Source organism: Patagioenas fasciata, chromosome Z (genome assembly GCF_037038585.1).
Source record: "Patagioenas fasciata isolate bPatFas1 chromosome Z, bPatFas1.hap1, whole genome shotgun sequence".
Lineage (NCBI taxonomy): Eukaryota > Metazoa > Chordata > Aves > Columbiformes > Columbidae > Patagioenas > Patagioenas fasciata.
Window position 1 is genome coordinate 73594249 of NC_092560.1, and position 66096 is coordinate 73660344.

At 47.5% G+C, this 66096-nt stretch overlaps 3 protein-coding genes and 1 long non-coding RNA gene across 6 annotated transcripts in view; 2 read left to right on the forward strand and 2 right to left on the reverse strand.

The window, feature by feature from the left end:
* The window catches only part of LOC136115402 (uncharacterized), a 13917-nt gene extending 3670 nt beyond the window's left edge, over positions 1–10247 (forward strand). For both annotated transcript variants that reach the window (XM_065861513.2, XM_071802058.1), the window contains 3 exons: positions 1577–1692; positions 1993–2115; positions 9051–10247. In XM_065861513.2, coding sequence (XP_065717585.2) covers positions 1577–1692; positions 1993–2115; positions 9051–10193 — 1382 coding nt within the window. In that variant the 3' untranslated portion in view covers positions 10194–10247. The remainder of the gene's footprint in view (positions 1–1576; positions 1693–1992; positions 2116–9050) is intronic.
* Positions 10248–23140: 12893 nt separating this feature from the next.
* LOC136114869 (hsp90 co-chaperone Cdc37-like 1) lies at positions 23141–31571 on the forward strand. Its single transcript, XM_065860539.2, has 7 exons — positions 23141–23303; positions 24635–24916; positions 26313–26397; positions 28420–28535; positions 28836–28958; positions 29835–29990; positions 30810–31571. Exons 1-7 carry the CDS (start codon positions 23199–23201, stop codon positions 30909–30911), a joined length of 969 nt encoding a protein of 322 aa, XP_065716611.1. The 5' UTR covers positions 23141–23198; the 3' UTR covers positions 30912–31571.
* A 3536-nt stretch (positions 31572–35107) lies between these two features.
* AK3 (adenylate kinase 3) lies at positions 35108–46847 on the reverse strand. Of its 2 annotated transcripts, none has more exons than XM_065860540.2 (5): positions 46473–46847; positions 42327–42446; positions 39202–39374; positions 36832–36950; positions 35108–35457 (listed from the first exon to the last, which is right to left on the reverse strand). In XM_065860540.2, exons 1-5 carry the CDS (start codon positions 46618–46620, stop codon positions 35334–35336), a joined length of 684 nt encoding a protein of 227 aa, XP_065716612.1. In that variant the 5' UTR covers positions 46621–46847; the 3' UTR covers positions 35108–35333. The 2 variants fall into 2 exon arrangements, with proteins under 2 accessions (XP_065716612.1, XP_065716614.1); XM_065860542.2 differs by lacking the exon at positions 46473–46847 and adding an exon at positions 43065–43176.
* Positions 46848–48895: 2048 nt separating this feature from the next.
* LOC139826433 (uncharacterized) lies at positions 48896–50270 on the reverse strand. Its single transcript, XR_011736486.1, has 3 exons — positions 50092–50270; positions 49341–49508; positions 48896–48977 (listed from the first exon to the last, which is right to left on the reverse strand). It is a non-coding gene; the product is annotated as an uncharacterized lncRNA (long non-coding RNA).
* Positions 50271–66096: the final 15826 nt, after the last annotated feature.

The following is a 66096-nucleotide window of genomic DNA, read 5'->3' on the forward strand; positions in this document are numbered from 1 at the left end:
CAATGGTAATGACTGATTAAAGAAAAATGTGTATAAAAGCCTGCTGAGAGTATATGTGCGTTTAACATTATATTTACTTATCCACTAGGTGTCACTAAAATGTCATAATTGTTGAAACCGATTAAGCACAAAGCTGATCTTGTAATCTGAAGTTTTGATGGTTCTCTGAAGTACTTCACATCCTTAGTTAAAAGCTGGGTTCAGACTCTGTGGAATTTCAGAACAGTCAAGAACAGGACTGCGTTTGCAAAACTCAGTTTTTTGTACTAGCTTGTTTTTACTAAGCTATTTGATTTTAAGGATCTTAAACTGTTTTGAAGAAAGGTACAGCACTTGTCAGAGTGTGCAAACAGCAGTGACAGGCACAGGTTCTCTCAAATACCTTAATTGCCAGGTGTAAGGACAGCAGAATCAGAATACATCTCCTCTTATGTGCATTTTGGCAGGTTTCCTAGCTAAGAGTTGGGCAAAATTACTTTGTTGTCTGAACTCCGATCAAGCTGTTACAGAAACTACCTTATCAGAGAAGGCCACCAACTTTTTTTCTTAATTCCCAAGTTCAAAGCCGTGTTGTTATTTTAATTCAAAATCTGTAAGTCCATTGTGAAAAGGGACAGTGCGCTAGTGCTCTTTCAAGTCTCTCATTCTGTGCTAGCTGCTGCTGAAGGGCCGTGTGAACTTCGCTAGCCCTATTGCATGAGTCCTGTTTCTGGATCCTGCTCTGCCTTCCAGGCAATAAAGACCTTATGTGGAATAGCTCTCTTGAAAACAGCCAAAAGAAGTATTGGCCATTGCTTTCTCTTTAGCCATTTGTTTGCTAGAAGTAAGATTAGCTTAGGTCATTACCGCTGAATTATCTTTAGCCCAGTTATACACTGGTAGATGGGTAAAGCTGTGCATCTGGTACCTCTTGCCAGTAATTACTTGACTGTCAGTGATGCAGGAAGAACAGTTTTAAGAAGCGGTCTGAGTACTGAGCTGTGATTTTTAAACTCGAGGTAGCTTCGTGCTATCACCATTCAGTGTCCTAGTTAACTCTCCAATACTGGTGCGGCTTTGCTACTGAGATCAGGCTGTTCCTGTGAGTACACTCAAATTTCCTGAAAACCTAGCAAATCATGTGTTAGAAGCAGTTTCCTTTTTGAGAGATTACACATTATTTTCATTGCGTTCTTACTTGTGAACATTTAAAGGATTCGTGTTGGTCGGAATCACTGAACGTAACTCTCTATCCATAAACTTCTTGAACTATTTGATGATACAGCTAATAGATACCTACACCACTTTGTTAGTGTGTATGAGAACTTGTTCCAAATAACTTACCAACAACACTAGAGATGCATTCCAGTATAGGAAATTGTGACTGTTAAAATCTGCTTCTGGTATTTCTGGTAAGGTTCTCTCAGCATTGGTTAGATGTATAAATAAAACCCCCAAATTTAGCTGCATGCTGTCGTTCTGAGGTTAGTGAATTGCAAAGGTGTTCTATATACTGGGGTATCAGTGGAAGTGACTTCTTTGCTGAATTAAATAACTTATCCATTTCGAATACCTTAACTGAATTTCTCTTAACTAGGTATGCTGAGCAGATGGGATGACAGTCAAAGATTTTTGTCTGATCACCCGCATCTTGTCTGTGAAGAAACATCTAGATATCTCATGTTGTGGTGCTTTCATCTAGAAGCTGAACAGGTACGAAGATAATGTTTAAATTGTTTGAAAGCATAGAGTTTCCCACTTGCACTGTAGAAAAGCTGGTCAACCTGATTAGCTGTTTAACTGTTCTTCCTACCCGCCCTCTACTTTACTGAAGAAAAACTCTATTATGCGTTATCATATATATGTCTAGTTAGAGCTAATTATCACTCCCCTTGCTTCTGTGAGCATCAGTTCTCCTCTGTTTAGGAACTATGACAAAAGCAAATCATGCTGAAATCTATAACTATATTAACAGGAAATATCTTAACATCATAACTTTTAACTTCTTTTCAGAAAAGAGCTCTGATGGAGCAAGTAGCACACCAAGCAGTTGTAATGCAGTTTATTATAGAAATTGCCAGAAGCTGGAATGTAGATCCAAGAGGTTGTTTTCATCTCTTTTTCCAAAAAGCCAAAGTAAGTCGACTTGGGTAAGGGTGGGGTAAACTTTTGATGCTGTACAGGCGACCAGTGTTTTAGAGAAGGTCTCTTCCTAACCACGAGAGACTAAATATTTTATTGACTGATTTAGGCTTATGGGAAAGTGCTTTGTTAGCAATTAGACAGAATATTTTGGTGTAATTCCAATTCTGAAAATGAAAATTTAGTGGATTTTGCTAATCCCAGAGGGAAAGTAAGATCCCCCCCTCTCTCTCTCCCTCCCTCCCCTTCTCTCTCTCTCCCTCCCTCCCCTTCTCTCTCTCTCCCTCCCTCCCCTTCTCTCTCTCTCCCTGCCTCCCCTTCTCTCTCTCTCCCTCCCTCCCCTTCTCTCTCTCTCCCTCCCTCCCCTTCTCTCTCTCTCCCTCCCTCCCCTTCTCTCTCTCTCCCTCCCTCCCCTTCTCTCTCTCTCCCTCCCTCCCCTTCTCTCTCTCTCCCTCCCTCCCCTTCTCTCTCTCTCCCTCCCTCCCCTTCTCTCTCTCTCCCTCCCTCCCCTTCTCTCTCTCTCCCTCCCTCCCCTTCTCTCTCTCTCCCTCCCTCCCCTTCTCTCTCTCTCCCTCCCTCCCCTTCTCTCTCTCTCCCTCCCTCCCTTTCTCTCTCTCTCCCTCCCTCCCTCCCTCCCCCTCTCTCTTCCTTTTCATTTTCCAGTTCCGCAAACTGCAAAATAAATGCCTTGTTTTAACGGATCTTAAGTATTGTGTGTACTCTTTTCCAACCAAGGGGACCAAAGAACCTGAGTCACCTCTGCCCCCACCCATACCTGTGCGCAGGACATGACTCTGCACCAAAACATTCATCTCCGCTTTGGGGATCCATACTATAAATGTGAAAGACCCAATTAAAAAAAACGCATGCTGCAAAGTGATGTCACAGAAGCAGCACCCGTTTCTCCTTGTTCATAGTATGGAGCCCAGTAGAAAGGAAACAATAAAGCTGTTTCCTGGGGCTGCCATAGTTAGCCTCTGGATAAAAGACAGAAAGAGAAAACATCAGGAATTCTTTCCCTGTCAAAAGCTGATTTGCACCGTGGAACTTGAGAGAAAGTCTGGATGCAAATCTCTGCCCCAGGCTTTGAATCTCTCTGTTTTCAGTGGTCAGCTCTGAGCTTTTTTGAGAGGCTCATCCAGGACTGAAACAGACCCCTGGCAGGTACCTGCCCCAGACAAATTTCCTGCCACCTGGCACTGCCTGTTCTGATGCCCTTTGATGGAAAGCTCACACCCGCCACCTCTTTTGACCAACTCAGGATTCTGGGGGTGCCGTCTTCTGACACAGAGGAGTCAATATCCCTTGTACACCTTGGAGGCTCATGAGAGGGAAATGAAGGACAGAAATGGAAAACAGCGTATGGAGTACACCTCCCACGTGTCACGGAAGCTGTAGAGCTCTTGGAGCCATCCCTTTGTGTCATAGCTGTGCTTTCCTGGGGGTTGCCCACCACCTCTTAAATATTTCTCCAAAAAGTGTTTCCATAAAACAGCAGCCTATCAATATGTCAAAGGAAAGTCTAAGGCATGAATGCCTGAGGAAATTGTGTTAGGAAATGCTGGAGAAGATGAAGGCAGCATGCCCATGGCCCGCCTGCCAGCAGCATGGCTGGTACACAGAAACCCTGTGGCCAAAGGGTCTCGTTCAAGAGCTCATTTCTCTGCGACACATCCCAAGAAACACGCTTGGCTTTCTTCTGCCAAGCTGCAGACAGCAGCTAACCAAGGCTAAAATCCCCCATACACTTTTTCTGCAAGTGTCTCCTGGGTGTGCCCATGATGTTGCAGTTTTCTGTTGCTGGAAAAGTTGTGTTCTGAACACAACCACACTTTTTAGGTAGAGGTTCCCAAAGTCTGTTCACACAATCACAGAATGTTAGGGATTGGAAGGGACCTTGAAAGATCGTCTAGTCCAATCCCCCTGCTGGAGGGGAACACCCAGATGAGGTTACACAGCAAAGTGTCCAGGCGGGTTTTGAATGTCTCCAGAGAAGGAGACTCCACAACACCCCTGGGCAGCCTGGTCCAGGCTCTGTTACCCTCACTGAGAAGAAGTTTCTTCTCAAATTTAAGTGGAACCTCCTGTGTTCCTGTTTGAAGCCATTGTCCCTTGTTCCACCATTGGTTGTCACCGAGAAGAGCCTGGCTCCATCCTCCTGACACTCACCCTTTATAGATTTGTAAACATTAATAAGGTCAGCCCTCAGTCTCCTCTTCTTCAAGCTTCAAGCTAAAGAGACTCGGCTCCCTCAGCCTTTCCTCATACGGGAGATGCTCCACTCCCTTTTTCATCTTTGTTGCCCTGCACTGGACTCTCTCCAGCAGTTCCCTGTCCTTGAACTGAGGGGCCCAGAACTGGACACAATATTCCAGATGTGGTCTCACCAGGGCAGAGTAGAGGGGAAGGAGAACCTCTCTCAACCTACTAACCACCCCCCTTCTAACCCACCCCAGGTACCATTGGCCTTCTTGGCCACAAGGGCCCAGTGCTGGCTCATGGTCATCCTGCTGTCCACCAGGACCCCCAGGTCCCTTTCCCCTACACTGCTCTCTAACAGGTCGTTCCCCAGCTTATACTGGAACCCAGGGTTGTTCCTGCCCAGATGTAAGAGTCTACGCTTGCCCTTGTTATATTTCATTAAATTTTCCCCGCCCAGCTCTCCAGCCTGTCCAGGTCTCTGGATGGCAGCACAGCCTTCTGGCGTGTCAGCCACTCCTCCCAGTTTCGTGTCATCAGCAATCTTGCTGACAGCACACTCTATTCCTTCATCCAAGTCATGGATGAATATATTGAGTAATACAGGCCCCACTACTGACCCCTGAGGCACTCCACTAGACACAGGCCCCCAACTAGACTCTGCCCCATTGACCACGACTCTCTGGCTTCTTTTCTTCAGCCAGTTCACAGTCCGCCTCACTACCCGATCATCCAGACCACACTTCCTCAATTTAGAAGCAAGCATGACTGTGTCAAATGCTTTACTGAAATCAAGATAGACCATATGCACTGCTTTACCATCATCTAGCCACCTGGTTATGCTCTCATAAAAGTCTATGAGGTTGGCCAAGCACAACTTCCCCTTGGTGAAGCCATGTTGACTGCCCCTAATGACCCTCTTATTCTTGATACACTTTGAGATGGTACCAAGGCTAAGTTGTTCCATCACCTTCCCAGGGCTGGAGGTGAGGCTGATTGGTCTACAGTTACCGAGATCTTCCTTCTTGCCCTTTTTGAAGAATGGAGTGACATTTGCTTTCCTCCAGTCCTCAGGCACCTCTCCCATTTCTCAAGACTTAGCAGAGATGACGGAGAGTGGCCTAGCAATGACCTCAGCCAGCCCCCTCAGCGCCCACGAGTGCCTCCTATCCCATGGATTTGTGGGTGTCCAGATTGCTTAATGGGTCCCTAACCCAGTCCTCTTCAACCAAGGCAGACTCCTCCATGGTCCTGACTTCCTCTGGGGCCTCAGAGGTACAGGGCTCCTCAGAACAGCCTCCAGCAGAGCAGACAGATACAGAGAAGGCGTTCATTAACTCTGCCTTCTCTGTAACTCCTGTCACCAGGGCACCCACCTCATTCATCAGTGGGCCTGCATTGACTCTGGTGGTACTTTTACCCGCCATGTATTTGAACAAGCTCTTTCCGTTGTCCTTGAGCCCTCTCACCAGGTTTAATTCTAAGGAGGCCTTAGCTTTCTTAGTTGCTTCATTACATCCTCTGACAACAGCCTTATATTCTTCCCAAGGGGCCAGCCCCTCCTTCCTTGATCTGTAAACTCTCTTCTTCCACTTGAGTTTGCCCAGCACTTCCATGTTTAACCAAGCAGGTCTCCTGGTTTCCTTTTGGACGTCCTACCTGTCGGGATGCTCTGATCTTGAGCTTGGAAGAATCAGTCCCTGAATGCTAACCAACTGTCTTGGGCCCCTTTACCTTCAAGCAGCCTTGCCCACGGGATTTCCCACAGCAGTTGCTTGAAAAGGCCGAAGTTTGCCCTATTGAAGTCCAGGGTTGTGATCCTGCTTGGTATTCTGTTCCTTCCACATGAGATCCGGAACCCCACCATCTCATAGTTGCTGCAGCCAAGGCAGCCCTCAACCTTTACCGCTTCAACCAGACCCTCCTTGTTAGCGAGGATGAGATCCAGCAGCGCTCCTCACCTAGTTGGCTCCTCCACCATTTGCATGAGGAAAGTATCATCAACGCAATGGAGGAACCTCCTGGACTGTGGGTGCCCGGCTGAGCAGTCCTTCCAGCAAACATCAGGGTAGTTAAAATCCCCCAGGAGAACCAGGGCCTGTAATTGTGAGGCCGCTCTCAGCTGCCTGGAGAAGGCCTCATGAACTTCCTCATCCTGATCTGGTGTCATAGACACCCACAACAGTATCACCCTGTAAGAGTCGGTCTGAAGATGGAGCAGTATTTGCCTGAAACAAGGTCATCAGGAACTAAGGGAACTGAGGCCCTGACAGATAGAACGCATGGACAACGACTTGGAGAGAAGCCCGAGGAGAAGCATTGTGTTGCACTGTTTCTCCAATTCGGGGGGGCTACTGCTAGCAATGGCTGTTGTGTGGACCTGGCCTGCTGCCTCAGCCAAATCATCCCCCACCTCCTAAAAGTGATTGTTACATGTGTCTCTTCGACCCAGGGACAATAGCTGTCATCCAGAAGATGGATTCTCACCTGCAGCCTCGGTCACACCTTGTCCACCTGCTCCCTCCAACAAAGGCCAACGAAGACGAGCATGCCCAGAAGCTCGCCAAGGGTCCTGCTGTCACCCAGTGGACCAGAGAGAGACCCCGGAATGCGAGGCCACGCATGCACAGATGGGTCCTGACACGCAGAGTGGAAATTTTTCGGGACTGCGCGGTTAAGCCTGGATTGCGAAACAAAGGCGGAGGTTGGCCTCAAACAATGGGAGCAAGGGGCGGTGAAGAAGCATAAGAGATGACTCCCAAATGGACACCGTTGAGTTCTCCCCACAAAAGGATCACAAATTACGACAGAGGACAGAGTACCAGCAGCATGCTGTTTGGGACCTGGGACCATAGGGATGTCTTTGGACCCTTGCTGGTAACCAAGCCTCTTTCCCCCCTTTCTTTTTCTTTCCCTTCTTCTCTACTTCCTCTTCCGCGTGCCGCTTTACGGGAAAATAATAAAGTAACACTGTTTGATTGAATGGTAACCCTTTGGCATTTTGGTTGCCTTAATTTTGCGCTTTGAGGTCAAGGTAAACAAACCATCACAAGTCCATCACCAAATGGACCGTGACACAGCCCTGCCAGCCTGCCCCTTGATTCTCGCGCACAGACTCTCAACTCACTCCTCATCCGTCCCTGGACAGTATGCCTTCTCACATAAAGAGCAGCTCCACCACCTTGCCTGGCTGGCCTGTGTTCCCTGAGAAGGGCATAGCCATCCATGACCACATTCCAACCATGTGAGCTGTCCCACCATGTCTCTGTAATTGCCACATTGTTCAACAGGTGAAAGAACCACGCTTCTCGTCAACTGAAAACTACCAGCGGTCCTTTGTCTGGAATTTTGCTTTTGTCCCTATCTTTCTGTTATCTGTCCACCCTCAGGATTGTCTTAGAATGGGATGAGAGCAACAGAAGACTGTAATGAAGCTACTGAATTCAGGACTATGTCATTATGAAGTTGGAGTACCTGAAGATACCACTAATAGTGCACAAGGAAAATTCAAGGACTTCAGATATGACTTCTTGGGCTTTTCAAACAGTCCACACAAATGTAGGATTTGTAGAGTTCATACACATTTTTATTGATTCAAACCCTTCTGTAGCTGGAAGGATCAGGAAAGTACTTGCATGTTGTCAGAGATGAAGGCGTCAATGGTTGAAGCTTGCGAGCACAGTACTCTTCCAATTCTGAAGCCTTCACACAGTCGGGACAGCTTTTCAATGTGAACAGTGTAAGGCAGAAGGAGAAGACAAGCACAGCTTCAAAGCCAGCCCCGTGGGGACCATTTGTAAATTTGCTTTTGAACTTCTTCAGATGACCTAGATGCTGGTGTGTTGCACGCTGCCTTGTTATTTTAGAGATGTTCTCTGGACGGAGGCCTGTCCTTGTAAACATGCAAGTGGAACAACAGTTGCCAAAAAAGCCTGCAGAGAGAACACTCCCCTGGGTAGATCGTTCCCCTCCAGCCAGAGAGCACCAAGGCAACCATTCCGCTTCTTCGTGAGAATGCAGAACAGTTGTGCAGCCCTACAGCTAGAACCACAGTGCTGTTGTGCCTATCACCACCCATCCGGTGAGGCTGTAGAGAAGAAAAATTCCGTGTTTAAAACTAAATGAGCAAGTCACAGACACATGTTGCAGGTGACCAAGCTTGGGCAGCAGGGAAACGTAGAAGCAAAGCCAATAAACAAGATGCTCTTTTTTCTCCTGCTGTCGTGCACATGCAGGGTTGCATCACGGCTTGGACATCACCAAGCGGTGGAGGGTGACGTCAGCGAGCCACGGACTGTGACATCGCCGAGCCACGGACTGTGACCTCACGTTCTCGGTGCTTATCTGCGGGCGCCGTCAGAGCCTGGCTCAGCCTGGCTCGTGCCTGGACTCCTGCCGAGCAGCCTGCGAGGCGTGGACGTCAGAGCGAGGCTTCTCCTGGTGCTGGGCCGTGCTTTGGGGGCTGCTGGTGGCAGCTCTCACTCGCATCCCAGAGCCATCCCCCGTGTTTCCCCAGCCCTGCCTGCTTCAGGCAGCCGGGCACCGCGGCACACACTTGCAGCAGCGGAGGTGAGCTGTGCGGGAAACGTCCCCGGGCTGGCTGTGGGGTGGCCGATGGGGCTGGCGGAGCCGTCAGGGTGTCCTGCTCCAGTTGCCCGGGCATTCCTTGCTCCCTTTTCCTCCCCTCCTCCACGGGACAGCCAAGGACCGCGGCCTCTCTCCTTTTGCAGTGCTCAAGCCCTTTGGCAGCACCGGGACCAGCCAGGGGAAGCAGCTGTTCCTCCTCAGCTCTCCCCAACCCGCTGCACAGCACAACCATGGCCAGCGAGACAGCGTGGAGCTGCCCCGTCTGCCGGGAACCTCGGAAGGCCGTCGCCTTCGTGCGGCCCTGCCAGCACCAGTTCTGCGTGGGCTGCATCCTGCGCTGGGCTAAGAGGACATCAACTTGCCCACTCTGCAGAGGCCACATGGAGGAGATCAAGATTTCTGTGCAGGGAGATGAGTGCCTGTGTGTCACCATGTCCCCTGCACAGCCATCTCTGGACGGCAACCAGGCCAGCGCAGCTCCCAGCCGCCCCGTCAGCAGCAGCCGCGCTGGCCCCGCGCGGTCCCCTCTGTTTTTTGTGATGGGGACGCCGTTCCCGGAAGAGCAGGGGGCTGTGGAGACGGAGCACACGGCGGCCGTGGACGGGCTCCTGCCCCAGGTCTGGGCAGGGCTTTTCCGGCAACACCAGCAGCTCCTGGAGCCCGTGCTGCCCTGGCTGAGCCTGCAGCTGAACGCCATCTATGAGGAGCAGTGGTGGCTGGCGGCGGCAACACAGAGGATGATCCTGTACGCCCTGTGCTGCCACGGGTTGGACGAGGAGGCCCTGGTCCAGCGCATGGAGCCCCAGCTCCAGGAAAATGCAGCACCGCTGGTGCGTGGCCTCGTCCAGGTCATCATGGAGCGGTGCAGCGAGGATGCCTGGAGACTGCTGTGCTCCTACAGGGCTGAGGAGGAGGACTACGGCCGCGCAACCAGCCCCAGCCCCAGCAGCTCCCGTGTGGGGACTCCTGACCCCAGGCTGGCCCCCACCAGCCCTGCGGGCTCCGACGTGGAGGATGAAGCCAGCACGTCGGAGGCCGCTCTGCCCAGGGCTCCCAGCTGCCTTCCCTCTGCGCCCGGGCCTGCACAGAGGGAGCAGCCCCAGCAGGAGCCGGGGCAGGTGGCGCTGGCAGGTCCCTCTCCCCAGGGCTGCAGCCGCAGCCCCTCCGCTGCCGGCCGGGGCGCGGACTGCTCGCCTGGGGGGCCCCGGCGCCCCCCAAAGAGGAGGAACGCAGGACCCCAGGACTCTCCCCAGCCCCGCAAGAGGCCGCCGCGCCGGAGGCACTAGCGGGGTTCCAGCTTCCGTTAGTGGAAGCAAAAGTAAATAAACTCGTTTCCCTGACACAGTTTCTGAGTGTTGCTTTCTCCCTTTCTCCTGGGGCCTTTCCCTGTCTCCACACCAACCGTGGCTGGCACCAACCTGCTGGGGGACACGGCCACGGGTCCCCACAGCCCCAGGGCCATGTGGGTGGTGCCACCTCCCAGGAAACCCTGATGCAGCCGCACACCCGCAGCGAGGGCAGAGCAGGTGTGAAGTGCCTACAAAACCCATCACACACTGAGCAGAGCCACAGGGATGGTGAAATCTCAGTCTCTCTCCTTCCTTCCTTCCTTCCTTCCTTCCTTCCTTCCTTCCTTCCTTCCTTCCTTCCTTCCTTCCTTCCTTCCTTCCTTCCTTCCTTCCTTCCTTCCTCCTTTCCTTTCCTTTCCTTTCCTTTCCTTTCCTTTCCTTTCCTTTCCTTTCCTTTCCTTTCCTTTCCTTTCCTTTCCTTTCCTTTCCTTTCCTTTCCTTTCCTTTCCTTTTTTTCCTTCCTTCCTTTCCCTTTTTCCTTCCTTCCTTCCTTCCTTCCTTCCTTCCTTCCTTCCTTCCTTCCTTCCTTCCTTCCTTCCTTCCTTCCTTCCTTCCTTCCTTCCTTTCCATTCCTTTCTTTCCCTTCCTTCCTTTCCCTTCCTCCCTTCCTTCCTCCCTTCCTTCCCCTTCCTCCCTTCCTTCCTCCCTTCCTTCCTCCCTTCCTTCCTCCCTTTCTTCCTTCCTCCCTTCCTTCCTTCCTTCCTTCCTTCCTTCCTTCCTTCCTTCCTTCCTTCCTTCCTTCCTTCCTTCCTTCCTTCCTTCCTTCCTTCCTTCCTTCCTTCCTTCCTTCCTTCCTTCTTTTCTTCCCTCCCTATACTTCTATTTGTTTGCTTTACTTCTCGTAAGTAATATAGTAATATAGTAATATAGTAATATAGTGATATAGTAATATAGTAATACAGTAATATAGTAATATAGTAATGTAAGACTGACAGAACCACACATGCTGTTTACCAATTGAGCCTAAATATCATAAATCCTTCTGCCACCAAGTCATTTGCCAGTTGTGTCAAGTTCCAAAAATGAAAGCCTTTTGTCTATGGACCTGTGAGGAGTGTCTGACTCACCACAAGGCTGTGCTGCCATCCACAGACCTGGACAGGCTGGAGAGTTGGGCAGGGAAAGATTTAGTGAAATATAACAAGGGCAAGTGTAGAGTCTTACAAATATATCAAGGGTGAGTGTCACGAGGATGGAGCCAGGCTCTTCTTGATGACAACCAATAGTGGGACAAGGGGTAATGGGTACAAACTGGAACACAAGAGGTTCCACAGACACTGGAACTGGCTGCCCAGGGGGGTTGTGGAGTCTCCTTCTCTGGAGACATTCAAACCCGCCTGGACACCTTCCTGTGTAACCTCATCTGGGTGTTCCTGCTCCAGCAGGGGGATTGGCATGACGATCTTTCAAGATCCCTTCCAATCCCTAACATTCTGTGGTTCTGTGATTCTATGACCACAAGTATTGTGTATACTATTTCCTACCAAAAGGGACCCACAAACATGAGTCACCTCTCCTCAACCTTTAGCTATGGGGGGACGTGACACACCTGCAAATCATAAATAGCTTTACTGCACAAGAGCCAGAGTTGCTGCAAAAGCACTTCATCCAAAACACTTCTAAACAACAATCACTGAGAAAACTCAGCTTAAGAAAAAGCTTTGAGAAACAGATTTTCCATAAAATGTTTCAGACTCAAGCACGGGCCATTATGATGTGCTTTTTTAGAGTTACCAGAGTGGGCCTCACCAAGATAAAGGAACCCATCCTGTGTCTGCAGTGAAACAGAAGTCACTGAACTTTACGTAAGTCTTGCATGAGGGAGGACTCCAGGACGTGGCCGCTGGTTCTTCAGACTGACTCGGTGTCAGCCATCGCAACCCAGCCAGGCAGAAAGGGTCCCAGGGCTGAGGGGACGATCCAAACTCTTTGGTTCCCAGGGAAGCCATGTGAGGAAGGGGCCACACAACACGCACGCTACACAAATCATCACGCTGTTCAGGACACTGTGTAAGTGATTGTGTGAGGAAATGCTCCAGAACGCTTTCACTTGCCTGCAGACAGCTCACCTATAGGGAAGATCACTGCACAGGGGTGGCATTCGGTCACTTGTTACTCACAGAAGTGAAACATCAACAAGAAGTTCAAAATCAAGCGTGATTAAGAAAAAACTGACCAAAGCCCTTGGTATGAATCCGCTGGCATTTGGGAAAGATGTCTTTAGTCACTGTGCCTTAAAGATCTCATCTCTATGTCTGAGATTCCTGCCTTCTTGTGAGAAAGAGCGGGAGGCTGCGCCTGCCTGACGCCTTGAAATACAGGTGAACGCAGCACACCCAGTGATCTTCTAACCAGGGCTGAACTCACCAGCACCTGCGTCCCTGCTTGTGTTACCTCTGTCTGGGAGCTTAGGTGCCTATTTGGATGTCGCCTAGTAAAGAGGTAACTAAAATAAAACTTGCTCTTTGCAAATGCATTCTTGGTCTCTGTCTCTTCTTGTGACGTGCCTGCATTTGTGCACACAGCATCTTACTCTTCATCAAGTGCTAATCATAGTCTTACTAGTTGTACTGTGAACATGTCCACCTGCTGGTATCACTATATTCTACCAGTTTTACTCACTCTGTTGGTAGAACAGAGCTGAAGAAGAGCCGAGAAGGAGCACAACTTCTGAGAAAGTCCCAGAGAGCAAGATGCTCCAATTCCATCATTTTGCACTGAAGTTTAATAGATAACACCTGCCCGCTTCGAAAGTCTAATCAGAAATGCTGCATGTAATTCCAATGCAGAGGCTATCTTTCATGCTGCCAAAGATACACAAATGAGGGAGATACCCACCCTCTGGTTGGAATCCAAGTTATTTGCAAGCTTTTAAAACTGTTTTCATGCACAAACTCAACACTGAGAGAGAGAAACTGGTGAATTTCATACGTCCTTTTTAGAACCCTGAGCTTGGAGACTGAGCTTAAGCGACTGGATGGCTAAAGCCATGAAAGAGGTGGCGGCCAAAATCACCTGCAGCTCCAGAATGAGGAAACAGGGTTGCTTACACTATTGTCACTGCAGTTCCTCTTGCTGATACTGTAGTGCATTTATAAACTTTCTGGATCTGGAATCAATTCAGGCTATCTACAGGCTGAGGCTCAGGCTGCTTTACTTTTCTGCTAACAACTGCTTCACTCCTGTGAGCTGTCGTACAGGGAACAGCTCAGATACACAGACCTTCATTCAAGCACGTCACAAATTCCATTCTCAGAAGCTCTCTGGCAAAAACACCTCAAGTTCATTCATTGCTCATCTGCAAGAGAACTGATAAAAGTATTTGGTCCAAAGGAAACCTCTCACTTGTTTCCAGAAGATTTGCACTAGTTCAAGGCAACAGACACTGTTCTTTGTCCCTTGGAGCCTTCTCCAGAGTTGGATGCCCCATTATGGAACCTTATTCTAACAAGACGCAGCCAAAGAAATGCCCAAAGAAATGCACTGGACCCCTGCTGCCCTGTAAAGTTTGTGACGAAAACAGTCTCTGACTGGTGGAACAGCTTCAGTGAATTTAACCAGATTCTTTGGTATTACAAATATTTTATAATCAGAAAAGGGTTTTCTGTACTTAGGTAAGTTGCAGTCAACATTCCAAAGGGATGCTGAGAGTCAGAAGACAGCAGACAACCCAAATCCATTAACTACACAGAGTATTCGTCTACTTAGGTCCACTGCAAAAAATGGGCTTCTTTGTTAGAAAACATCAGTGCTGGTGAGAAAACAAAACAAAACTGAAGAACCCCCACTGTTTGATTTTATCAAGAATTTTGTTCTTCGGTGTTTGAGGTCAGAGACTGTAGGGGGACAGGACAAGAGCAGCTGCTATAATGCTCACGAATAAACCATTCCTTCTGCTGGCTGTTTTTCATGCATAGCACTTTCTGATAGAAGTTCCATAGCTTTTATTTCTCTCCCTCCTCTGCATCATAGCTGAGAGTGAATATAAACTCTTGCATTCTTAAGAGAATTGCCCTGTGTCATTGCTTGGGGGAAAAGATGGGGCTTCCAGCTGAGGGTGACAGTTGAGTATCTCTAGCAGTAATCACTGTTTTACAGCTTTCCACTTCCTCTCAGTCTCAAACTCCTGCTAAACAAGTTTATGACTGGATATTGAATTTTCCCACTGCTACAATTTAAGTATAAACAGATTAACAAATGCCATTCCAGGTGCTGAGACACACAGTGGGTCACAGCACTACAGGCAAATTTAGTAGAAATATCAGCTAAACACAGAGAAAAGAGTGGGAAATATCATCTGAACGGTCGCGGTTTAGAGATGTAAATTTCTCCAGCCAAAGCATCTGGCCCTGTATCCCTGAACACACTTTCAAACTTGAAACTAATTAGGGAGCTGTGAGCCATGTGCCTCCTTACAGCAACTGCCGAATTTAGGAAATAACACAGTCGCTAGAACCAGAAAGCAAAAGGAAACGTTCATTTGATTTCCACCTCTTGCACAGAGCAACACTGATTCATTCATCCTTGGTCATACATTCCCCTTCTTTCCTTACAGTGGTTCCTTCAGGCAAATGCAAGACTCAGCGAGACTTGTACTGTTGTTGTAACTCCAAACCACATACAGATGCCACCAGTTAGCAAAACAAAGGGAAATTGCAGCAGTGAAATGGAGGGTCTGGTCCTGAAAGCCTGCGTCATGCCAAGATCTCTTACCACCGAACTCCTACGAGGTTATTAATCATCACAGTCTTCTTGTTTGGGCTGTGCTACAATCCAAAATCTGAGAGTAAGAGCAGGAATTCTGTCATTTCTGCCTTCTGAGGTGGGCAATTCCCACTCACAGCCTGTCCAGCAGAGGGTGGAAGGAAGCATCCATGACTTGGACTTATAGCCCCTCCCTTGACTGTGAAATAAATAACTCAGGCTTGGATTTGTCATTGTGATAAGAACCAGGGACAGATTGAAATAGCCTTCTGTAAGCCAATGCTGAACAGCAGAAGGTTGCAGTAGCCTTTCTGGACGACAGGAGGGAAAGAGATGGGTGGACTGCAGGGAAAAGTGATGTGCTGTTGAAATAACTGTTATTACTGTAACCAGAAAAAGAGAACAAATAGAGTGATTCATCAGTTCTCCTGTCAATGACAGTGGGTGCATATGGACACAGGTGTTTAGTCCTTTGTTTCTGAGGTACGCAGTGCTATTTACATCTATATGTTTGCTTCTGATGCTACGGACATTACTGCTGTGCTCATTCACAAATGCAAATCCAAAACATCCCTTCTCGCCTCTGTTCTGCTGCACTCCATAGCAACAGAGCATCCCTGGACTTGGCCAGCCGCGTCAGGGAGGAAAGTGGTAACCAACAGCTACACGAGCGCACTTATGGATCAAGGGTAGGATGGCAGTGAGATGGTAAAAAATCCTGACATGCCCACAAGGCAGGTAACCAGGGGACGCAGTCAGGTCAGCAGCAGTGGCCCTCGACCTGTGATGTTAACAGTGCCAGAAGCAAATCGCTGCTTGGCCCATGCTGAGGTGAGGGAATTTCACACCCTCTCGTCCATTTTCTCCCAGCTGAGATCCATGCTGGCATTTCACCCGTTGAAAGAGATGCAGCAGTCACATCTCCATTCCACTCTCGAGTGACATCGTTTGATCCCCTTGGCTGCGTTATTTCTCAGGCCTCATTCCTCACATCTTACAAAGACCATCCTATAAAATCATGATGATCCCTTCATCCCTCCACATCAAATCTCCAAACAGGGACACACACCAGGAATTTCTCTTTTCTCCCTCTTTGCCTTCAGGCTACTTATTTCTTCCTGCCATTGTCTTTAGGTTTTAGATTCCCAGGGCAGCTCTTGCACCGTCTCCTTTAGCCCCAGCTCCTGTTGCATTACTGCCCTCCAGACTTGTTCTGTTTTCCACTGCATTCAACACTCTCTTCCCTGTATGCCCATGCTTCCCTACCTCATCATTTCCTCCAGCCCTCTCTTCTTCCTGCATTCCCTGCCAACCTCCAGTCAACTGGGACCTCCCCAGTCAGCCAGGACTGCTGATGGGAATGTGGCTTGGTGAGCACCTCCACCAGCTCCCTCAGCACCCTTGGGTGAATCCCATCTGGCCCCATCTACTTGTGTGTGTCCAAGTGGTGCAGCAGGTCACTAACCATTTCCCGTTGGATTATTTGGGCTTCGTTCTGCTCATCCCTGTCTTCTGGCTCATGGGGCCGGGTACCTAGAGGACAACTGGTCTGACTGTTAAATACTGAGGCAAAGAAGGCATTTAGTACCTCAGCCTTTCCCTCATCTTCTGTCACTGTTGCTCCCCATATCCACCAGCAGATGAGGACTCTCTAGAGTCTTTCCTTTGTTGCTGATGTATTTATAGAAGCGTGTTTGTTTCCCTTCACAGCAGCAGCAAGGCTCAGCTCTAGTTGGCCTTTGGCCCTTCTAATTTTCTTCCTGCATAACCTCACAGCATCCTTGCAATCTTCTTGAGTAGCCTGTCCCTTCTTCCAAAGTCATATATTCTCCTTTTATTCCCAAGTTCCAGCCAAAGCTCTCCCTTCAGCCGGGCTGGTCTTGTCCACAGGCTCATCTTTCGGCACACAGGGACAGCCTGCTCCTGAGCCTCTAAGATTTCCTTCTTGAAGAGCGACCAGCCTTCCTGGACTCCTTTGTCGTTTGGGACTGCCTCCCAAGAGACTCTGCCAGCCAGCCTCACAAACAGGTCAAAGTCTGCCCTTTGGAAGTCCAAGGTAGCAGTTCTGCTGACAATCCTCCTTACTTCTCCAAGAACAGAAAACTCCATAATTTCACGAGCACTATGTGAAAGACCACCTCCAACCAACACATTACCCACGAGTCCTTCTCTGTTCACAAACAACAGGTCCAGTGGGGCACCTTCCCTGGCTGTCTCACCGACCAGCTGTGTCAGGAAGTTGTCTTACATACACTCCAGGAGTCTCCTAGACTGTTTCCTCCCTGCTGTGTTGTATTTCCAGCAGACATTTGGTAGGTTGAAGTCCCCCAGGAGAACAAGGGCTGGCGACTGGGATACCTCATGTGGCTACCAGCAGAATATTTTGCCTGCCTTTTCATCCTGGTAGGGTGGTCTGTAACACACATCCACCAGGATTATCTGTCTTGTTGGCTTTGCCCCTGGTTCTTACCCACAAACACCTGTCAAGCTATCATTTCCCTTGTCAAGCTCCAGAAAATCGAAACGCTCACCAACATACAGGGCTACCCCGCCTCCTCTCCTTCCTCGCCTGTCCCTTCTGAGGAGTTTATAGCCATCCAATGCAGCACTCCAGTTGTGGGAGTCATCTACAGATGGCAACTACGTGCTAGTTTTTCTGCTGCACTATGGCTTCCAGCTTATGCTGTTTGTTGCCCACAATCCATGCATTTGTATAGATGCATTTGTGACACCCTCAAACCTTGCATGAAAGGAATCATACGAGAACACGAGCCGTCTCTGGACTAACACAGATCAGATTTTTTTTTTTTTTTTTTTGCCTTGTTTAGGCTTTTATGTAGAGGTAACAACAGATTGATTTGAGTCTTTCCATCTCCTTTTTCCACTATCAATGAATATTCTTGAACCTAGAATGACATCCCAAATAACCCTTTATTAAATCAGCAACCCTTACAAGTAAAAAACAAAGAAGGGAAAAGTTAATATCTGAAGCTAAGCATTTTGAAAAGTTAATATAAAATGTAGAAGCAAATTTTTTTACACAGAGAACATGAATTATATTTAGAATTTGCCATAATAGAACAATAAGCAATTTTAACAAACTGCCTGCAGCCTTATAATACAGACAAATGCTCAACTGCCACGATGAACTCTACAGTTTTATTCATGTTCTATTCGAATGCTACTAGCAAACTAGGCTACTAGAAACAGGAAAATCGGGGTAAAGAAACTAAAGCAATATGAGCAATCCTAACAAATCATTCAATGAGTTTAGTCAGAAGAGGGATATTTTTCTCCTCAAGTGCGTACCCAAGAATAAATGAGAAGTGGTGGAGTGGAATGAAGTAGTGTTGGAGGAGGTCCTGAAATTTATAAGAGAAAAAACTGGGGGGCATGGCACCAACTAATGTCCTTTCCCATCTCAAATTAACTAACATGTGGAAAAATATTTACTTGCCTGTTACCTGAAGACACAAGCTGAGTTAATTCGAACTTTATTACATTACCTGGAAGACGAAAAATAAATTATATCAGTGTGGCTGAATAAGTAGAATAGTTTTACTGTTTGCTCCTAACACTAACTTTACAGGAAGGGATGGAGGAAGCACAGCAAATAAAACAGAAGAGTGGACAAAACACAGAGGAGAAAGAAGATAGCTGTAGAGCTAGTCCATTATAACTGACAATATTCTACTTTGGTTCCTGGAGTATTTATTCTAATATTACTAATATTAGAATAAAAACACACAAGAAAGAAGTAATGGCACAAGGTAACTCTCTGTGGTTGACACCTGATGGATTTATTGGACAAGGGGACAGCCAGTGGCTTCTGGATTGACCTTCTACTGAACTTACAGGAGAGGCTTGGTCCAGAAGGGCAGAAACCTGCCACCCAGCAAGGACAAAGGAGAGCTATCTGAATTAAAGCTAAGGGATGAAAACATTTTAAATTAATAAAACACCTGCTCGTCTAGGTATGGCTGAAAAAGTCTGGCCAAAGGTTACTTGCAGTGATGAAGCAGAATGTAGACAGACCATTGTTAAACATACCTTGTTTTCTCTCCCCCTGCTTGCCTAAAAACAATAAACAAGATTTGGGCTTTTAAAAGACTGCCTAGTTATTAAGCTCATGATTTGTCACAGACTACAAAATAAAGAATCACTGACAGAAAAAATTAAAAGCAGAACAGTTTGATTAGTCTCGTGTTACACAAGGTGTCAGAACACGAGGTGTACCAGATAACGTACTTCAGAAAGACAGCCAGACAAGCAGACAGACAGACAATGTGGATACATGGGCCTACTTTGTCATTTTTAGTTAATCAATTATTCAAGCACTTAAAAAGCATACTTACTTTCAAACATTTCAGTTACTGCAGCAAGATGTATGGCACTTTAAAACACCTTCAGGAAAACAGTAAGAAGTAAACTAATCCATTATAACACTAATTAATTTAACAATCTAGCATTCATGGGAAGACTGTTGAGGCAGCTGCGTCTCTTTAGTTTGGAGGAGGCTGAAGGGGGACCTTAATGATGTCTATAAGCATATAAAAGGTGAGTGCCATGAGGATGGAGCCAGGCTCTTCTCGGTGGCAAACAATGACAGGACAAGGGGTAATGGGATCAAGCTGGAACACAAGAGGTTCCACTTAAATTTGACAAGAAACTTCTTCTCAGTGACGGTGACAGACACTGGAACAGGCTGCCCAGGGGGGTTGTGGAGTCTCCTTCCCTGGAGACACTCAAAATCCACCTGGACATGTTCCTGCGTGACCTCATCTGGGTGTTCCTGCTCCAGCAGGGGGACTGGACTAGATGATGTTTTGAGGTCCCTTCCAATCCCAAACATACTGTGATACTAACAATATCTACTTCACGATAATTATTTTGATGCTCTTCTTATAACTAGGTAAATGTAAGAGAAACTACTCTTCTACAGAAGTGGGTTTTTATTGCAGAGAGCGAAGAGTCATGTGTTCAGAGCTGTGTTCACCTTGAGACAGGGTAAGTGCCTTAATGAAAATTAGACTTTGTAGCTTGCAGATGTATTAACTATGGAGCTTTTCACTTGTGTCGGCAATAGCTCTGAGGGAAAGGGAAAGTAATCAAGTCCTCAAGGAAAGGTCTTTTGTGAGCCAGATACAAAGAATTTTAGAGAAACAGACAGGTGGAGAGTGTGGTTAAAAAAGATTGGAGAGGAGTCTGAAAGAAACAGATAAGAATGATGCTGTTCCTCTAAACTTTGTCTATTCCTGTTTTGAAACGGCATCAGCATGGTTTTGCTTGTCAATAGACATAGTCATTCTGACTTGACTCCATTTTTTTTAAAAACAGTTTTAAACACAAAATAGCAACCACCAGAACCATAACCAAAGAGCACAGAGCACAGGAAAACCACGCCGAAGACTCCTGTCCTCACTGGTTCTAGGTGTTAGTGTGCCACGTAAAATGGCAGTAAACCCATTTGTCTATCATTTATTTGGAGCTTCATCTACATCACATCTGCTGTAATGACAAAAAGCTTGAACACATGACAGCCACGTTAGAACTGAGGTATCACATTCCTTCCAGAACAATCATATCTGAAATGGAATAAATCCAATTATCCTCATGTACACTGTTGCCATTACTGAAATTAGGTAAGAGCTGCCCATGTGAGAGATGACCTCTCATAACAACTGCTGTCAAAGCTCCAGACCATAAAATCCTAAAGAAATGTTAAAATCTATTCCATTCCAGGAATGGGCCTAACACTTCATCTTATTATCTTGAAATGGATGTGAGACAAGAATAACCTATCAGTTACAAAGAAAAATAAGTTTTTGCATTAATTACAGCTTGTACAAGACTTGAGACATCAGACTTTCTAGCCCAAGGCATCTAACAAGTGAAAATCACCTTTTCAATGCACATTTTCTCATGAAAGAAGAGAGGGAAAACAAAAGGTAGGAACTCTGTCTCTTTGTGTTGATCCAAGATGTGAGCACTGAGAAAAATGTTGTGTTTCTCAGGCAGAAACACACCAGGACATCTAACCTACGGAAAGAAAAAAATAGGTTAATGCGAGACTCCTTAGTCCGGTCTTACACATGCGTCAGTCCACGCTCGTGGGACCCTATCTCAGAAGGGACTGAGTAGGCCCTTAGTTTCCCTACTGATAACCTAAAATGGGTGTGAGATCAAGATCTATCATCACGAGCTCTCTCATTTTCCATTTCAGACTTTTCCTTTTTATCATCTCATATAACAGAGGCAGATGTCATAGCCTTAGTATTACACACGACAGAAACATTTGATACCTACAAAGAAATCAATGACTGAAACCCACCACTTTTTTCTTACATCTAAAGAGAACACCTGTTATGAACAATGTATTAGTTTTACCCATTTGCTCAAGGGTAGTAATCCTTTTCATTAAGTAAACATCACAGAGCAAGAAAAACCTTAACTTAAAACTAACCTCTTCCTTGTGTACTCCTTCTAGCAAACTTTGTGACCCCAAAGAACCTGTCAGCGTCTCCGGTTTGGAGGAAGAGCTAAATACTCCATGGATGAGAAAAAACAGCTACAAGCAGCGTATGTATTAATCTCCACGGGGGTATTGTCACTGCAAAGGTAGGGTCTCATTTTTCGTTATCTTCCATTTACAGATGAAAACCGAGGTGTTAAGAGACCGAGAGCTCCCTGGGAGCTCTTAGAACTGAAGGTGCATTTACAGATGTACATACACAGATCACAGAATGTCAGGGATTGGAAAGGACCTCAGAAGATCATCCAGTCCAATCCCCTTGCTGGAGCAGGAACACCCAGATGAGGTTACACAGGAAGGCGTCCAGGTGGGTTTTGAATGTCTCCAGAGAAGGAGACTCCACAACCTCCCTGGGCAGCCTGTTCCAGTGTCTGTTACCCTCACTGAGAAGAAGTTTCTTCTCAAATTTAAGTGGAACCTCTTGTGTTCCAGTTTGCACCCACTGCCCCTTGTCCTTACCATCGGTTGTCACCGAGAAGAGCCTGGCTCCATCCTCCTGACACTCACCCTTTATAGATTTGTAAACATTAATAAGGTCACCCCTCAGTCTCCTCTTCTCCAAGCTAAAGTGATCCAGCTCCCCCAGCCTTTCCTCATACGGGAGATGCTCCACTCCCTTCATCACCTTTGTTGCCCTGCACTGGACTCTCTCCAGCAGTTCCCTGTCCTTCTTGAACTGAGGGGCCCAGAACTAGACACAATATTCCAGATGTGGTCTCACCAGGGCAGAGTAGAGGGGAAGGAGAACCTCTCTGGACCTACTAACCACTCCTCTTCTGATACACTCCAGGATGCCATTGGCCTTCCTGTCCACAAGTGCACAGTGCTGGCTCATGGTCATCCTGCTGTGCACAGATATTCACACACAGTATACACACACACATGTGCTCACACATCTCCTCATGTATGTGTGATATCGTATGGTGCGGCAGCTCAATCTCCCGGAATAATGGCGGTGACAGGTTGCTATCACCCGGCCGCTCGTCTGGGCGCCCCCGCCGCCCCGGCCTCTCCGCTCTGTCCTCAACCTCGCCTGTGCCGGGGCCTGCAGCTCGCGACCCCCTTCAACGGCCCCCGGGCGGCGGGGCCGGACCGAGCGGATCCACGGCCCGGCCCGCGTTGCCATCGCGACCGCGGCGCCCGGGCCCCGGCCCCGGCCCTCGGGCGGCGGCGCTCGTGGTGCCCGCGCGCCCGGCAGCGCCCCTCACGGCAGCGCGTGGCAGGGCTGTGCGCGCGTCGTCTCTTTCATTCTCTCACGTATTTTATACGGAGATGTACGCACAGACTCGCGTAATTTGTCAGGGTCCTGCGGTAGCCGCCAAGGAGGCGGCCGGCCCTCCGCCGGCACGGAGGAGGCTCGACACGCGGTACTCTGAGCAGCGCCAGGCGGGAGCGCCTCGATGCCATCACCGCCAGCCCCGCGCGCTGCTGGCGGCCGGGCCTCCTCGCCGCGGCGGGCGCCGTGCGCGGCAGCGACGCTCCCGCCTGGGGGGCCAGGCGGGCCGGCACGACCCAGCTCCGCTCCGCCCGGCGCTGCCGGCACCCACAGGCCCCGCCCGGCTCGGCCGGCACACGCAGGCCCGCAGACACAGGCCCCGCCCCGCAGCGCCGGGGGCGGGAGCGCGGCGGCCCGCTGAGGTTGCCGGAAGTGGTGCGCCGCCTCACTTCCGCTAGAGGTGCGTAAGTGGCGGGGCCCGGCGGCGGGGATGGCGCTGTGGCTCCCGCACTCCCGGGACGGCGGCGCTCCGCCGGAGGAGGACGAGCAGCGGGGGCAGGCTCCTGCCTCCCGGCAGCGCCCGCCGGAAGTGCAGGTACATGCGTGTCCCCACCCCCGGCGCCTCGCTGGCGCAGCTGCCCGGCCGGCGCGGAGCGGGTCGGTGCTGCGGGCGCCCCGGCTGCCCCGCGGCAGCCGCCCGACCCCGCCGCGGGGAGGCGGCCGCGGAGGGACGTGAATCGCGGCGGAGGCCGGTGCGTGTCGGGGCGGGAGTGCGCGGAGCGCCCGCTCCCCGCCGGGCCGCTCCGTCGCGCTGCCGTGGCGCGGGGGCCGTGGCTGCCGCCGCCCCTGAGTAGCAATTCCCCATGTGACAGGTGATGTGGCAGGACTTGCGCTGGAGTTACCCCAGCGCCCTTGTGTCTAAAAGGCGGGTCTATAGGCAGCGTGTTTCTCTGCTGCTGTGGGCTAGTCGGCGTTCTATAAATATGTTGCCAGGAATTCTGGGTACTCTTGCAAGAAGCTGCCATTACGTTGGGTTTCCAAATGCTGCAGTTCCAAAACAAAGTTGGCCCCAAGACTTTGATGGATATGCATTAAAGTTTCCTTCAAATAATCTTTCACATCTTGTGTTGTCCTTCATGTCTTTCTGCCAGAGGTTACCAGCATCACAAATTTCACAATATGGCTCTGGAAGGCTGATGAACTAGGTGCACAGACCTTTTTTCTCTTCTCTTAGTGGAAAGGCAGAGCATATGCTTTAGAGGATAATTTCTCAAGTGACAAGGTGTGAATTTCCAGCACACACCTGGAAGTAATATAAGCACTCTTGCTTGAGAGGTCACTTTTCTGTCCCAGTTACGAGTAGTGACCTCCTCCATGCATTTGACCAAAAGGATCATATGCTTCTGCTGGACCTCAGCCACTTCATAACGTAAATTCCATTTTCACTGCCAGTTCAAGGGAATATGTTTGCCATCTGTTATGTACTAATCCATAGTGGAATGCAGGCAGCAGCAGTTACTTTACTCTTGTAATCTGACATCACAAAACGGATACTTTCTTTTCAGAAGTATATATTCAGAGTATTCTCACACTTGGCTGTTGCTAACATTGCAGCCCAAAGATAGCCAGAGGGGTTGCAGCTGTGTCCAAAGTATTTTTACAGTCTGGAGTCTACTGCTGATAGCGGTACATGATTTGTGGTTTTGCAAATGCACTTGAAGTTAAGACAGCTTAAATGAGAAATCTCTGTCTTAGAAACATCTGGGTGTACAATACCATGCTTCATCACTCCTGCAAATACAATGCTGAGTATCTGATGTACCTTGCAGGTGCATTAGCTTTGGGATTTAGGCCTGTCTGCTCCTATACAAAGGGTAAACTGTCGGTTTTCCCTTCCTAAATAGCATGTCTGCCTTTTCCTCCCAGATATACAGCCAAGGGATTGAATTGGCCTGCCAAAAAGAAAGAGAGTTCGTGAAGCATTCTGTAGAATGCACATGGAACCTAGCGGAAGCCCAGCAAAAACTTGGTAGCTTAGCGCTGCATAATTCAGAGTCCTGTGATCAGGAATCTGCTCAAGCAAGGACTGAAGCTGCAGAGTTGAAATGGAGAGAGGAGGAGTGGAGGAGAAAAGAAGAAGCACTAAACCAGAGGGAAAGACAGAGTCTATGGAACACAGATCCTGTTAGTAAGGAGGTATTTAATAAGGTATGGCCTATATCAGTGTGCATGAAAACAAGTGTCGCCTCTTCTTCTCATTCCACTTGTTAATAGTCTTGAATGTCTTCTGTGTCCAGTAAGGCACAAAACTGCAGTATGTGTTAAGTGTTGGGGCTATTTTCTTACTTTGCCTCATGAAAGGGAGCAAGCTGCACTCATACTACAAATCTAGATGACATTTCTCTAGCAGAAGTGTGGACCAGAACTTGCATGGGTAATCTGAGTATTGGATATGATCTGACAATGTGCACTCGCAGCCCACAAGGCCAACTGTATCCTGGGCTGCATCAAAAGGACCATGGCCAGCAGGTCAAGGGAGGTGTTTCTCCCCTTCTACTCTGCTCTGGTGAGACCCCACCTGGAGTTCTGTGTCCAGCTCTGGGATCCCCAGTACAAGAAAGACAAGGACCTGTTATGCAGGTCCAGAGGAGGCCACAAAAATGATGAGGGGGATCAACACCTCACCTCCTGTGAGGAAAGGCTGAAAGAGTTGGGATTGTTTGGCCTGGAGAAGGGAAGGTGCTGGGAGACCTTATTGTGTCTTTTCAATACTTAAATGAAGCTTATAACAAAGACAGAGATATTTTTTTATCATGGCTTGTAGTGATAGGACAAGGGGCAATGGTTTTAAACTGAAAGAGGATAAGTTCAGATTGGCTATAACGAAGACTTTTTTTATTATGAAGTTGGTGAAATACTGGAACAGGTTGCCCAGAGAAGTTGTGTACGCCCCATCCCTGGAAGCAGTAGAGGTCAGGCTGGATGGAGCGTTGAGCAACCTGATCTAGTGAATGATATCCCTGCCCATGGCAGGGAGGGGCAGAACTACACACATCTTTAAATTTCCCTTCCAACCCAAACCATTCTATGATTCGATGTAGTGCAAATGTTGCCGAACATGCTGATTAATCGTTTTGTCACACAGAAAGTTTACTTCTCTACTGTGCCTGCTCCTTAAAGTGTGAAAGTGAGTTTGCCTTTAGTGATGCCTACTGCAAATCAGATTATTTAGCACAAGCCGTTTTTTTAGTAGTTGAATCTCAGCTTTGATTTCACACAGCTATCACATCTCCTGATTTCACTCATTTAGCTGCATCCAGGCTGCAATGTACATGATTCTCATTGTTGACAGATCAGTAGGTTCCTACTTGAGGACAGAAGTTTCTCGAGAGTTTCTTCTTGGTCAGTAGTGTATAATGAGACTTTTAAACTCTATTTATTAGGTAAGGCACTTTTTTAAAGACAACCTTCTCAAGTATATGACTTGACTCTAAAATTAGAACATAGCCCTTCAAATAGTAACATACTGAAGTATAATACTCCTATATATCATGAAAAGGTATGTCTGGAGTTTCTGTGATAGTACTATTTTTCTCTTCCTCAGAGTTTTATTAATCAAAAAAGAAAAGAAGATGAAGATGTGTCTGAACCACTTATGCAAAAACATGAACAAAAGATTAGGCACTTTGGTAAGTGTGCTTTTCCCACATTTTGCAGTTTGAACTTATACAGAATATGTGTAGGTTTGCTCCTTATTGTATGGGATGAATGCTAATGGATAAAAGATCTGGCTAACAGATGGTTCAGCTTTATTTTATCAGGACAGATAATAATTTCAAAGCAAAAGAAGGTGTAAACTGCAGAAGTTTGTTAGTTCCTGTGACCAGTAAGAACTCTACCAAAAAAACCCACAAACAAACAAAAGACCTCAAATGATCTTAAGCCCTGAAAAATAAAGTTCTTGCAACTTTTTCTGCCGCTAAGTGCAAAAAGGCAGGGACATTCATGGAAATAAAAGCTGTGTGTATCAAAGTGCATGGGATTGTCCATAGCTGTTTCCTTTTAAGAAGTATTTTTCTGGTGGCCATTAAGCTGCAATGGTAATGACTGATTAAAGAAAAATGTGTATAAAAGCCTGCTGAGAGTATATGTGCGTTTAACATTATATTTACTTATCCACTAGGTGTCACTAAAATGTCATAATTGTTGAAACCGATTAAGCAGAAAGCTGATCTTGTAATCTGAAGTTTTGATGGTTCTCTGAAGTACTTCACATCCTTAGTTAAAAGCTGGGTTCAGACTCTGTGGAATTTCAGAACAGTCAAGAACAGGACTGCGTTTGCAAAACTCAGTTTTTTGTACTAGCTTGTTTTTACTAAGCTATTTGATTCTAAGGATCTTAAACTGTTTTGAAGAAAGGATTTCTAGCCTTAGCAAGCCTTAGAAGTACCAAGCTGAGGTACAGCACTTGTCAGAGTGTGCAAACAGCAGTGACAGGCACAGGTTCTCTCAAATACCTTAATTGCCAGGTGTAAGGACAGCAGAATCAGAATACATCTCCTCTTATGTGCATTTTGGCAGGTTTCCTAGCTAAAAGTTGGGCAAAATTACTTTGTTGTCTGAACTCCGATCAAGCTGTTACAGAAACTACCTTATCAGAGAAGGCCACCAACTTTTTTTCTTAATTCCCAAGTTCAAAGCCGTGTTGCTATTTTAATTCAAAATCTGTAAGTCCATTGTGAAAAGGGACAGTGCGCTAGTGCTCTTTCAAGTCTCTCATTCTGTGCTAGCTGCTGCTGAAGGGCCGTGTGAACTTCGCTAGCCCTATTGCATGACTCCTGTTTCTGGATCCTGCTCTGCCTTCCAGGCAATAAAGACCTTATGTGGAATAGCTCTCTTGAAAACAGCCAAAAGAAGTATTGGCCATTGCTTTCTCTTTAGCCATTTGTTTGCTAGAAGTAGGATTAGCTTAGGTCATTACCGCTGAAATATCTTTAGCCCAGTTATACACTGGTAGATGGGTAAAGCTGTGCATCTGGTACCTCTTGCCAGTAATTACTTGACTGTCAGTGATGCAGGAAGAACAGTTTTAAGAAGCGGTCTGAGTACTGAGCTGTGATTTTTAAACTCGAGGTAGCTTCGTGCTATCACCATTCAGTGTCCTAGTTAACTCTCCAATACTGGTGCGGCTTTGCTACTGAGATCAGGCTGTTCCTGTGAGTACATTCAAATTTCCTGAAAACCTAGCAAATCATGTGTTAGAAGCAGTTTCCTTTTTGAGAGATTACACATTATTTTCATTGCGTTCTTACTTGTGAACATTTAAAGGATTCGTGTTGGTCGGAATCACTGAATGTAACTCTCTATCCATAAACTTCTTGAACTATTTGATGATACAGCTAATAGATACCTACACCACTTTGTTAGTGTGTATGAGAACTTGTTCCAAATAACTTACCAACAACACTAGAGATGCATTCCAGTATAGGAAATTGTGACTGTTAAAATCTGCTTCTGGTATTTCTGGTAAGGGTTTCTCAGCATTGGTTAGATGTATAAATAAAACCCCCAAATTTAGCTGCATGCTGTCATTCTGAGGTTAGTGAATTGCAAAGGTGTTCTATATACTGGGGTATCAGTGGAAGTGACTTCTTTGCTGAATTAAATAACTTATCCATTTCGAATACCTTAACTGAATTTCTCTTAACTAGGTATGCTGAGCAGATGGGATGACAGTCAAAGATTTTTGTCTGATCACCCTTATCTTGTCTGTGAAGAAACATCTAGATATCTCATGTTGTGGTGCTTTCATCTAGAAGCTGAACAGGTACGAAGATAATGTTTAAATTGTTTGAAAGCATAGAGTTTCCCACTTGCGCTGTAGAAAAGCTGGTCAACCTGATTAGCTGTTTAACTGTTCTTCCTACCCGCCCTCTACTTTACTGAAGAAAAACTCTATTATGCGTTATCATATATATGTCTAGTTAGAGCTAATTATCACTCCCCTTGCTTCTGTGAGCATCAGTTCTCATCTGTTTAGGAACTATAACAGAAGCAAATCATGCTGAAATCTATAACTATATTAACAGGAAATATCTTAACATCATAACTTTTAACTTTTTTTCAGAAAAGAGCTCTGATGGAGCAAGTAGCACACCAAGCAGTTGTAATGCAGTTTATTATAGAAATTGGCAGAAGCTGCAATGTAGATCCAAGAGGTTGTTTTCGTCTCTTTTTCCAAAAAGCCAAAGTAAGTCGACTTGGGTAAGGGTGGGGTAAACTTTTGATGCTGTACAGGCGACCAGTGTTTTAGAGAAGGTCTCTTCCTAACCACGAGAGACTAAATATTTTATTGACTGACTTAGGCTTATGGGAAGGTGCTCTGTTAGCAATTAGACAGAATATTTTGGTGTAATTCCTATTCTGAAAATGAAAATTTAGTGGATTTTGCTAATCCCTGAGGGAAAGCAAGATACAAGAGGACAACAGTCGTGCTACAGACAGCTAATATCTACATAACAACAGCAAACATAGACCAGTTTAACGACTGTTGGCTAATTACACCTGCATTTTCACAGCGTACCAATGTATAGTCACAACTTTCAATTTCATCTGCACTTCACAGTGGAGCCCAAAATAGTGTCCCTTTCTCAACACTGAATTAGAGCCATGCAGAGCTACGCAGGAGAAATGTGGGAAAACTGCAACTCTGGTTTGCTGTAGGCTGTATTCAGGTATTCAGGACTCTGATGGATCTCAGTATTGCCTATAGGAGTTCAGCTAAAGTGTGAGTCAACACATACATGTCTTTTGACCAGAGTGCTACATCAAGCACCTGTTCTTCTAAGGGTACTGGCTTCTGAGTTGGAATAAAGGAAGGACTAAAATTAGATATATTTTTACATGTCCTTAGGGAAATGAATTACTCCTACATATAAATACTGTAGATTACCTTAAAATGAAATCTACCTGAAATTCCATTTTGACTAACATTGAGTTATTCACAGTCGTTATTCCCCAAAGGGTATAACATACATTACTGCATGTTTGGGGTTTTTTTCAGCATTGTGTATGCTTACAACTCAAATGTGGCTGAAGTTCAAACATTTCATTTTTCCTTTTGCAGACAGGAGAAGGCTATTTTGAGGCTTTTAAAAATGAGCTTGAGGCATTCAAGACAAGGGTGAGAATCTCGTCACAATCACCTGGCTTTCAGTCTATGTTACTACATGATCTCAGTGTCAATCCTGGTCTTGTAGGAGAGCTGACATCTTTCTCACAGGTAGGTTTATTACTTTTAGAAACTGATTTAACTAAAGTAGGATTAGGTCCTGCCTTGACAAGCTGCATCTTTTTTAAGTATGGAGAGGATTATTCCTAGAACTGCTAGTCCTCAGGATAGAATACACAAGGCATGTGTAGGCTTTCTTTTTACTTGGTAGAAGTGAGAAAGCATTTGCATAAGGTCAAAGCGTATGTTAGCTCAGTGCCTTTATATTTTCATGCTTAAAATAAACACTGCATCATAAAACTGATCAGATGCTAGAACTATATTCACAGTCTTTAGCACAAGCAGTGAAATGAGCTTCCAGTGTAAAATGACTAATCCTATTCATGAGATCATTCAAGTAAGTCAAGCCTAAGGAAAGCCTCCTGTTGTGCTAAAAGGAAACTGAAGGCACTCAAGTCTTCTGTTACAGTACTAGTGATAGCCACAATCTAGAATGAAGAAACTACTTAAAAGATTGTCAAAAATTAGGTATTAGGGAAGGAGTCACAATTCAAACTACTTTTTTGAAATTAGTTAAAGTACTTCTCAAGTAAGATCCAACAGCTGAATTTTAAGTAAACAGGGAGTCAAGTGACAGAAATATTGAGACCAAATACTTGAGCTATGTCAGAAGATTTAAAGAATCCTTGACACAGTGAGGTAATATTGGTTGATGAATTTTTCAGAGTTTATTTCCTTACATTGCAAATTTTTCTCATCTTAAGATGAACAATGCAAAGAGTCCAACTTAAAATAAAATCTCAGTTTCTCTCTCTGCCTCCATGTATATAGTTATGGAGAATTAAGCTGTCAGTTTTTCATCTGTTGCAGAACACAGGTGATCTACAAGGTTCCATAAACACAGATGGCTGCAGCTTGACCTCTGTGATACAAAGAGATGAAGAAGAATCCAAAATGATGGACACAGTATAGTACTCCTAAGACTGAGGCCAAGTACTCTTTTTTTTTTTCTTTTTTTTTCTTTTTTTTTTTTTTCCAAAGAAACAAACATGGCTATTTTCTTGACACTTATTTTTCGTGGGTACTGCACTTTATTTTTGGTGTCAGATTTTTGTTGTTTTTATTGTTGTTTGGTTTGGGTGGGAAAGGGATTTTGAAGGGTGGGTAACACAGAGAAACTTAAAATATTGTTTGAAAATGTGCTGCTAGGTTTTTGGTTGTCTTTGCAGAGCAGGGTTCTCATATTGCCGAATGTGAAACTGGATGTGTTTTCTGCTACTAACCTTGCCTTTCATGACTTTAGAAATTAAAGTATGAAAAAAAAAAAACTGCACAAATACAATGTTTACAAGAAGTGGTAGATTCTTGGTAGAATCTGCTATTGTCTTACTACAGAGGTGGAACTGTTTTAATCTATGAATTTTGGAGATTACAACTGTATTCATGCTACCTTGCTGACATTATAAGCTCTCAAATTCGGTTATCACTAATAGCAATAAATCAATATCTGGTATCAGTATTTTAGATCTGAATGGATTAGATTAAAACACTGGCTTTCTACCTCCACTAAGGGGATTTAAATGTTACATTGTGCTTTCATTAAACGTAACTTGGTTTTGTCCTAAAGTGTAAGCAATGCTTGTCTATGTATGAGTGCTGGGTTGTATGATTTCTGAGAGTCTGACACTCTTCTTGTTCATAAGGCTAACTTTAGGGTTGTTTTTTTAAACCAAATCTCATTATGAGGGCAAGTATTTGATAGAGGGAACTTGAGGTACAAGGGTTAGGCTAAAACTTCAGTTTAAACAAAAAGCTCTGTCACAGATCATATAGCATGTCATGTGGAGTTTGAAATGTATTTCATATGCTACTAAATTAAAGTGAGTTTCTGACATTGCAAACTCAAAAATTGAAGTGGAAAATCATTACAAGCTTCCTGTTTGAGGAGCTGGAAATCCAAATACTGTTTGTAGACAAGGCCTTCCACAGAACCTCTGCAATCCAAAGTTCTACTGTGCTTTTCTAACTTAATGCTATTACAGGAGTTTTATCTATAAAAATGTATACTGCAGTTGGAAGACTCCAGAGAAGACATATCTCAAATAATGGTATCGGTACACACTCTGTCTTTTACTGTATTATTCTGATTGGAGGTAAGGTCTGGAAGGTACCTAGATTTCAGTAGTTTGATGAACACAGTCTGCTTGCAGTTGCTCACTGAGGCAAAAGCTGTGCTGAGATCCAGTGATTTTCAGCTTTGGCTATAGCAGAGATGGGGAGAAGTCTTAAGTCTGCACTGTATACCAGAGTATTAGTACAAATGCAGTAGCAAAACTAGGAATACCAGATCCACTGATATAATAGAAGTAGCTATTCATGAGCCTTCTGTCCTCTACTTTGCAGACAGACTGAGGATGAAGGAGCAAGCAGCAGCTCTGTCCCAGATGCAAATTAGAGATTTTTAAAATATTACTACTGAAACTGGTTAAGTTTGACGGATACTCCAGAGAGGATCAATAAACACTGCCTCCTCCTTAATTATTAAGGGAAACAAATAACTTCAGTTTGTTTTTTAACTGAATGTTATGAACAAGGGTAGGAAGAGTAGCGTAGCACAGTGACTTGCAGTTGCTACTGTTAGCAGTAGAGCCACATTGATCTAGCAACCTGTGATATAGTGGAAGTTATTTTTAAAGTTTCGAAGGGGGTAAAATTGGATGGTGTGGGAATAAGTGTAAAATCATAAGGAGATTCCCTCACCCTTCTTCTGGCTAGCTGAAACTTACGTAACCTAGAAAGAAAACAAGTGTAGCTGTTTTTTGTTGAAATCCAAACGCATAAATAGAAGCAAGCAGCACATTGGGGTTCCTCATTGTGATGTACTTACTGTTTTCTAACCGTGACATTTTTAAAGAAGTTTTCAAGATTTAATTGCAAGGTGACAGTAACCTGTGGCAGATGCTCTGTGTTAATTCCCCCCACCCTCTACCCTCTCTGCATAGGAAAAAGTCCTCACTAAGGGAAGGTGATAGGAAGGAAAAAGGGAGAGAGCCTTCAAGTTGTAAAGGTTTTAAAATGCTTTACTAATGCTACTAATAAATAGAGAAAATAATACAAAATGTACAAACCCCAATCTTGAATATCCCAGGTAGCAGCATTTAACCCCTTTGGTGGTGGGTGGAGCTGTCATGGCTCCAGCAGCTGCACGGCAGGCACCCCAAGTCCTGGGTGGGATTTCACAGCAAACTGGAGCTGGATTCAGGGATGCAGGGTCTCAGGCCTTGGACTGCAGGGATGGCAGACAGGATCCTCTTCAGATGCCAGCCCAGCTGTAGTCAGAGCGAGATCCTTGTGATCTCCCTGTTTTATAGGGTGTGTGATGTGTATGGGATGGAATACACATTGGTCAGTTTTAGTCACCTGTGCTGTCCGCCCCTCTCGCAATGGGACATTCAAAATCCTGTCAGTCTTCTTGGTTGTTATAGCAATAAATCTAAACACGGGGCTTATCCTGCATTCCACTGGTCACCCTTACCAGCTTTGGAGCACAGTGTCCGAAAAACATGCAGCTAAATTCATAAAAGTGCAGTTACTTAGAAGAACTTAGCTGAAAGCAAAATTCACTAAAAGAGAACTGGTCTTGTTTTTAACAAAACCAGGACAGTGCGTGTCTAGACTCGGTCTACAGCCTCCACGTATATACATATAGACATGTATGAAGATTAAAGTACAGGTCGTGCAAACTGGAACACAAGGGGTTCCACTTAAATTTGAGAAGAAACTTCTTCTCAGTGAGGGTAACAGACACTGGAACAGGCTGCCCAGGGGGGTTGTGGAGTCTCCTTCTCTGGAGACATTCAAAACCCACCTGGACACCTTCCTGTGTAACCTCATCTGGGTGTTCCTGCTCCAGCAGGGGGATTGGACTGGATGATCTTCCCCGACATTCTGTGATTCTGTGGTCAGCCTTTTACCAAGCTTCTTTAATATGTTAGGAAGGCTACTTGCAGTGATAACTGCTGCCCATATTGTTTATTTGTAGTAGTGGGACAGCTTTACAAATTCTACAAGGACCATCTTTTTTAGACTCAAATATGTCTCTATTGATAATGTTAAAACTAGATGTGCATATGAAGTCCAAGGTGTGTCAGCACTGCAGCGCTGTAGTTGTCTACAAATAGCCACTGCACAAGAAGATTGGAACTTGCATTAGTAGGACATAGCTACCTCAGACACTGCCTACACAGAATTATTTGTTCCTCAGGTTTTGCTGACTCTTCTTGAAACTCTCAATCTGGTGAGCATAACAAAAAAAGGGCTAGGAGATGTCACTGAAAAATAGTAATGTCTGCATTTCCTGGGCTGTTAAAAAGTGTGGCCCGAGGAGGTTTGTAACTCCAGTTATCTAGTGAATAAATAAATAGAAGAGCTGTTCAGAGACATGAATGAGTAGTATGAACTCATGAAAACCAGTCCAGTTGCTACAGTAAAACCTGCTACAGTAATATGGCAAAGTTAAGAATTTGACCACTGAAAATCCTGGTACTGGCATCAATAAGCACTTTTTTTTTTTTCCAAAGATAGTAGAAAAGACACGTTCACTAGTCGAGATCATCTAGCTACAGGTTTACCAGATTACACATAATCTGGTCAGTATCTGCTGTCATTTTACTAATAAATTCATATACAGCTGCACAAAGATAGAGGCTTTACCAAATGTGTTACATATCATTGAAACTTCATTTCTCATTCCTGGAAGATCGCTGCTCTGAGGGCTGAAATACAAACATAGTAATAAGGCCAATCATCCAAGCAAGTGTTAAGAGTAATTTAAGCCCAGCCAAATCAACTACCATCTGTGCAAGCAAAGCTAAAAGAAGATGAGTGACTTGCATGAGATCAACCTTACGTGTATGCCAGTTCTGGTCTGAAATGGCTCTTTGAAGAACAGTGGTCATGGTTCCCCTCAGCTTCTGGCTGGCCCCAACTAATCACACATTCAAGAAATGTGCTTTCATGTCCTTATCGTTGTTTCACACTATATTCCATGAGTGAGTAAATCCATCAATGTGCTTTGTAATTAAGCTGTATTCTGAAATGTGTTTCCTTCACTAATCAGCATTTGCAAATATAAATATTTTCTGAATAAGAGACACAAGAGCAGCTGCTTTTGTTATAGTCAGTTGCTATATTATAAAAATAACGTATATTTAATATAAAAAATTACAGCATTAAAGTGAGAACCACAGGCAACAAAGTTTTTTCATAGTGTAAATTAAGGACAACATTAGACTTTAATTATTCATCAGTCTGGTAGATCAAGAGAAATTCTTGATAGCTGAATCTCACATTAATCAAGTGTGAGCTATGACAGATGAGAAGTTAGACCTGTTTTCACCTGGGAGTGGCAGCATCTTTCAGGCTCACATCTGGCAACTTGGTTTGGAGGAAAGTATAGATATGTGGCCAGATGTTATTGGTTTCTGTTCCAGAGAAGGATTTCAATAATCCTTTTTTCCTAAGGAAGAAAAAGAAAGCACGACAGTGGTCAAATTGCTTAATTGTTCCAGGATCTCCACCTCACCTCAAGGTAGCCCTGGCAGGAGTGTGCAACTTAACACCAAGAACAGCCATAACATTGGGAATGCAGGCTGGACATGCATTACTCTGTTCCTCAGACAGTGAGCTGTTGGCCACATCAGTTCATAAAGCTGACAGCTGTCCACAGAGTGCGTAATAACCGTGAACGGTGAGAATAAGCAGCAATGCAGTTACATAGCACATGTTATAGAGCAGTCATCCAAACAACTGTGACTAACCCAGGGATTGTAAAGTTACACCTCAAGAAGCAAAGAAGGTGCATCAGGACAAGCAAGTGAACCATACACAATCAAGTTATTCTGAATTAGCTCTAGTAGCTAGTTTTATCTGTAAAAGTGTTGTTATTATCAGTCATAATAGCTTAGGCCTATGTCTTACTGTGGTGCTTTGAGGCACTTTCACTTCAGAAAGCTACCAAAGTCAGGAAAATCATTTTCAATCCAGAAAAGGTCCTTCTTTAAAACTTAACCACCCCAAAGATGGAGCTTCTAGTCTTCTGCTCAACAGTTTTGGTAGAGCATAATGAAGGGTGGTGGAGGTGGAGACAGAGGAAGGTCAGTCACTTCACGACATTGTCACAGAGTCTGATTTCTTTGTCTAGGCAAGATAAGACTACAAAGCTCTACACCGTGGACTCCTATTATCTGTGTATTAGCAATGTGATATTTGCAGCTTTACATTAAGAGAAACTTAATGTATAATTTTGGCTCTTAAAAGAACTAATAATTTGTTGTCAATCCACAGTGCAAATGGCAGTATTCTCAAATAGCCACTTATTTCTAAAGAGTCTTGCTGGATGTGTCCATCACAGTCCTGTTCTTAGAAAAGCCACTTTTAAATCCTCATTGATAGTTTTTCTATTTGTGTATCACTTCTTGACATTTTGCCCTTGTTAGGAGGGCTTGTAGTTGTACATCCAGAAGAGAAAATACTGATAAATCTTAAAAAAAAAACACACAAAAACAAAAAACAAAACTGTCTTTGTTACCTTACTAACCAGAGAGCTATGTTGCTCAGAACACTAATGTATTGAATAATGCATAGCACTCTTTGTGAAGCCAAATATGGCAGCAGCGCAAGGCTCTTTTGCTAAGCAAGCTCCTGAAGAGGTTTCAACAATGGAAAGCGTACTCAGTTTAGTGCGTTGATTTCTTTTTGAGTTGATGAAAGATAGACAGCTACTCATAACACGTTCACTGTTGCAGTATCTCTGTAACTGAAGAGATCTGTTGCTTGCTGTGCTAACATGGAAGAAGTTTTAGACTGTGGAAGAATAGATTTTATTACTTACCGATAATATTCTAGAACAGGTTTTGTTTGTGCATCGTAAGCCTGCAGCCTCTTGGTAACCGTCTCTGGCTTATCATCATCACGCTGAACAAGTGGCTCTCCGGTAATATCATCCGTGCCCTAATCATGGTTAAAAGCAAACACTGTGAAGAATGTTTCTGATTTCTGTTCGGTTTGTGTCATTTTATATTGTGGTCAGTTTCCAGTTGGCCAAGAAATGCTTATAAAGAGGAACACTACTACCCATATCTTACATGGAATATAAGATGTTGACTTTGCAGTAAAACAGTCCATCAGTTAAGAATATTTTCTCAGTATTGGCAATGAACATCAGGTCATAGTAAATTGACTAATTTGTTCTCTGGAACATTTGCTGAATATGAGAACTATATAGACAAAGGCTTCATATATGAAGGAAAATAATATTGTTGGTAATATGTTCCAGCTAAAAGCAAACAAGCAGTGACCAACTGGACTTTTGTATGACAATACAGAAACGGGGAAAAGAGTTAATGGCCCTTTAAATCACAGAAGAGTTATCATTTAGCAACAGCTGTACAAAAAATGACATAAAAGCCAGGTGAATTTTTTCTAGGATTCAGTAGAGATAGGGACCAAATGTGTGAGTTATGACAGCTCCTACTTTACTACGCATTTCACCTCTCATTTACTGAAGTGCTTTAAGTGATTGCAGAGCTGTTAAACCTTGAAACAAGCAATGACTGAAGAAATTGACCACTGGCCTATGTTATGAAAGCCTAGCTAGTGGCATAAAAAGTTGGTTCCTTCTTAGGTGCTTTGAATCATTCTGCATCTAAGGACAGAATATGACCCACCCCTCTTAGCTCCTTTATACATATTAATTAAATCCTCAAGAATTCTGATTTTCCCTAAAGACAAGTTTAATCTGACATTTGGAGTGGAAACATGAGTGATCGTCCAAGTACAAAGCCAATTAGACCACAGAAATGTTTTCCTTTCCTGCTTGCATTCTGGCAGTCAGTTTCAGAAAATCAATAACCATCAATGTTCAGTAAGCTCCTCTGCTCATGAAGGTGTGAAGAAAATCTGCTCCAGAACATCTGTATCATATTAGAGATGGATTTGTATGGTCAAATTTACCTTGTCTACATAATACAATCATTTAAAACAGTCAAGTGTTTCTTTCTAGCATCTGTGCAGGCAGCCATACTAGTGCCTTCCTTGTACCCATCAAATACTGAGCCTTGAGCTTTGTGTTAACTCCAAAGCCATAATCTGTTGGTGCTGTTGAGTAAGTAAGCATTTTGCAGTTCTATGATATAAGAGATAACTGTATTTCAGCTGTTCAACTCCATTCCATAGTTCCACGTAAATACTGCAATCTACTATGGTGTGATATGCCTGCTAATTAGTGGACGGCAGAGTGGAGTGTTCCCAGTAGCAGAGCTGTTGCAGCTGAAGCCTGCTCTTTAGTAGATCTGATAATTCTCTGTTGCAGCTTGCCTATATTCTTCTGGAATTAAAACTAACGATGACTTAAACCACCAAGTTTTAAGCACTACAAAGGCAATGTTTCCAGTTGCTCGCTTCCAGTGCTCACCTGTTATTTCAGATGGCTGAAATCCCAAAACTACAAGGCCTGCAATGCTTCTGATGTAACTTAATAGAGCTTCCAGGTGAAATGTGATGCTACAGCAGGTAAGTTATTTAGAGTTAAGAGTGAAACACAACTTAAGCTGAGTTGCACTAATGCCAATCCCAAGTTCTCCAAAAATCTTACAGTAACAATTTGCCATCATCATCTGCAGGTTTAATGCTCCTCTTTAGGCTGTCTCAAGCCATAACCTCTGATATGTTGAGAAGCTTCCCTGACTGGTAAGTTTCTACATCTGATTTTGCAATACGACAACTGTTCCCTCGAAAATACCCATCCTGGTTAAATATAAACACAGGAAAACCATTAAGTGGATTCCTCTGACTGATTTGGTGTGCTGCTAAGATACAAAGCATGAGTCCTCTGGTGCATTTAGGACTGTGCAGGCTGCAAACCTGCAGAACAGGTTAAGACCAGGCCCAACTCCTATGCCAGCGTGCAAGGTGGAGTGTATTCCAGATCAGTGAAGAGCTTTAACAAGAGCTTACAAAACACCATGGTGTTTCATTTTGCAGGGGACAAACATGTTGTCCTTCAGCCTGAGCTTCTACCAGGTCACTAATACATCGTCAGTGGCAGTGTTACCAGAAAGGTTCTGTGCTCCTAAGAGATAAAATGAGCCTTCCTCTTCTGAGCTACTGTGTTTTGCAACAACATAAGCAAATAATATTTTACTGCAATTACCAGATGCAATGCAACATTTATTTAGTGTCAACACTGATGTGTATTGCTTACCTGCACTTTGGGAGGACTAAATTCAAGATTGTAGACTCTGCCACTAGCAGGGTGGATCCAGCGTGCTGTGAGCCGGCATTTTATGGTCTCAAATGGCACATCCAGATCAATCACAGTGTCTATTTGACATTGTTTATCAAGGGCTTCTGCCTGAGCAACCGTTCTGGGGAAACCTTTTTAAAGGAAACAACTCCGTAAAAATCCAGAGTTATAACAAGAATTACCTGGATACAGTCATTAGAGAAAATAATTGCCAGACAAGAAAAAAGCATTGTCATACTGTAAAGTTGAAGAGACATCATATTTTCCAACTATTTTTCAGTGTGTCATGACACGTAACTTGTTAAATGCCTCCCAGCTTCCATTTCCTCATTTCAGGTAATGATCGTCCCAAAAGCCTAACAGATGCAAAAAGACTGCATACTCATATATAGTACATACCATAATATTGAATAAAAGCATTGTATACACATTTCAAACAATAAAAGCTACAGGCAGTTCACTCAGAGGTCTGGAACAAACTAGAAACATTTGTGTAAGTCTGGTGTAAAGAGGTGACCGTTACAAACCTATTTTATTCTGTTGCAGTAATCCCAATTTAACTACCAGAGGCAGTTTTGGATTAATTTTACATAAAAGAACAGCTTTAGAAAGAGCTCTGGCAAGTCTAGTGTATCAAACTATCCTCGGGGATGGTGGCTGTGACAGAACTCAGGATGGACAGGAATCTGTCTCCTCACTTACAGACACTGCATTTTGCCCCGTGAACTCTATGGCTTGAGTAACATGCCTTCAGAGGCACACGTTCCTCCTAGGGAAATCTAGTGGAACTTAAGAAGGTTGGGGAGGTAAGGGGTGAATAGAGAACATGAAAACCAAGGTCTCCACACAGAATTTAAAATTAAAAACCGACCACAAGGACTTTAGAGGTCAAAGCTACTGCAGAACATGCTACTGCACCATAGATTCACTGGAATAATACCTCTAACCACAAAGCTCTTGCACAGCCTCCTGCTCTTCAGTAGCTTGAAATTTTCATCATACTGTGCAAGTAAACTTCTCCATAAAGGCAAATGATAGGTACAAACTTAAGAAACTCTTCTTTGCATAACATTAGTTGATGAGTCCATCGCCTGAGTAAGGAACTAGCCAAGAACTAACCTTACAACAGAAAAAAAAGATTAGTATTTTATAGTCTTAAGGCTATTGTGTCTTGCCTAACACATCACAAAAGGAAAGAGTTGATTAATGGTTGTGCATTAAGTCTGATGCACCTGGTTTGCATCAGAGTCATCAAATGCCCTTGTGGTGTTTCTTTCATGTTCATACCACCTCATGGAAGTGCTTCTCAATGTTAAAAGCAGAGGGAGAGCCAAGACTCCTGCACTGCTATTCTTTCTTACTATTGACAAGCCAGTCTGCCACCTCACATCTTAGTTATGCAGCTGGAAAACGGGTTTGCTTTGGGACTTAGTAATGAGAAACTTCCTCAACAAATTGAAGTGCCTTTACAAAAGTGTTTGCTGCACACGGTATTCTCTCAATACATAAAATATAAGCGACAAGATATGGTGAATTATTAACAATCTGGGAACACAGAGAAAAGTGCCCTATTTATACAGCACATAAATCGAAGCAGATAATATCCCCCCCCACACAACTCGGACGGCTAGATCTGCTGACTTGCAAAGCCACCAGCCTATTGTAAGGCAGTGAAAACAGGTATTTGGCTAAGTGAACATACAAGCAGCTCAGCAACTCTATTTAGTTTGACCTAGCTGGCCTCAGCTGTTGTGAGTCGCAGTTATCATACAAAAGACTTTCTGCTTAATATATATTCAACAGAATAATACTGTTTCTGCAGAGCTGATTATACCAGAGTTATCTCTAGTGTCATTTACTGAGTCTCATTACAAATGCTGATGGAAACAAAATTTCTTCTCCAAAAGTTTAAAGAAGGCCATTAGGATGCAGCAGAAACTGATTTATTCTCTCCCAGTCTCCACACCATCCTCCTGTAAGGAGCTGCCAGCGTGCCCAGCTGTACTGCTACACATCCAGATCCACGGGGCTGGAACTGTGTGTACACAGGACCTGGAACTAAAGAAAAAACAAAATCTGCTGCTCTTTCTTTTACTGATTAGGTTTCATTGTGCTGTTCACTGTGGGAACTGAGCCTTTGTCCTCACTAAGGAGGAATGTAACTGTGACTAAAGCCACCAGAACAGATCACTGTACTGGAAACATAATAAAGCGCTAAGGGACAGAGAACACTGGATTTTTCACTCCAAATAAAATGCCACACCAACAACTTTTTAGTTTTATCTACTGAGACACATTGTGACTGGAATCTAAAGCCACACACATCGAGCCTAGACACTATCTTTGTGCTGCACATCCAGCTGTACTCTCACGGGCTGGGGTAACAGGAGCCACTCAGTTAATTAAGACAGTGGCAAATGCACTTTCTCTCTGCTGTGAACGCTGGAGCAATGAGCATATGCTGTAGAACTGCAGAACAATTCACCCGAGAGAACAGAACCAAAGAGCAAATAAGAGAGACCTTTTAGAGCACTGAAGCAGAGTTTATGTTAGTGATTCATTACACACTGCGCTGCTGCAGTACTTGCTTTCTATACTTACCTTGTTGCCGCATCACATACCTACTTTTCTATTTAAGTAATTCCTCACCCCCCCATTCTTCAAAAGCGGTCCATTCCCCAAGGACTTTCAACAAGAGAGGACTTCAAAAAAAGAAACTTCTCAATGCATATTTTAAAGGGGAAATAAAGCATAAGAACTGCCAGAACTGTCAGTTTTGAAATGTTACTGCAGTGTTGAACTACCCTTTCCAACATTAATTAAACATCCCAGAAGGCGGGATACATCCGAGTTAAACGTGCCTCTGAAGGTGGGATGCATCCAAAGCATTTTACAGCCAAAGAAACTGGGGCAGGCCAGCTGCTGAGCGTTTGACAACAAGCTCGCAACAAGGCCTGTCTGGTTACTACGAGTCGAGGATGGCTACTGGAATGTAGCTACACACAAGTGACTAACGCGCTACTCCAAGCTTTCCAGTGCAGGTTTTCTCTCCGTATATAGCGATATCCAACCTGCTAACTCACCGTCCAATAGCCAGTTGTACCGATCTAGACCTTTTAGCTCATTCAGCATTAGTCGTGTCATGATGTCATCTGGAATAAGCCGCCCTTGATCAATGTAGGACTTGGCAAGGATTCCAACTTCTGCGAAAGTAAAAGAAGTCACATTATACTATCTCTGACCTCCAGCAAGTGGAAATAAGCCCACAAGCCTGAAAAAAAAAAACCAAACACCTTATTCAGGACAGTGCAGCATAGTAAACTGTAAACAAGAGAAATGGTGTGCTTGCTGAAATTCAAAAGCAGGTGATCACTTAGGATCTGCTCATGCAAGTATGTATCAGATTAATTTGACTGGTCAGTAGTTCTACAGATGGCAAAAGGATTTCCAGCTCACCTTTATCCCCACACCCTCAGAAAAATTTTACCAGTAAGTATTTCAAATATTAGGTTCTGAAAATCAAGGGAGGCTATGAGGTAAAAGAATCTTCAAAAGAAGAAACACACAGAAGTTCACTAAGATATCAGCTTTAAGATTTCCTGCCAATAAAGTTATTTTCTCAGTTTAGTGACTAGTTATTAACTTATGACTTTACTATGAAAAGAAATGCCTTTGGTGTTTAAGAGAGCAATATGCAGTGGGACATCCTTGCCAGGTATCTGTTTTTACAACTACTAGAGTTACAAGAGGATGTTTATAGATGTTGTAAACTAATTATAGGAGTGTGCAGACACTATGATTTTCCCCTGGAAATGACTAACCTTTAACAGCACTCATTTAGCCCACTGGGTCGCTAAAACGCCATCCGCACACCACAGTTCCGGATATCACGCCACGCTCCTGGCAGCAGCATCAACATCATGGGTACAGCCAGGGAGAAATGTGTCTGCCTGGTTTGTGTCCTGGGCGCAACGTCTCCATGGCTTTCACTTATGAAACAATTACCAAGTTATGTAAGTCACCCAGAATAGCAGCTAGATCAGTACTGCAGATCTGCAGAAGCCTCTACTTGCAGCCAACTCAGATCTAGTTACAGTAAACTAAACAGAAAAGAAGATGAGAGGGACTGACATACAAGATATAACCACTTTTAGCAGAAAGCAATGAAGAATGCCAGTCCCTCACTTGATGCAGTACTGCAACGTGCAATAGTACAGGGGCCCTTCTTCAGACGAGGCAACTGAAAAGCAATATATGCCCTCAAGTAATGCAAACAGTAGATTGGTGCTGGGGGGGGGAATTAATAAAGGAAAATTTGCCATTATTCCGTGTTCACATCTATAGTCAGGCTTTGATAAGTCTGAAGACCATTTAGAAATTGCCACTATGCACCTTAGTCAGACTTCAAATAACCGTCAAAATATGGGAGTCAGGCTCTCATGCCCGAGCCCTCCAGCACATCACAAACTGGAAAGAAGGCGAGAGTCTCCTGGCTACAAAGCACCCAGCTTTTCTCCATCTCCCTTCTGCAAGGTCAGCAAGTTGTACTTATTATTCTAGCACACTTTGAACTATACACCCTGCAGAAGAAGGCTGTGAGGGGGAAGAAATCACATCTAGATAGTTTAACATGCACTCAAGGCTTGGATCTGTTACTGATTTACAGTGCAGCATTGCTCTACCCACAATGATCTCAGAGCATGCACAAGGCAAAGGTGATAGAGAACGGCACTAACGTGCTTTGGGAAGACAGCTGAGCTTTTGGGCCCAGACAGGCTTAGAGTACAGCAAGCTGTAAGGTTCTGTTATTAGACCAGCAGACCTGGAAACATGTTACCTCTCTGTACAAACCTCAGGCTGTTCAAAAAGTCACTATTACAGAAGATAAAATAGACACAGCTATACCCATAGTTATTTGTTATGACAAAAAGTTTGTATGCTAGACCATAGTTGCTTTCCCCCCGGCCTGTTGTTGGGGGTTTAAAGGTTTTGCAAAAGACTGGCATGCCATAACCACATTAGAGCATACAAGCTCCAGCCACATAAAGACAAGGCATTGCTTAGCTCTAGAGAGGTGGCCACGGACTCTCCAAATGCAGCACAACACAGTAACAACTGCAAATTGCTAAGGACACTCACATGTTCCACAGGACTTCTCAACGAAGTCCATTTTTGCGAGGCAGCAAATGCCAAAAGTGGCACCGTATAGCTATTGCTAACTGTATTTACTTTTCCAACCATTTTAACTGCCCAATTTGCAGGGTTCTGCTATTATAATCAAAATGCATAAACTCTTCACCTCCACAAAACCTGTCACAGCTCTCTCAAGCTGCCTCTCAGTCCCCCTCCTTCAGTGTAACACTCACTCCTGCTATCTCAGTTTCATCTCAAATCCTTTGGAGACCGTTTCTGCAATGAGTGACTCACTTTCAATAAAATTAAAACAGAGCTTCATCTGGCTTAATTAGTGAATGAAAAACTCTGTAGCAGATTCCTGTAAGTTCTATGCTAGCTAATTCAAACTCCATCATCTCTTACAACCTCCACTGGCTTCTCCCTTCCCATTCAGGGTTTAAACGCGTCTGCTACGCTTTGATTTCACATCTTGGTTGTGCTTCCCATTCTTTCATCTGTCCAACCCACCTAGAACACTTTGCCATATACTTTTCTTTCCGCTACTTCATGACTCCCTCTCAAATCAAGCAATGGGATATTTCCACTTGCAATTTTCTATTTTCACACATCCTTCAGCTTGATCTTTCTCTTTGATCTTGCTTCCAAGACATTGCAAAAGCATAAAACTTACAGTATTTAGTAAACAAAATATTTCCTTTAACTTCTGGAATGCCCTCCTTTCTCACTAGATCTTACACTGAAAGTTCGTAACACCAACAATTTTGGTTTTGGGACGCTCTGTAAATAAAAACTGACATGTGCAACCAAACAGACCAAGCAAGAATGTGATCAGATACGCCTGCACAAGTGGTGCTCCTAGCAAATATTTAACTTCTAGATATCAACTACAGTAAAGTCAGTCAACTAAGCCAAAGTCATTGTTCTTACAGAGCAAACAGATTCGTGTGAAAAGAGATGTGGAAATCCCATCACAACTTATTGCATAATACAGATAATTTTTCACCTTCAAAGATGCTCAAAAGCTTCCAGACCCCAGACTGCCAGCTACCTAATCACAATACTGCAGGGACACAAGTTAGTACAGTCCTCTGCAGCTTCAAAGTGCTGGAAATAACAATACTCTCACTTCATCACATGCAACCTGAAATGGTTCTTGCAAGGTTTTCAACCCCACTGTGAAGAAAAGCAGATGCAGAAGTCAGGAGAGGACCCTTCATCATTGCAACAGTCTACCAGAGAGAGAGGCTGTGGCATCTGAACAGAGAGACAGAGGTCAAGCTACCACTATATGGTAAGTACAATTCACATCTTTACTTAATACAAGCAACTCGGTGTGCAAACACAGGCCATGCGGAAACCTAACCACAATATGAGCTTGTTGTAAGGTAACAACAATATTATATGCAAATAGTAAGCAGCTGGAAAGCTTTGCCCATTGTTTTTGGAAAGCACCACTGGGGCTAGGCCTGCCAATCCAGGACAAGGCCTTCTGATTTTGGAACAGCTGCTAAGTGCCTGAAAAAATCAGATTGCCCGGAACTCCTCCGCTCGCTCTGTCTGTTAAAAGCACAAATATTTTTCCCTTTCAGAATGTTTCAGCTGGAAGACTACCAAACACATACAAGAACTGCTGGGTGCTTACGAAAAGCAGCAAGACGAGGAACAATTTGGTGTTACAAACCGCGAAAACGGGATAAACCTCGGATACACCCAGAAAGAGGACGCCGAGTGACAGCTTTCAGACACCACCGGCTGAAGCGCTGAGGCCCACTCGGGTGCCCTGCGACCTGGGGGCAGAGCCGCGGGCAGACGCCGGGACCCGGCGGGGGGCGCGGGGGAGGGCACAGAGGTGGGAGCAGGGGGCAGCGAACCCCCTACGAGAAGCGCCCGCGGGCTTCCCGAGCGGGGAGCGGCGGCCGGACCAGAGGAAGGCGCGGGGAGCACCGCAGTCCCCCCACCCCGGCGGAGCGGGGCCGTGGCGCACAGCCGCTTCCTGCCGGGCTGCGTGCGGCCGGTTCCCGCGGAAGGGGCGGCGGGGCGGATCGTGACCGCCGCCCCGCTTCCCCTCCGCTCCGGGCTGCCCCCGTTCCCACCTGTCTTCTTCTGCATGTTGTCCCTCAGCAGGTCGCCGCTGGAGAGGTGCTTCATCCCGAAGTGTTTGACAATCCGAGCGGAGATGGTGCCTTTCCCGGAGCCCGGGGGGCCCATGATGACGGCGCGCAGCACCGGCCGCACCACCATCCTGCCGCTGCGGGGGCACGGCCCGGGCGGAGCGCCGGCAGGAGCGGAGCGCGGGAGGAGCGCGGACGGGAGGAGCGGAGCGCCGGGAGGAGCGCGGACGGGAGGAGCGGAGCGCCCGGAGGAGCGCGGACGGGAGGAGCGGAGCGCCGGGAGGAGCGCGGCGCCGCCTTCCCGGGGAGCGCCGCCTCGGCCGCCCTCCGCGGAACCGCCGAGAAGCGGGGCGGGAAGCGGGATTGTGGCGGGGTGGGGGGAGCTGAGGTCGGTTTTCTCACGGAAAAACAGTGGCGGGTTTTCTGACTGTCAGCCGGGGCAAGAAGGTCAACGTCCTTTACACCGGGCGGAGGGGAAGGTAACTAAGGTAAGTCGCATTTTAGAAAGTAAAGCATCAGAGAGCATCACTGCCCGAACTGCCCGCGACCGAACTCCGCACACCCTTCTGCCCAGGAGTCCCGTTTCGGCTGCCCTCGGGGCCCTCAGTCCCAGCCCAGCTTGTTCCCACTGTCGCTCCTGAACTATCGTAAGGATTTCAGCAGGGAGTGATGCTGAAAAGTCATCAAAAAGACCCTCTAACACTGTTCTGGAAGTGTTAAAAAGGAAGCACTTCTATTAAACACGCCAGACACTCGGAGGATTGCTCCTTTAATCGAGCGTGCACACCATTCGCACTTCTTGCTATTTATTAAAAATAACTATTGCATATTCATTTGTCTCGCCTGCTTAGATAATGTATTAAACATAACTATTTACATAACCCCGCCCTTTCCCGGAAATCCACCTTTAGTATTGCAGTGTCTTCCTCAGGGCTGTCTAGTGGTGCCCGGAGGTCTTGCAGCCCGGTGCCCCCTCCCCGGGTCAGCTTCTTGACCTAATTTCTTAAACAAGGATATTGTCATTTTGCGCTGCTACTCAGCAAAAGTCATGTAGCTCTTTGGAAGGTTTTCTTGCAGAGGCTGACACCAGAGAGCCAGAGGAGAGCCCAGAGCACTCTGGCTGGATGTGAAGAACTGGGATGGGTCCTGCTTCAGGCTGCTGACCCAGTGACCAGGAGCCTGGCCTGTCCCCATGGGCAGCGCTGCTGAAGCATCAGCCCAGGAGCTGCACAGGAACAGCACTCAGTGTGAGTCCCCTGCAGAAACCTGTGCTGCTCCGCTGCGGTGGAGCACCAGGGCTTGTTGTGTGCTCCGAGTGGAGCTCCTGGACACCAGAATGGCCTGGGGAGTCCAAGTAACAGTTTTTATTAGCAGCGGGCTGCCAAGCAGATATTATCAGGTGCTCTGACCGAAAGGCCAGCCCCTCACAAAAAAGGGCAAGATGGGGGACACTCCTTGTGCCAAAGGATTTTGTCAGGGAACTGTGGCAAGGGAAGGCTACGGGAGCATCGTTTCCTTTTGCTCAGCTAGGAAACATCCCCGTGGTGGAGGGAAGGCAGAAAGCCGGAGGAAGGCCTCAGCCTGCAAAGGGCGGAAGGTGGCAGCTTTGAGAGGGCCTGTGATACAACACTGCTGTGCACCAGACTGACAGCCACATCATCTGGTCTGTTTCTCCATTTGCATTTTAATTCTCATTGGGGCAAGGCCTCCACCTCTGTCTGGCCGGTGTCATTCGCTTCCATGATCTTCCCATGCACCTGCACTCGATAAATGCAGGTGTATCCTGGTTTTCCCCAGTTGCTCTCTATGACAAGTTTCAGAAAGCGAAAGGCTCTGGGGATCCCATTCTGCAAAGAAACCACAGCAAAAAGCAGTGTCACTCGTGGGGTGTAACGAGTGAGAGCAGGCTCCACATGTCTGCCTGTGCCAGCCCGTCCCCTGCTCCAGGACCAGCTCCCGCCCTGGCTGAGGCAGCAGCTTCTCCTCCTTCCCTTCTCCCACCCAGGCGGCAAAGGACTCTGTGCCCCACAGAGCAAACTCTGGGCCACAGCGAGCGTGGTGGGCAGCTCTGGAAACCTGAGGCTCGCTGGGGCTGGGGCCTTGCCCTGGGAAAGTCCCGCTGCCGGGGCAAGGTGCTGGGTGTCCTCCCTGCCACCACCTGCCCGCTGGGTGCAGCCAGGCAGCTCCGGGGACCCCAATGGCTGCGGGGCCAACGTGGCCCTTGCTCTGCTTTTGCAGCCCTGCCGGAGGCCACTCTCCCTCCCGATCCAGCCAATGTTTCTCTGGCCTGGGGTCAGGCCCTTGCCCTAGCAGGGACCGTCCACACTCCTTGTGCAAGGGACTTGCTGCAAACCAGCATTTCTGCCCTGGCCTCTTGCCCACACACGCTCACTGCACCTGCAAAGGGAAGGTCTGCGGCGGGTCTTTCTTCACAGTGTAGGTGAATCTCCCCAGCACAGTTTCCTCCTCGCCTTCCTCATCCAGTCCCTTGGAGATAAAGCACAGGGCAGAAGGTCACGCTCGACCCGACCACGAGAAAAGGCTCGTGCCAGACCCAGGCCTGTGATTCGAACCGCATTGCTGTGGCTCCAGCACAGCCTGGCACAGGATGCGGTGGGGCTGAGTCTCCTCCTTGTCTTGTGCTCAGGGTCATGGAGGTGCTGGGTCAAAACACGCTGAGCAAATCTTAGGAGGGTGAACACTGCCCCATGTGTCCCTTACAATGTCCCCTCAGGGAACAGCAGAACTTGGGAGCACAGCAATCTCAGCAGATGCGCAGAGAGCGCCAAGTCCCCATTACAGCTTTTCCCTGTGCCCGGTCCCAGCTCCCAGTGCCCAGCAGAGACTTACAGAGACGGTGAAATCTCGGGGGGCACTGCTGACAGTCCCTGGTTGAGAGGCTGCGTTTGAGGTGTGTTGTATGATGACAGCTGTTGGTTGTATTTGTGTGGGCAACCGGATGAGCACCTCACTCCGAGACCCTTGGAATGGCCAGCAGTATCCCGGGGATGTGTCCGGCTGAAAGCAGAGGCCAAGAGCAATGAACCTGAGGCCATGATGGGCCCCGCTGGGCTCCCATGCAGCCAGAAGCACAGTCGGCACTGCGCCCGTGGGCCGGGCTTGTGCTCCACACGAGCGGTGTGTTGGGAAGCGGGCAGAAGCACCCGGCTGTGTTCCTGGTTCTGGAAAGAGGACAACAGCCAGCCAGTGGGAACCATCTGATACCCTGCACCGGAGTCAGGGCTTTCAGGAAACCTCTCATTTTGGCCAGCAGCTCTGCAGCCTACCCCACCCTCAACTGCCCCATTGGGAGAGGCACAGTCAGAGCTGTGGTGGGGAAATGGGGTCCCGAAGGAGAAGCTCCTTGAGCCAGCAGTGACCAGGGATGGTGAGCAGCAAGCTCAGCGCAGCTCAGGCCCCTTGTGAGGGCAACTGCCGTGTTCTAGGGAAGCCAAGCCCTGTGTCAGACCTCAGCTGTCATGCACGGGACCAGGGGCCATGGCCTTGAGGAACACCACTGGCCTGAGGGGAGATGCCCCAGGGCTGGCCCCCAACTTTATCAAACGCAAGAGAAGCAGCACTGAGGGTTTTTTCTACTCACCTGCACAAAGCTATCCAGACGTGGTGGAGCACACAGGAACCAAAACACACTACAGAACCCTGTGCAGCGGTTGGACGATTTCTGCAGGTCGATGGCAGCCCCTGAAGGCAGAAGAGAGCAGCTGACGGCAAGAAGCCTCAGGCTTGGAGGAGCTGGGTGGCTGCAGGACACTTGCAGGGCTGCCTGCCAGCCCTGCAGGCAGCAGCAGATGCTCATAGGTGCCCCAGGAAAAGGAGAGGATCCTCGTGCCTGCTGATGGTGTTTCTCTCCTATCAGAACAATGAGAAGGGCTGCGGGTGCTGGGAGGCAGCAAGCCCCATGGGAAGGGCAGCAGACCCAATGCAAGGCTTCGCTGTGTGGACAGCAGAGAATGAGCCGTCCACTCCCTTTTGTTCCCCAGGGAGGCTCAGTGCAAAGGCAGGGGGCAGAAATACTGTCCAGGACATGGTTGGGGCTCCAATGAGTGCTATGACAACAGGGCTGGGCTGAGCACATGGGAGTTGTGCTCTTGGCCCCTGTGGTTTTGTGCCACCTCCCTCTGCCCCAGAGAGCAGAGTCTGCAGCACAGCCTGCGTTTGGGAGCGCTAAGCACGATGAGCTCAGTGCAATAACAGCCCTGCCTGTGTGTGCCCATCCGCACCTGGGGTTTTCAGAGCCCAGTCAGACATCCCCGTGTTTGCAGACTTGGCGTCTCTCATTTGCTGAAATTCCTGGGAAAGACAGAAAGGAACAGGGAAATGACCACGTCAGACCTGGCCAGGAGAAGGGGCTTTACAGTGGAGCAGCTCAACCAGCAGCCCCTGGCAAGGGACGGGTGTGTGGGCTGAGCAGGAAAAGACCACACGCTGGCCCAGGAAGGGCTTTGTGTGGAGCCCTGCTCATCCCAGCCCTCCTTCCAAAGTGCAGGATCACCTTCATCATAGCACTGATCTCTGCAGCCAGCTGTGCCATCTCATCCCTCAGCTCTTGCACCTCTTGGGATTGTTCCCTCCACAGAACAAGCGTGTTCCTGCAGTCAGGAGGAAAGCAGATCTTGTCAGAGAGCTGCCCAGCCCAGCCCAGAGGCTCCAGGCTGGACAGGAGCAGAGACAGAGGTGCTCGAGCCCCCTCTTCTTTCCCCAGTTTGCAAGTGCTTCCTTCCCGCTCCAGGTTTAGCAAAAGGCCCAGGCAGCAGCGAAAGGCACGAGCCCTGGGCGCTGTGCGAGTGAGCGCAAGAGCGTGGGCTCATCTGCCAGTATCCAGCAAAGCTGCTGCAGGTCAGGAGTGAGGAGAGGGCTCTTACCGCAGGGACCTCAGCTCGGCTGGAGGGAGCCTCAGCAGCAACTGAAAGAGAAAGGCCCTCATTTGAGTCCCAGAGCTGCCGGGACTTTCCAGAGCCAGCGGCTCTAGGGAGGCTCAGCATAAGCTGGTGCTGATTTTGTGGGTCACTGCCTGGAGCCGGAGGATGAGGCAGTTTAATCAACCCTCCCACCCCCGGCAGAGCTCCTTTGCAAGTCTTTCCTGTCCCACTGACCTGCTGCACATTCATTGCCTGTGCTGTCCACATGAGCAACGACATCCCACAGCAGGCACCAGCTGCAACCAAGACAGAGATGCTTGACCAGAGTTTCTAACCATGCCCATAGCCCCGCAGTCTCCTCCCACACCAGGGTGGTAAGAGACGGGCTGAGCACATGGGGAAGGGGTGCAGAGAGACTGCGGATCCGAATAAGGACTCTTTCCTGGGGCTTTGGGGCTCTGCAGAGCCCCGCTTCCTGGACATGCTTTGCACCCCAAAGCTACGCTACCCTTCCCCTGCATGCAGCAAGCATCTGGTGACCTCCCAGACCTGCAAAGCTGGGAGGTCCAAGGCCCCCACTGGTGCTGCAGCACCTCAGCCTCTCACTGAAGCTCACAGCCCGCGTGCCTCTGTGCCTCTGCTGGCACTGGGCAAATACTCACTGAAAACAGCAAGGCTCATCACAACTAGGATTCCTGAGTTTGTCTCCATTTTCAGGGTGACCACCTCTTTCCTGAAAACACATCCTGGTGTTAGCAGTGCTCAAGGGCAGAGTCCTGCAGAGAGGGCTTTTCTATTAACACTGAGGAGCAACAATTTAGATGGAAGCCAGGGGATGTCCTGTTTAGGAGCAGCTCCAGCCTCCCCGCTGCTTGCCCTGAGCCACCAGCACCCCCCGTCCTCATCTCCATGTCCACACCGGACACGTGTTGTACTCACAGAATGGAGATGCCTGTGCAGATGCATCTCTGGAGGGAGAGCACGGCGGCTGCCAGGCGGTAAGCAATGCTGAAGACCAACCCTGGGCAAAGAAACCGGAGCAAAGGCTGAGGACCCTTCTTGAGGATGCCTGTCCGGGCATGTGCCAGAGCCCTGCAGGGAGGTGGGTGCTGGTTTTCCCTCCCTGGGGCAGGAGCAGGGCCAGGCTTATGGGTGCTGGTTGCACCCTGGGTGTGGAGGAAGAAGGGCCGGCAGGATCCCCTGGCAGGCCGGGCACCGGTGGCGTAGCTGGGGAGGGAGGGAGGAAAGGTGGATGATGCCTTGGCCTCTCAGCTTCTACCATCCTGGGGTACCCCATGGTTTTGACAGTATCCCACAAAGGCATGGACATGTCAGCTGGCTCCCCATGGTCACGCTGGCCCCAGGACTCCCTTGGGAAGGGATGTCGCCAGTCCTGCAGGGCTATGGGTGCTGGCTGAACCAGGCACACTTGGTGTAAACACGGACTCAAAGGCATCTCTGAGTTACCTTCCTTTTCTCCAGCACTGCATCTGCAGCGTGGTGGCCCTCTGCAGTTGGTGCCCTCGTCCTCCTGGGAGGGGATGCACCTATGGAAGAGAGAAGATGGGGCCAATCTCTGCATCAGCTCTGTGCCACCTGAGCCAAGGCCCTGGCCAGAAGACAGGCTTTGGGAAGCCTCCTAGGAAATGTCCCTGCCACGGTGAGATAGGGCAGAAGCAGCAGAAAAAGCAACAGCAGCAGCAGGGGGGCAGCACAACGGCTGCTCAGCACAACTGCCCCCCAGCCCCACAGCACCAGCCTGCTGCTGGGGAGACCGCTCAAAGGCCTGGAGAACAGCAGGAACTCGTGAGTCTCCTGGGGGGACCCTGCACAGCAGGACCGTGAGGTTTGGTACTGGGGGGTAGAGGCACTTTCATCTGAGCCTCTTGTCAACTCCCAGTGGGTTTCTCAAGCTCTGCCCGCAGCCCTTGCTGGCTTCTCCATACTGTCCCCCAAGCCACACATTACGCTCTGCGTGTCCCACCCACCAGCTGATGTCCCCAGGAGGAACAAATTCCTCGTACCTGTTCCACAGGACCTGAGTGGCCCCAGCTGCACATATGCCCTCCATATTTTGAGCGCCTTGGAGTCTTGCAGGAGCCCTTCTTCTCCCCATCTTGGGGAGAAATTAAGGTCTCCTGCAAGCCTGTCTGTCCTCCTTCTGTTGCAAGACTATTGCCTGCTCAGAGGAGACCACTTAGGCGAGAACCTCAAACCGATTGCCGGGAGCTGAGCGCCTGCCACGGGCACACAGCCAGCAGGACAGGACGAGCTCCTGACAGGCACGAGGTTGTGGCCCAAAGTGCCGTGGGGCAGGGCAGCCAGCCTGCACTTCACAGGGGCCTGGCCCCACACACTGTGACCTCACAGCTGTGACATCACAGATGGAGCTATGGGGGGCAGAGGGGACAGGGACAGACCCCGCAGCCCACTGGGTGCTGTGTTTTGCATTGTTGAGCAGACACCAGTGTGTTTTCGCTCGTGCCGAACAGTGCTTGCAGAGCACCGAGGCTTCCCCAGTTTCTGGCTGTTCCCGTGCACGTGCTGCCTTCATCTTCTTCAGCATTTCCTAACACAATTTCCTCAGGCATTCATGCTTTCAGTCCTTCATTTAATGTATTGATAGGCTGCTGTTTTATGGAGATGCCTTTTGGAGAAATGTTTAAGAGGTGGTGCGCAACCCCCAGGAAAGCACAGCTATGATACGAAGCAATGGCTCCATGAGCTCTACAGCTTCTGGGACACATGGGAGGTGTACTCCATACGCCTGTATGGAGTACAAAAGGCTGCAGAGGACACATCCAAGCACTGTGAGGGACATGGAATGGGACCACTGTGACGTTCCAAGCCAAGTTTGTTCCTGCGTGTCTCCAGTGACGCACACATTGCACAGCCCTTGGTTTGTGAAACTTTGCTGCCATCAGCCCAGGAGCTGCACAGGGACAGTGCTCAGTGTGAATTCCCTGCAGAAACATGTGCTGCTCTGCTGTGGAGCACTAGGGCTTGTTGTGTGCTCCACGTGGAGCTCCTGGACACCAGAGTGGCCTGGGAAGTCCAAGCAACAGTTTTTATCAGCAGCGGGCTGCCAAGCAAATATTATCTGGTGCTCTGACCGAAAGGCCAGCCCCTCACTGGAACAGGCTGCTCAGGGAAGTCGTTGAGTCATCATCCCTGGAGGTCTTTGAAAGACACATGGATGAGGTTCTTATGGACATGGTACAGAGGTAGGCTTGACAGTGTTAGGTTAACAGGTGGTCTTTTCCTACCAAAATGATTCTACGATTCCAAATGACATCCAGAGGTCCCTTCTCACATATACAATTCAGTGATTCTCAGATATAGCAGAACACGGTGTTTTCACCAAAGCAGAAGATTGTACCACTTATTGAGTGCTTACTGACATGTTCACAGCAAGAGGAGTGAGCTTTCCTGCTAAAGGCTATGGAGATGCTGATGGATCTCAACCATAGTGAGCTAAAAAGGCTGCAGTGAAAAAGGGATCTCACAGAAAGCAGAGCTAAAGTCAAAAGATCAATGAAACTCAGCTTTCTGTTTTAAACCTTATTTAATTTCAGTGGTTTTACAAGCGATTTACAACAGCAACAAGAAAACATTCAAATTGATGTGTGGTACTTAACAGTATGAAGATGGAAATACAACCCCCAAACTTCCCGGCTTCTGTAACAATTAAGTAGGAAGGCACTGGCTTAGCACAGAAATCTTACTATGATCATAAATATTATTGCACCAAGCAATATGAGCTTCCATAAGTGCAGGTAGTAATACCTTTATTCCAGAATGCAGTAGGACAGAAAGAGTGAAACTTTCAGAGCTTTATAAATGTTACGGAGGGAACCTGAGATTCAGCCTCTCTACAGGCACTACTGAGTAGCTCAGAAAAGCTCCACAGAAGATGCTACAACAACCTGCTGTTGAAGGCTCCTTAGGAATGTGCCTCAGCTTCATAAAGGATATGCAAAGGAGCGGAAGCAGATAGAAAGGCAGTTCTCTCCCTCACGCATGCATGCTCTTACTAACAAATGGCCTTTGCAGAACAAGAATGGATACTTATAAAAATTATGTAGTAAAATAAACAATTGTTCTATTTTCATTGACTACTGGAGTCCAAACCTGGTCATAGTAGTTTTGTACACCAGTTGTGACATATTCAGAGGTGCAAAAGGAAATCGTGGGAGGATTTGTCCTGAAATAAGTCATTGGTTCATCAGTTCATACACAGCTATTCTGTATTTAAAAACATTATTTTTTTCTGCAGCCATCATTTTGATGTTTGGAACACAGTATTTGTGGGAAAATTTTCTTCACTAGAGGTAAACGTTCAAAGGAGAGACAGAGAAGTGGGAAAAAAAAAAAAAAGGAAAACTTTATTTGAGTAAAAGGAGATCCCACAGGAGTCCCTGTGGGGTCTCTCAAAACAAGGGTGGGGAGGACGCCATCTTTCGCACACCCCCAGGACAGATCCTCCCACACCTGCTGGGTCTCACACATCAAGAGAGGCTCCCTGCACCTCCAGCACTGAACGTGTCCCTGTGGCTGCGCCACTGCTGATTGGTTGTTACACAGCAGCCAATGGCACAGGCTCCTGCTTTCCCGCCACCATGTATCCATTTTCCCGCCACAGCGCTGGGTAAATCCCCTGTGTTGGAACTGGCTGCTGCAGCTGCAGAGCTGGACTGGGAGAATCTCACTCCCTGTGACACAGAGAGATGATTGTGTGTGCAGCATTCATCTGGGAGCCGGCTGTGTGTTAAAGAGTTCCAGGGCAGGGGAGCAGTGTCTCTCTTGATGAGCAGCAGGGGAATAAGGGCTTGAAGTGCAACAGCCAAAAATCCCAGTGCACTAGCAGTAACGGGCAGGTTTTCCTGCAGAGGAGGACAGTGGAGAGCCAGAGGATAGCCCAGAGCACTCTGGCTGGATGGGAAGAACTGGGATGGGTCCTGCTTCAGGCTGCTGACCCAGTGACCAGGAGCCTGGCCTGTCCCCATGGGCAGCACTGCACAGCCTGCCTGACACTTGCACACAGAGGAGGCTTTGTCCCTTCTGTGGTAGTATCTGCGACTGCCAGTGCACCTGCTCGCTCTCAGTATCTGATGTGGGCAGTAAGCCACCAGGAGAAGAGGCTGCTGAAGCCATTGTGTTCTTAACTTCCATCTTGGTGGCAGAGTGCCACTGGCCCTCTTCTCTGAGCTGCGGCAGTCACCAGACTCTTCGTCCATCTGAGGCACGCTGGACATTTTGTGTCAGCGCATTTCCAACAGACGCTCCACACTGCCACCAGGGTAATACTAGAAGTCCCATATCCTCACAAGGGTGAACTCAACAAAGTCAGCACTGGCTGAACTGCTGGAGATGAAGATAGTGCTCACCAGGAGCGACAGCTATTGGCTCCTGACTGTCCTGAAATTTTTTGTATAATCTCTCTCTTGTTACGTCTCTTGCCTTATTCTGCATTGTTAAAACCCTTGTTGCTTTATGTAGTCTGGGATTGGACTAGATGATCTTTTGAGGCCCCTTCCAATCCCAAACATACTATGATACTATGAAATGACCAAGACTCCGATAATTTGCCAAACAAGAGTCTGGGTTTTTTAATACGTGAATTGAGGCAAGCAAACAGCGCTGGGTGCGCAGGGGGTCTCTGCTCTGCCTTAACCTTGAATACAAAAAAGAATTACATATACAACTTGGTTCAACTATTTAACTATTAAACCATTCTCATTTTCATTTATACTGGACATTCATATTAACAATACTGATAGTAGTGACATCACCAATCCCATGTCAATTTCAGTTTCAATTCCCCCAGTCCTTGAGTTACTTTCCAGGTTCTTTGTTCCATCAGTGGTCCTTTAACTCAAGGGACGTGCGTCCATCCTTTCTCTCCAGTCCGAAAAGCTGTTTCTGTAGTTAACTTTGCCAATTGCCATTTTATTGTCTGATTCATCCTTTCGACCCTCCCGGACCTTTGTGGAGGCCACGGAGTGTGGAATTCCAATTGAGTACCTAATGATTGACTTAGCATTTCCTGGTTCGAATTGACACATTGGGTGATCCCATACCTAGGTACTCAGTGTTCCAGTAAAACCTTTACTACTACTTCTGCCGTAGCTCTTGCTACTGGATAAGCTTCCACCCATTGGGTCAAATGATCTACTACTACCAATAAATACTTTATCCTCTCCACTTTAGGTAGTTCAGCGGAATCAATTTGCACCTTTTCAAAAGGCCCGTATGCTGTTTTCCTTCCACCTATGGCTACTTGCTGACACACCTTCTTATTTCTGACAAGTCAAGCAGCCCCGTGGTATCTGCTTTGCTATTTCAAATACCTCAATGCAGCCGAACTGTTTCAGAAAATGATCACTCCGTGCTTTTGTACCCCAGTGTGTTTGTGCATGTAATCGTTCTAAGATTCACCTTGTATAAGCTTTTGGCAACATTTCATGTCCATCAGGTAGCTTCCATTTTTCCTGCTTCAATTCAGCCCCTATTTGTTTCAGCTTTGCCTCCTCTTCACAGGTGAACTTCTTTTCTCCTTCTCCCTTGTCTTGCTTTCCCTGGCTATTGGCTCCCTGTCTTATGTTAATTTTAGGAACCCGAGTTTTTAATGCCGCTTCCTGAGCCTTTCTGTCCCCCAAATTGTTTCCCCTAATTCGGTAATCTGGTCCTTTTTGGTGCCCTCTCATGTGTACTACAGCTACCTCCTTTGGTTCTCTTAACGCTTTCAAAGTTCTCACTATCAGCTCTTGATCTATTAAACTCTTTCCTTGGGCATTGATTAAGCTCCTCTCTTCCCATATTTTGCTAAAGATGTGGACCACCCCATAGGCACACTTGGAATGCGTGAATATAGTTCCTGTTTTTCCTTTTAATAACTCTAGGGCTCTACACAGAGTGTATAATTCACAAGCTTGGGCGGACCATGATGGGCGTTAGGGGACCCGCCTCTATAGAGTCTAAGTCTTTGTTAATGATAGCATATCCTGATTTTCTTTTCCTTTCTACCAGTCAGGAAGAATCATCTATGAACAGGACCTCTCCTTCCCCTAACCCCGTGTCTCTCAGATCTGGCCTTACTTTAGTCTGGGTCTCAATTACCTCCAAACAATTATGTAACAATACCTCTGATGGTTCTCCAAATAGGAATTGGGCTGCACTTTGAGCAGAGGTCACTCTTAGCTTGAAGTTGGGGGAGTCAATCAATATTGCTTCATGCTTTAAAATACAGCTATCTGTTAACTACTTTTCCGCTTTCTGCTGAAAAACTCTCCTAACATTGTGTAGTGTATAAACTATTAAGGGGGCACTAAAGGTAGTTTTCCTGACTTCTATTAACAGTGCCGTAGCAACCAGAGCTTGGAGACACGCGGGCCATCCCCTGCTAACTGGGTCCAGTAGCTTAGAGCAGTATCCCACAGGTTTCTTAACCCCTGCCCAATCCTGGGTAAGGACGCCATGCGCCGTCTGATTTGATATGTTCACAAAAAGAAAAAATGTTTTTTCTATATCAGGGAGGCTCAACACAGGGGCCTGTATCAACACCTTCTTCTTCAGAACTCGTATTATCTTCTGTAGGCCACTTAAGTTGGTTATGGTTTAATTTTTTGTATAAAAACTTTGCCTTTTCACTGCAGATTTCGAGCCAAGGCCTACAATATCCTAATAACCCTAACAGTTACCGAATCCCTTTCTTTGTTATAGGGGCTCTGAGAGATAAGATGCTCAATGCTCCATCAGGGTCTAGTTTCTTTTTCCGCTTATTCAACCAATGACCTAAGTGTGGGCAGCTCCTCAGAGGGCAGAGCTGGTGGAGCGACTTCAGCCAGCTGTGCCCAGCCAGCACCTGCCCAGCCTCATCCTCACCTGTGCCACTGCCCTCCGCTCCACTCCTGGCAATCAATTTGAGGCTCTAGGCCAGCTGGTCTACCCTGGGCAGGCAGTAGTGCTGCAGCAGAAGGAGGTCACACAAGCTTGCAGGAGACTTTAATTTCTCCCAAGATGGGGAGGAAAAAGGCTCCTTCAAGACTGCAAGGCGCTGACCTGCCAAGCAGGCCAGCCACTCGAAATGTAGAGGTCAGATGTGCAACTGGGGCCACTCAGGTCCTGCAGAACACATACGAGATGTTGTTCCTCCAGCTGACCTCCTTAGTCCATAGGGATTTAGTGAACTCAGACTACTGTGTCCTCCTTTGTGGATTCCAATTCTACCGCTGTTTGCTCTCTTTCAAAACAAACTTAACCAATGGCTGGTTACTAAAAGAGGGCTCAGCCCAAATTTGCTGTGTCAGATAGGGAATTTCCATTTAACCTGGACCCAATGAGGTGCTGATGTAAATACAAACAAAAAGAAAGGTAGAGATGACGTCAGATTTTTTCTTAAAACAATAGAAAGAATATCAGGAACCAGGTATTGCCTACTGCCTCTCTCTCACACATGCTGTTATCAGCTCCCCAGACCACAGAGGTTGAGCTGGTTGTTGATGTGCCCATTACTAGACCAACTGAGTGCTGGGCAGTGGCAAGGAGAGTGCTAGAAAAGCCATAGGCCCTCTGTTTGACCCATAAGCACCATTATTCTCATGTTCTTCATGCATGTGAGGCTTGTTAAGACTTTGTGCACATATTTATTGGAACATGGGACATCAGTCAACAGTCATGACACCAGTCAGTCACCAGCACATTTTTCATATGCATTGCATGTAGACCCCTTAACCAAGGACCTGGTACTGTATTACATTATTAGTTTAATATCAGCTTACTCACCTGTGGGGTCCCGATCTGATTTTGGGCTAGGGAAGGTTTCAAAATGATCCCCAGAGTGAGACAAGACAGTAACAAGGTCAGGTGCTGCTAAACCCTCTATTTTATTTTTATGCTTGAAACAAGAGCAACAGCATAAGGGGGTGATAGAAATTAGGAGGAAAGTTAAGCAAGTATGCGAGAAGATCAGCAAGAGTGAAGCAAGAGACAGTCATAGCCAGGGATCCAAACGCCATCTTCCATCGGCAGCTCTCAGGTTTCAGGCCCCGGTAGCTCTGGCAGTTCTCAGGTCTCCGGTTGTGCCAGCATCAGAGTCCAGGTCCTGGTAGTGCTGGCAGTTCTCAGGTCTCAGGTCTGCCAGTCTCAGGTGTCAGGTTTTGGTCCCGGTGGTGGATGGACACAATCACAAGTCGTCACCTGGTGTTTTGTGGCAGTTAATGGTGGGCACCTGGCAGGCCTGGCCCCACATGTTGGTGGCTGATATCGCTAGAGCTTTGCTTGAGCTTACATAGGCATCAAGCTTTCTTTGAATCTGAGCAGTTCACAGTGATCAGGTATTTTCCACTTTAACTCCACCTATCAAAGCATTTGCAGCAGGCCCAATCAAGCAAGCAGTGGGAGCAACCATTTCCCTGTCCTGTTTCTTCACAAGAAGGCTTTGAGAATGTTATTGCAGCAAGCCAGCTTCGAGACAATAATTCACAATATCTCAGTCTTCCACACTCATGCTGTGCACCAAGAACCACTGTGTCTCACACTGCCCTGTCCTACAAGCAACATTATCTGCAGAAACAGGCCAGAACCAAGACCTGCTAGAAGAACATGCCTGGTTTCCCAATCAGCTCAGTCCATGCTTAGCTTTAGAGCTCCAGCATAGCCCTGCATTATTCTTTCTTACACCCTCACATACCTGAACACCTAACAACCATCAGGTCAGTTATATTCAAGGAAGGCTTTGATGTCTACTTTTCACAAAAGCACCTAACTTACAATGAAGCTGAAGTGCAGTTAGAATGTGTTGCTGTGTTGACCCAATGCTGGCTTCACAACTGAGCGGCACAGGCGAGAGCCAGGCTCTAGGCCTGCAGCACAGGCTGGCACTAGGAAGCCTATTGGCAGACTTTCTCGCACCATTTCAGCAATAGATCAGGATATACCAGTGTGTCCCACACGAGACAGCTTCTGGCCTTGCCAGGATGGGCTAGGTGAACTGCTGCCGTGGCTCCAGGTAGGCTCCCCCAACGCCTCAGGGACAATCTGGCACAGCTGGGTCCCAGAGCAGCCACTTTTCTCATGCCCGATGCCATCCGCTCTGCAGGGAAAACCCTGACCGCGTGCAGCAGCGCATGCCCATCCTGGAATTACCTGAGCCACTGCTCCGGCAGCGTGAGTGGGTTACCCAGGGCCGTGCAACGAGGAAGAGAGACCTCCTCCTCTTCAGCACCATTTTGGTCATCAGCAAGCCCAGGAAGACTCGCAGGCCCCAGCAACCATTCCTCCCAAACCCTGGCCCTGCCACCAGGGCAGGGACACCCAAAGAGCAGCCCCTGGCACCCTCGTGCTTGATGCAGCCATGGCTCTGCCCGTGGCAGGGGGACGATAGAGGAGAGTCACCGCGCTTGGCCACCTCCAGGTCACTCCCTGCGGCTCCTCTCTGCATATATGGCAGCACCCTGCATCTGCAGCTCTGCCTGGCCCTGGGCCAGCTGCGGGTGCTGAGCAGCGGGAAGGGGGCAGGCGACGATGGCGCAGAGGAGGAGGAAGGCACGCACACCAACTCGCTTGTCCTCATCTGGCCCTGCGGCTCCTGTGTCATCACTTTCTTGTGAGTCTCAGTGCAATGTCCCATGGCAGGGACAAGTCCTGCCCCACAGGGCTTCGTCCTGCCTCTGTGGCCATCTGCACGGGGCAGGGCTGTGCCAGTGCCTGCCTCTGCCCGCAGCCTGGGAAGCAGCGGCACTCAGGCTGTTCCTCCTCTCCTTCTGCAGCTGCCAGGCAGTGAAGGAGCTCTGGGTCAGCACTCTCCTTGGATAAGCCCTGCCTGGCAGTGCAGCCTGGGGAACCCATGCTCACATCATGCGGGGATGCTCCAAACAGTGTTGTATGATGCAGGAACACCTCTCCCAGCTGGGGAGCTCTGTCCCCGCTGTGTGGGCATCTCTTCAGAGGGCAGAGCTGGTGGAGCAACTTCACCCGTCTGTGCCCAGCCAAACACCTGCCCAGCCTCATCCTCACCTGTGCAGCTGCCCTCTGCTCAACTCCTGGCAATCAGTTTGAGGCTCTAGGCCAACTGGTCTTTCTACTGGCAGCCAGCGAGTGTGCCTCCCGGGAGCAAAGGGAGGCTCTCAACAGCGGAGCAGAGGTCCAGCTTGAAAGCCGGCCTGGCCATCATCCTGCAGGTGAACCTTGCTGACATGGAACCTGGCATCTCCCGGCTCTCTCGCTGCTGATAGGCATCTGCCATACCAGGAGCCCACAGCCAGGAGCTGCTGCTCAGCCAGAGTACTGGGGATGCTGCCCGTGCTTGCAGCGGCAGTGGGCACAGCCTCACCTGCAGCCCTTTCCATTGCAGGAGTTCCTCCGCAAGATCCCCTCCCAGCTCCTCCACGCAGAGCTCTGCCAGCAATGGATGGACACCCTGCAGAAGCCCAGCAGGCAGGAGAGGCTGGCAGGGCTGAAACAGTAAGTGGGGACTCCTGACCCCAGGGATGGGGGGGGAAAGACTCCTGCTAGACCACAAGGTGCTGACCTGGCAAGCAGGCCAGCCGCTGGAAATCTGGAGGAAGGCAGATATGCAGCTGGGGCCACTCAGGTCCTACAGAACAGGTACGAGGAGTGGTCACCCTGAAAATGGAGGCAGACTCCTGTGAGAGTCGGTCTGAAGATGGAGCAGTATTTGCCTGAACATCGCCATCAAGAACTTAGAGAACTGAAGACCTGACAGAAAGAACGCATGGACAATGACTTGGAGAGAAGCCCGAGGAGAAGCATTGTGTTGCACTGTTTCTCCGATTCGGGGGGCTGCTACTAACATTGGCTGTTGTGTGGACTTTGCTTCCTGCTTCAGGCAAACGAGCCCCCGCCTCCTGAAAGCTATTGTTATGAGGGTCTCTTTGACCCAGGGACAATAGCTGTCATCCAGCAGAATGTATTCTCACCTGCAGCCACAGTTACACGTGTCCCTCACCTGCCCCCTCAAACAATGGCCAATGAAAAGGAGCATGCCCAGAAGCTCACCAAGGGTCCTGAGGTCACCCAATGGACCAGAAAAGGACCTCTGAATGCTGGACACGTAAGAGTTGGCGAAAGAATGCGTACATCTTTCGAGCCTGCGCATTAAGAGCTTAGGTTGCGAAAGCAAGGCGGAGACTGACCTAAAACAGTGGGAGCAAGTGGGGGGTGAAGAAGCATAAAAGATGACTCCAGAATGAACACTATTGAAGGTCTTCCCACCAGAGGATCCCGAACCACAACAGAGGCCCGGCAGGGCTCCACACGACTGGAGACCAGAGGGACGCCTTTAGAACTCAACTGGTGATAAACGCAACCTCATTTCTCATCTTTACTTTTACTTTTTCCCAATTTCTTTTCCCTTTTCTTTTTCTTACTCTCTCTCTCTATTGTGTGCCGCTTTATGGGCAAATCAATAAAATAACACTGGTTGCTTGAATTGTAACCCCTTGGCATTTTGGTCGCATTAATTTTGCGCTCCGAGATCAAGGTAAAAGAACCATCATGAGTCCATCATCGAATGGACTGTGACAACTCCACCATCCTCACTGTGATGAGCCTTGCTGTTTTCAGTGAGTATTTGCCCAGTGCCAGCAGAGGCACAGAGGCACGCGGGCTGTGAGCTTCAGTGAGAGGCTGAGGTGCTGCAGCACCAGTGGGGGCCTTCAAACCTCCCACCTTTGCAGGTCTGGGAGGTCACCAGATGCTTGCTGCATGCAGGGGAAGGGTAGCGTAGCTTTGGGGTGCAAAGCATGTCCAGGAAGCGGGGCTCTGCGGAGCCCCAAAGCCCCAGGAAAGAGTCCTTACTCAGATCCGCAGTCTCTCTGCACCCCTTCCCCATGTGCTCAGCCCGTCTCTTACCACCCTGGTGTGGGAGGAGACTGCATGGCTAAGGGCATCATTAGAAACTCTAATGAAGCATCTCTGCCTTGGTGATCTGAATTGCAGGCGGTGCCTGCTGTGGGATGTCACTGCTTATGTGGACAGCACAGGCAATGAATGTGCAGCAGGTCAGTGGGACAGGAAAGTCTTGCAAAGGAGCTCTGCCAGGAGTGGGGGGGTTGAGTAAATTGCCCCATCCTCTGGCTCCAGGCAGTGACTCACAAAATCAGCACCAGCTCTTGCCATTGCAGGACTTCCTCTGCAAGATCCCCTCCCAGCCCCTCCACGCAGAGCTCTGCCAGCAGTGGATGGACACCCTGCAGAAGACCAGCAGGCAGGAGAGGCTGGCAGGGCTGAAACAGTAAGTGGGGACTCCTGACCCACGGAAGGGAGGAGAAAGGCTCCTGCAGGGCGCCGACCTGGCAAGCAGGCCGGCTGCTGGAAATCTGGAGGAGGGCACATATGCAGCTGGGGCCAGTCATGTCCTATGGAACAGGTACAAGGAGTTTGTTCCTCCCGGGGACATCAGCTGGCGGGTGGAACACAGCACAGCACATTCCTTGCAGGCTGGTGCAGAGCAGTGGCCACCACCAGTTGTCCCCTCCAGCAGAAAAGCTGGAGTTGACCTCTCAGCTGGTGAGTTTGGGGAAGACATGGGCAGGACAACCCCTCTTCCTTCTTCTCGCGGGTGGGCACTCGTGCTGCACTGGGGCTGCTGCTGCCCTTTTCACAGGACATGTCTGTCCCCATGGCTCTGCAGAGGGAGAGAGCTGAGACCCTGGGGTCCCTTGTTCCTAAATGATGCTTCTCTCATTTGCTTAACAGTGTGGGGACAGAACTGAGAGGGTCCAGGATTCTTGCCTGGCACTTACACTCTGTGTCTTTTTGCTCTGTTCTCCTTGGCAGCAGGTGAGACATGCAGGAGGTGGAGGAGGCTGCCCTGGCCATTTGCACAGCAAGGAATGTCGGATGCTGGAGACAGGGGGCCTTTCTTTGGCCAGCCCCTGTCAGATGTCTGCAGCCAGGACAGCATGCTGCCCCAGCCCATCCAGGGAAACACATCGGACCAGGGGGTCCAAATTCCACTGGCTCCTCCCGAGAGGCAGTCTCCCCATCAGAGAGATCCCAGATGGGTCTTGGAGACAAAGCCGGCTCCTCTTCAGTGCCTGCTGTGGGATCTTGCTGCTCACGTGGACAGCACGGGCAATCAATGTACAGCTGGTCAGTGGGACAGGAAAGTCTTGCAAAGGACCTCTGCTGGGAGTGGGGGGTGAGTAAACTGCCCCGTCCTCCGTCTCCAGGCAGTGACCCACAAAATCAGCACCAGCCCTTGCCTATGCATGACTTCCTCCGCAAGATCCCCTCCCAGCTCCTCCACGCAGAGCTCTGCCAGCAGTGGATGGACACCCTGCAGAAGCCCAGCAGACAGGGGAGGCTGGCAGGGCTGAAGCAGTAAGTGTGGCCGGCACTGCCAGAGCACAGGACTTGCCTGCAAAGTCACCACCTGCCTGAAAAAGCCATATTCTTCGACAGACGCCTACTTTATTGTCTTTGTGTTGCTGTTCCTCCAGGGTGGCCAGCAAGTTGCCCAAGGCAAACATCCTCCTCCTCAAGCACCTACTCACCATGCTCCATAACACCAGCAGGAACTCTGACACCACCAGGATGACAGCCCGTAAACTGGCCATCTGTTTGGGGCCAGACCTCCTCAGCCCACCAGAGGAGGACATGGTCCCCGTGGATGTCCTGGTGCAGGTGTTGAAGCTACACTGTGCTTCCAGCCTGCTACAGCCTCTTGGGCCCACTCGAGGTCAGAGGTTCCTGGCTGCCTC

Excerpts from the sequence above, each read along its gene's own strand:
- LOC136114869 (XM_065860539.2), top strand. The coding sequence starts at position 23,199 with ATGGCGCTGTGGCTCCCGCACTCCCGGGACGGCGGCGCTCCGCCGGAG. Across the intron at positions 26,398-28,419 it reads ACAAAAGATTAGGCACTTTG|GTATGCTGAGCAGATGGGAT; the intron begins GTAAGTGTGCTT and ends TCTCTTAACTAG. Across the intron at positions 29,991-30,809 it reads AGCTGACATCTTTCTCACAG|AACACAGGTGATCTACAAGG; the intron begins GTAGGTTTATTA and ends CATCTGTTGCAG.
- AK3 (XM_065860540.2), bottom strand. The coding sequence starts at position 46,620 with ATGGTGGTGCGGCCGGTGCTGCGCGCCGTCATCATGGGCCCCCCGGGC. Across the intron at positions 42,447-46,472 it reads CAACATGCAGAAGAAGACAG|AAGTTGGAATCCTTGCCAAG; the intron begins GTGGGAACGGGG and ends TTACTTTCGCAG. Across the intron at positions 39,375-42,326 it reads GTACAACTGGCTATTGGACG|GTTTCCCCAGAACGGTTGCT; the intron begins GTGAGTTAGCAG and ends TCCTTTAAAAAG.